This window comes from Gobio gobio, assembly GCF_949357685.1.
Source record: "Gobio gobio genome assembly, chromosome: 1".
Classification (NCBI taxonomy): domain Eukaryota; kingdom Metazoa; phylum Chordata; class Actinopteri; order Cypriniformes; family Gobionidae; genus Gobio; species Gobio gobio.
In genome coordinates this window covers 31,814,836-31,875,783 of record NC_137097.1, presented here as the reverse complement: position 1 = coordinate 31,875,783, position 60,948 = coordinate 31,814,836, and the positions used below count along the sequence as shown (strand labels likewise).

General features: G+C 39.0%; 3 protein-coding genes across 5 annotated transcripts; all 3 read right to left on the bottom strand.

Moving 5' to 3' along the window:
• Positions 1-3,706: 3,706 nt before the first annotated feature.
• Positions 3,707-11,365, bottom strand: LOC307129780 (pyrroline-5-carboxylate reductase 1, mitochondrial-like). 3 transcript variants are annotated; one of them, XM_079822509.1, is made up of 8 exons: positions 11,134-11,365; positions 10,948-11,020; positions 8,606-8,676; positions 8,308-8,487; positions 7,349-7,570; positions 7,145-7,237; positions 6,884-7,047; positions 3,707-4,567 (listed from the first exon to the last, which is right to left on the bottom strand). In XM_079822509.1, exons 2-8 carry the CDS (start codon positions 11,012-11,014, stop codon positions 4,402-4,404), a joined length of 963 nt encoding a protein of 320 aa, XP_079678635.1. In that variant the 5' UTR covers positions 11,015-11,020; positions 11,134-11,365; the 3' UTR covers positions 3,707-4,401. The 3 variants fall into 3 exon arrangements, with proteins under 3 accessions (XP_079678635.1, XP_079678636.1, XP_079678637.1); XM_079822510.1 differs by having other exon boundaries at positions 11,230-11,365; XM_079822511.1 differs by lacking the exon at positions 11,134-11,365 and having other exon boundaries at positions 10,948-11,040.
• A 3,045-nt stretch (positions 11,366-14,410) lies between these two features.
• myadml2 (myeloid associated differentiation marker like 2) lies at positions 14,411-15,322 on the bottom strand (the record flags this gene model as incomplete). The annotated part of the gene is made up of 1 exon (XM_079813390.1): positions 14,411-15,322. The coding sequence occupies one exon, from the start codon at positions 15,320-15,322 to the stop codon at positions 14,411-14,413; it is 912 nt and encodes a 303-aa protein (XP_079669516.1).
• Positions 15,323-20,935: 5,613 nt separating this feature from the next.
• notum1a (notum, palmitoleoyl-protein carboxylesterase a) lies at positions 20,936-34,857 on the bottom strand. Its single transcript, XM_079820558.1, has 11 exons — positions 34,279-34,857; positions 29,936-29,988; positions 29,743-29,838; positions 29,163-29,223; positions 28,975-29,033; positions 28,314-28,416; positions 28,040-28,231; positions 26,776-26,873; positions 26,544-26,691; positions 26,412-26,459; positions 20,936-23,738 (listed from the first exon to the last, which is right to left on the bottom strand). Exons 1-11 carry the CDS (start codon positions 34,623-34,625, stop codon positions 23,432-23,434), a joined length of 1,512 nt encoding a protein of 503 aa, XP_079676684.1. The 5' UTR covers positions 34,626-34,857; the 3' UTR covers positions 20,936-23,431.
• Between the last annotated feature and the right edge of the window lie 26,091 nt (positions 34,858-60,948).

Sequence of the window (60,948 nt, the reverse complement as noted above, 5' to 3'; positions counted from 1 at the left end):
TGGAACAAAATCCTCTGCTTTGCTGTTAACTGCCATCGTCGTGATCAAGATATTGAAATTGACTCAACCCCTTCCCCCCTTAACGCCATCAGAGGGGCCAGGTTGAGTTAGAAAGACAAAAGAATGATTGGCCGGCTGGCCAACAGGTTTTCGCACCTTTGATACAATGGGGGAAGTTTTGTCTGATTGGTTATTTTCAAATGTCTCACGGGTTGGTCTGATTGGTCAGTTTTACAAGAGTCAGGTTTGAATTTGGTGACATCAGGGAAGAGGATAAAAGAGAATTTCATCTGTAGCTCGCGCTCTTTGGTTTCTCTGGCTTTCTCTGGAGAGAGCTATTCTTTAGCTCTCTCTCTCTCTCTCTCTTTCTCTCTTTCTATCTCTCTCTCTCACAGGTAACATTCTAGGCAGAGGCCTACAGAGCATAATTAATGGTTTATGTTTTACATTTATTTGAAACGATTTTAAGTGTAACCATAACCAGAATTTGTGTTTCCTTTTAGAAGAGATTTATGTCTATGATGTAATTGACATTTTACATTTACTTGATTGTTAATAAATTGTTACATTTTGATCCTTTCTGAATTAATCTGTAATTATTAACTATCTCCAATGTGGAACGTTATAATTGTAACAAAGGGTTAAAACGGAACGATCAAATGTATGATTAACTACCAAATATAGATGACCAAACAATCGGTTGGGATTCTCTTCTAAATGCGACAACTAAATGAAATGGAGTCAGATAAAGAATATTATAATCAAATCCATTCTTCCAGCGGAAACACTGAACGCGTGCGGCCTTCACCGCGGTTCGCTACCGATCCTTGGAGCGAATTCATGCGGTCTTACATTGGTCTCTCACAAGCGAAAAAACGAACTACAACACACACACACACACACTCTCTCAGATAGCTCCGCCCCACACATCTGTAACCCAGGCAACGACTATGGTGGAATCTGCAGTGCCAGGCCAAGGGAATGATGTCATCGATAAATTAAAGCAATGTGTTACTATGGTAATCCAGGTCGAATGTTCAATGAAAAAGTCATCCCTTACATCCCAAAAACAAATTCTCATGAACAACTCGATAGCACACGAGCACGTCAGTCCAACTAATGAACATATAACAATTATGACAAGATTAGAGGGTTATATCGATCACTAAAAGAGGACCCAAAGGAAACAAACATATATTAGGAGTATATTATCTTACTCTTCGGGACAGACTTTGGGAGCTGACACTTGAAACAGACAGTGAGGAGGTTTAGACACTCCAGGCTTATACGGTGTGGAAATGAATGTGTCTTTATCATCACTGAAGTGAACGACGGTACGATCGCAAATGGACAAGCAAGTGAACATGACACATGAGCATATTCAAGCAAAAGCCAGCATATGAAACAAAACAAAATCAATGTTACTCGCCTATCGAGAAGAAATAAAGCAACCTTGGCCTTCGCTCCTTGAGTTCTCTCCAGCGCTGGAAAGCTGATCCGATATTTACACGGGTCCTACTTCTTGCCTGAAGATCATAAGCCTTCTTTTGTTCCACACACATCTTCCACATGTGTTTTTATCTTCCATCTCTCTCTTTCTGTTGTCGCTCGGCTAATGTCCGTCCTGTGTGTTGTGTCTTTTGAATAATGACGTCTTCTCTTCTCCCCATCATTAGTAGACACGCCCCTTACTGCTGATTGGCTACAAGTTTGTTTAGGTCCACAGCCCGAGGCATTTTACTAAAGCAGTTTTGAAATAACACTTACCCCACCTTTAAATATGGATATTTTTATTACACAAACACATGGCTTCGCTTCAGAAGGCCTTTATTAACCCTCCGGAGCCGTGTGGAGCAGTTATATGATGGATAGATGCACTTTTATGAGCTTCAAAATCTAACTGCCATTATAAAGCTTTGAAGAGCAGGATTTTTTTATAATTTTTTATATATAATTCTGATTATATTCATCTGAAGAAGAATGTAATATACACCTAGGATGTCATTTTCATTTTTGGGTGAACTTTCCCTTTAAATAATTTATTTCATTTAAAGAGCACCTATCATGGAATTTTGAAATTTACCTTTCATGTAGTGTGTAACATAGATCTAAGTGAACAAAAACATCCTGTGATAGCTTGAAATATGACAGTACACCGTATATATAGTTATTTTCTTTCAAAAGTAAGAGTCGACTCGGAGTCATTTTTAAGAATCGTTAGAAGACCGAAGCTTTTTCTCTGACTAGATGACGTCAACTTGTCAAGTTATTTGAATACGATACGCCCACTTATTGCGCTCCAAGACGCCAGTGAAAACTAGAAAACATCATGGCGACGAGACGCTGTGTTCTGAAGTGCCACTCAAAAGCAAACTTTTTTCATCTGCCCAAGGATGAGCTTTTGAAGACTAAGTGGCTTGAAGACAAACCATACATCGTCGCGATTGTGTGTTTATTAGTCGTCAAATGTATGTTTCGCGATCTCAGGAAGCTTTTATTATGGACTTCTATTATGGCACATGGTTCTTCTTCGTCTGTCTGTACCATATATGGACTACATGTGCACAGAGCGCCCTCCGGCTGCCAGGATGAATTGAAAACAACACATAAGAGACTCAATCGCTCATGATTAGGCTATAACTGCCCATTTTGAGGAAGTATTGAATAAAAAATACTCCTCTGTTTAGAAATTTGACACAGACATATGATAATCTATCAATATTTCTCCTCATCTGCACACTTTTGAACTAAAAGCCCTGAGGGATGTTGATTTGTCGCGAGTCTTCGTGAGGAGTTTTTTTATGAATGAGATCAGCTGAGGCTCATATTACAATCAAACGGTACCGACGCGGTTTTCATATTCATAACTCCTGACACATATTAACAAATTACTGTCATTATAAGACTTTGATGGGCGTTCCGTTTCCGAAAATATCTGCACAGACTAAACCAATCACAACTGACTGGGTCATCGGACCAATCACCGCAGATTAGCGTCACGTAAAGGCGGGGTTTTGAAAAGTGAATCACTAAAGGAATCATTTGAGAATCGCTGTCAAAACAGGTAAAATAAATGCATATTATAAGAAAACTAAAGTCTTTTTTGTCATTGCATGCATGCAAAACTGTTGTTGGGGACTTCTAAAACAATATTTGGAACATTTTAAATGCCATGATAGGTGCTCTTTAAACAAAATCAGTTATTGTACATGTTACCACATTAAGTATATTTTCTAAGCAGAACTGACAAAAAAAAAATTCCTGTGCAGGAAATACATAATGTAGGTAGACAAGTGGTCGGCAGGCCAAAAATTCAGTTCGGATTGAATGGAAACCAATGGCAATTGTACATACCCTGTAATATTCAAATATAACATTGAGGACAATTTTGAGGTCAGTTTGCAGCTTTGTTTGGCTCTTCAGTTATTGAAGACAGGCCTTGTTTGCTATAGCGTCTGACTCCATCAGTCAAACAGTTTGCTTCAAATAACAATGGGCAATCATGTAGAGAATTTGGCTTTTTCTGTTTGGAGAATACACAACTACTGAGCAGTGTAGAGATAAAGATAGAACACACTTCAATTAAATGTAAGAATTATATACAGTATATATATATATATATATATATATATATATATATATATTGTATATAATTCTTACATTTAATATAATATATTTAATATATATAAAAAGAAAACTCCCCATTAGAAATCCCCATACAAATTTAATTCAGGTCAGCCCAGATAAGCTTTACAAAATACATCATGATCTGGAATTTATTTTGACTAGATAAGACATGGTTTAATAAATCTACACACTGTAACAAAAAAGTTGTTCACCCAACTTAACGGTTTGAGCTATCTTTTTTTGCACTGCCTCCGTTAAGTTATATGTACTTATATGTACTATATGTATTACTAGTCAAATTTAAAGTTATTTGAAGTTATTTTTGTTCATTATAAAATATTTTTTGTTCACCCAAACTTAACTTTAAGGTTATTAATTTCCACTGACTCAATTAAGTTGTATGTGCTTAGAATAATCTTTATGTTCAAATAATTAAATTGGTCAAGCTGAAAATACTTAATATTCTAAGTAAATTCAACTTAACTGGGTCAATAACTGGGTAGAAAGATAACTCAAAACGTTAAGCAAACTAAACATTTTACAGTGCAGTGCATGGTGTACAGTGTATATCAAGAGAAGAGAGTTGGTCCAAACCAGCCAAAAATGTAAAAACACAATATAGACAACTGAACACAGTACAGGTTTTGGAAAAAAAAGAAAAAAAGAAAAACGGTGATGAAAACCATGTAAAGCATTTTTGGTCTTTAGCATCTTGTCTGTAATTCTTGGAGCGGTTTCATCCTTACTGTAGAGTAAATGTTGTGATGATCAGGCTCAGTATTTCTTGTGTTTGGGATTGGTGCTGTTAAAGAGGTTAAGGCCGGTCCTGACCCCGCCCCCTGCTGCCGTCACACCTGGCTGCTGAAGCACCTTATCCAAAGTGGTTTTCTTTATGGCGGCTGGAGAAATCTTCTCCTGGTCAGCCAAGAACTGAAGCTCCCTGTCAGAAAAGAGTGAGCTTGAAATGTCCTTCTGGGAGACAAAACTGTTTAAAGACCCCATTGAATTAAAATGGGAGTTTTGTGGATGGAAGTCCATGGCTGCGTCTGAAAACGCATACTCTCTTGAGTAGGTACTTATTTTGAATTCGAGTTCACACTTACATCAAATTAAATAGAGTAAAGATTATGCGTATTTGGCGTGCTGTCTGGGGAAGGGCTCCGGGCTCTGAATTTTGGCCCGAACCCAGAGTATCCCCCCCCCGTGATAGAGATTGTATTATGGATTGTGTTGACATCCAATAAGAGTTTATTAAAATCAAAGTGAGGAGATGGGGTAGTGGAGGGATGCTAAAATAAAAACGGTCAACGAAAGAAGGTAAATCTGCTGTATATATACAGCTCTTATCATTGATTAAATTGATTAGCTTAACGTGCTCCACTCGTGTTTAATTAGGTTTAATTATCTGAACGTGCTCCTCCCGAAATTTGTTAATAAAACATCACTGAGTAAATCACTTCACGACTGCTAAAAAAGTATGTTCTGTGTAGTATGAATGTGTGTAGTATGAATGGAATCTGGACGTACTACAATCGCCATGTTGGCATTATCATGTGACCTACCAGCGTCAGTAACATCGCTTCACCTTCCCATACCACCAAACCTGTCCCTAACCTTACCCACATCCCAGTCCCACCTCAATAGCAGAACAAGTATTTTGGAATACAATATCAACACAAGAAGTAGTAGGGCTGTCAAAATGGCTGAAAAGCTCAATTCGAAATTCTTTCTTAAATATTAGCAAAATTCGAATTAAATTTGAATTCTAAAGGCAATATTTAATTCAATATTTAATGTTAGAGGGAAAAGTCTCCTATGGCCACAAGAGGGCACAAGCGAGCGCAACAATGTAAACCAAAGCAAGCATCACATCTTTTATTGAAATTACATTCACTTTTTAAAGTGCATTAACTTATTTTAATCAATTGTTATTAAATAAAATATAATTTCATTAATGGGCATGTAAGAAAAATTAGGTAACAAGTGCCTAAACAGCAAGTGCATCAGTGACCTGAGAAGACACGAGATAGAAAAAGGACATTCAGAAACAAGCGATTTCCACTCACTAAACATCTAGTACATATTGTTCGTCAAAAACACCAAACAGTGAACTTGACCTGCAGCGAGTGCTGAGCGTTTTTTGCTGAGGTACGGTCAAGTATGTCTTTACCAGCTGCACAACATATGTGTGGATACACACATACCGCATGATTTTGCCACCAACTGAGAGGATTTTCGTCAGCAGGTAACGTTAGCGCATCTTCTCTTTCATTTATATCCATCTCATGCTCCAAAGCCCTGATTGCCTTCTTCTGCACTGCTCTATGTCTGACTGGATAAGCCATCGAACAGGTTGCCCATTTTCTCTCAGACTCAGAGTCCTCACTCTTTTTTTCCACCTTTTTTAAAATTAACAACACAGCCGCACCGCGCTGTACTGGATAAACAAACCGTGTCAGTTACGTCATCATGTCTCGCGCGCCTTTACCAAAAACTTGAATGCATGTTTTTTTTTCGAAATTCACTTTTTTTTTTTTGACAGCCCTAATAAAAGCACATTGTACCTAACATTTTTTTTATTTAACCAAGTAGTTAAAGACACATAATATTCAGTAATATTATCAATTTGAAATCACTGACACTATTTGGTTGAGAACAGAATTTGATTTGAATAAAGGACAAGCACTTTTTTATATATCCTGTCCCGTCTGTTTCAACAGAAAATATGTGAACGCCATTTTAATCGAGTCCTTAAAGGAACACGCCACTATTTTTGAAAATAATTTTTGAAAGATAAATCCATTTTCCAACTCCCCTAGAGTTAAACAGTTGAGTTTTTCCGTTTTCAATCCATTCAGCTGATCTCCGGGTCTGGTGGTAACACTTTTAGCATAGCTTAGCATAAATCACTGAATCTGATTAGACCTTTAGCATCTTTTCATTTTCCGTCGGTCTTAGTACACAATGTAACTACAGAAGAGTCACGTTTTAAATAGGAAAAATATCGAAAGTCTTTGGTCATTTTTTGAGCGAGATGCTAACGGTCTAATCAGTTTCAATGATCTATGCTAAGCTATGCTAAAAGTGCCAGACCAGGAGATCGGCTGAATGGATTCAAAAACGGTAAAACTCAAGGGGAGTTGGAAAATTAGCATATTTTCAAAAAAAGTGGAGTGTTGCTATGAATTATGAAAAAAGGTAGATGAACACAAATACCTGAAAATTAGATTTCTTTTAAACAATTTTTCTGCAATACCTGGTTCTAATGCATGATGCCTCCACAGCGTTGATCAGGAGGCTGCGAAAGCCGCCACTTTCCAAGACATGCAAAGCATGGATCGTAGCACCTCCGGGTGAGGCCACGTTGTCTTTTAACTCTCCGGGGTGTTCCTCGGACTCCAGGAGCATTTTTGCCGCCCCCTTGCAAAAAAACATAATTGTAATGTAAATCTTAGACACAGAAAGACTTATCATATTATCAATATCATAAATATTTCAGAGACTGTCAAGTACTAACAAGCAGAGCCTGAGCTCCCAGTCGCACAGCCAGTCTTCTGGGCAGTCCCATCTTCACCCCTCCATCAGCAAGAGCGTCAACAGCTAGAAACGCCTAAGACACATACATATGCCCAGTCAGAGGTGGATGCTTTTGGGCAATGGAAGCCACAAGGAGCTCAACGGTTGGTTTAAACCTCTTGCATATTCCTAGGTAGTTGCTTACATAGGCTGGGCCGCTGCCACTAAGGCCAGTGACAGCATCAATCAGGTCCTCTTCCACCTCCGTGCAGTAGCCCACACTGGCCATCAGCTGCTCCAGGAGCTTCCCGTCCTCCACCTCTGCATGGGTGCCTGTGGCGTACACCGTGGCCCCTTCACGCACCACCACTGGGGTATTTGTCATGCAGCGAATTACTTTAGGTGCCAGACGATACTGCAGCAGTTTCTGCAATATAGGAAGGTATGAATCGAAACAGAAGTTAATTGATGTGCGATCACAGGTTTGTTTATATTGTCTGGCTCATCCATGTAAGCATTAAGGCCGCGTGTCCACCAAAGCGCACAGCTAGCAGCTCTGCCGAAAACACCTAGCTGTGAGTGCTTGAGAGCGTTTTGGCAGCGCAGCGTTTTATAGTTGAAATGCTTTGCTTGCTATGATCTGGAAGATCCACGGAAGTGTTACTAGTATCTCATTTCACAGAGTTGGTTACTATATTGTTTCTACCTAAAAATGCCGATACATAAAGTGTTTGCACTGGCTCTTATTTTAAATGATTGTGTTCTGTTATTATGCTGCTTGTTGTCATCTGTTGACGTTGTACAAGCAGAATGTGGCGTTTGGTCGTTGATGTATTTGTCCTGCCCCTCCTCCGCTGTGATTGGACGGCTGGATGAAAAGTGAGAGTGATGAGCGCTGCGTTTCACCCAAAGTTGAATCTTCTTCAACTCTTGGTGACACGTAAAAAACACAGAGCGCTCAGCGCAAAACAGAGGAAAAATGTGGCGCTCCCATTGAAAACAATGGGAAAAATATGCTAGCCACGTGAAAAATAAACTCTTTGGTGGACACCTGCATTAATAATATTGGTTATAGTCTTCATAGTTATAATTACATAACATGAAGCTGCTTTTGCAAGATTTATTTGTTATGAATAACCTGGTTTGTGTCAAGAGCATTCTGACCTTCTCTATGGAGCTGATCGTGACTCCTGCTGCACAAGAGACAATGATATGACGGTCCTCGATGTCTGGTCCGATCTCATCCAAAACGAAGGGAATGATATGTGGCTTGACCGCAAGGAAGAGAACATCACTCTTCTTCACAGTCTCTTTATTGCTGGTAGTGAAGTATGCTCCCATTTTCTGAAGTACAGAGAACGTGCCTTTTTAAAGATGTTCAACAGAGTATCGCTGCTTTCAAACTATCATTTGTTGCTCTAACATGTGTCAGATGCTGGTCAGAAGCTTGTCAAACACTCACTCTTAGTCCGGTGACAGTTGGCAGGTCTTTGTCTGGAGAGCTTGCTGTTATCCTGTGAGTGGCGATCACACCTGATGGACAGGAGAGTGAAATGTAAAAGGTTCCATTAAGAATTGATGAGAATGAGATTATGTAGTTTTTAAGTGGAGATACTAAACGCATTAATAGTCATTTTGCAAATGTGATGTTCTGTATATATAGCTGGGTAGATTTCTTACAAATTGTAGTCAGTTACTGATTCAAAATTACATGATAAAAATTGTAGTTAGTAACATAATTTATTATATTACACATGTAAGGTAATGTAATCGGATTACTTTTAGATTACTTTTGACATAACTCGTTAATCTGTAATCTGTACCACATTGATAAAAAAATGTTTGTGAGTTTAATGAAAAGCTATTAAGTAATTCAATGTATAAACATTTGTTCACCTGGATGTCATGTGACCAGTAACCGACATCTGAGAACCATGAACTTAATTTTATTATTTTTATTGACTGAATTTTATTATTGACCTAACTAAAAATCTTGGGGGGGGACTTCAGGTAAATATATTAGGGCAAAAAAAGTTGCATTGCATGTAAATATGAACTAATATGAATGTGTATATTTGAATGTGTTTGAAAGACAGTGATAATACATGATTAAATGACTAATAAATAATAATTAATGTGTTAGTCAGGAGCTGATTAGATATGCAATGTTGAAAAAACACATCTTAAAAGTGAAATAGTGGCTGGTCTGTGTGTGTAATTCCTCAAACCTGGAAGATCTTCTGAACAGACATAAGCAGAATACTTTCATAAAAAGTAATATTTAAAAGATAAAAAAGTAGTAGGGAGAATCAATGAATTAATAATAAATTACTGCCAGTGTGAGAATAGCATACAATAAATGAAAAAGCAACTGTAGTCTGATTATGAAGTATGTTATAACACAATATAATCTAATTGCAAGTATTTTTATGTAATCAGTTACTACCCAGCACTGACATGCCTTTTTCTAAAATGCAATTTGATGCAGACAATTTGACCAATGTGAACTGCAGATAGGCAATTCTGTTTTTTAAATATTTATAATTTTATTTCATCTTTTTTTTCTATTTCATTAGCATAGTTTAGCCTCTTTCAAAGGTGTTTTCTAGTGACCTTTTGCAAGCACATATAACAAACTTTTCATCTTAAAATAGGTGGAGACTACTAATTGTGCATTTTGCTTTTTTAATTATATTGTTTGTGAGAATGATTTGTTATCTTTTTTTGTTTGCATTTTTTTTTTGGAAGTTTTATATATAAAAAAGAGCAAATGTGTTTAACATGCATTATGTTTAATTACATATTCTGTACAACAACTTTTTTGAGAAAATGTTCAGATCATTACTCACTAACAAGACTGAGATCCTTACAGTGTATCTATATCACTTGATATAATGTGCTTAATTAATAAAATTATGCCTGCTTTAGACATTTTAAAGTGACTAATGAGCGTGTTTTAACCTCCTAAGACCCATGAAAAGTCTTTTGAATTTAGTATTTTTTCAAGTCATTGCATTGTTTAGAGCAATTTTTTTAATGATATTTTGTTCCTATGTTACGCTATGTCCTTGTATGTGGACACCGGGACTCAGTTTTAAAAAAAATAAAATTACATTAAATTACATGTATAGGCAAAAACAATCCAATCAATCAATTTTCAGGTTTCATGATTTTTTATAACCAAACTTCAAGATGATTCTCAACTACGTTATGAAAGATCTAATATAATGAATTGATATACCATTTTACTTTATGCAATTTGTAGGTAAAATGGCCATACATGGGTTTTCCCATTCAATGTGTCTCTAATGTGTTCTTGGAGCAACGTGTAATGAAAAAAACAAGCATAATAATGGAAGTAATAGTTATATATAATATCTAATATTTTATAGGAACATTAATATGTAATTTATTTCCCTATTCATTTGTTGTGTCTCCTAAAATGCCTGATAAACATGATTTAAGTTTCGCTGTCCGCTACAGTGGACATTGCCCTGTTTTGTAACAGAAAGTCATATTTTGGTTAGAAACCCCATTACATTTCCCTGAGATGTTGATGTGTCATTTTTCATTCTACATTCAGTCATTTTTAAAGACCAAGGGAAAATGTTGTTGTCCTGGTGAAACCTCAAAACAAATGGTATCTCTGAAAAGCCCTGAATGTGCTCTTTACAGGACATCCAGACTTAAAAAACTTCGACACATATGATGTCAGAGAAATTCACTAAAATACAATGTCCTCAGCAGGCTGTAGTGGTGTTTTGGCGCCTCTAGCGGTTGATGTGTGTTAATGCGCTGCTGTACCTGCCGCTGCGAAGCCCTTCACCAGCGCATGCGCCAACTGACCCGCTCCGATGAAACCAACGCTCATTTTGACCTATCAAGACGATGAGTATAACCAACAGACAAGAAACACACAAGTTAACAATCAGTTTACACACTCCAATAGATCCGCTGAGCTAATTTCAGGACGGAGTCTGCTTAACTTACTGTACACTCATCTATTTCCTGATCGGACTGAACAAGCTGTGACGCAGCACAGGCAACGAGACAAAAGCTGGAAACTAAGCGTTTAAACGAACGTACCTAAAACACGATCTTTCAAAGAACTTGTTCACATATATTTCGTTTGTTTATCGTGTTCACGTTGTCTGTGGACGTTTTGTCAAACTGCCATTCCTGGCGTGGAGTAGAAGGCTGTGACCAATCAAGGTAGAGCACTGGTAGAGCCTCAGCCAATCCCTGGGCTTTATGTGTGCACCGCGCGTCCTGATAGGCCAGCTCTGGTTGCATCACTCTCTTCATGAGCATGTGGGCTTATGTCAACAGAAAGACGGCAAACCTGTATATCCGTGTTGAATCCGCATCCGTCTGAAAAATGACAATGTACCAGATTCCTTATTTTCCTCTTTTATAATATGTGTCAAGTGTATTTTTTTGCTCTCTATCTCACCCGTGTTTAACTAGTTTACTTTATTATACGTATCATAGTTTTCAGTTGAATCTAAATATAATCACACAGACTAAACACACATTTAAAAAAAAGTTAAATTCTGTCCATTTATAAATTCTTTCCCCCAAATAAAGTTTTTCTTTTGTTTATCTTCTTAGTATTTAACTAACATCTTGGAACATAATAAATGTAAATGCTCATAACCACACACTCACACATTTATAGGCTACAGAAATTTGTGTGTGCTGGTGTTTGGAGGTGATGGTGAGAGATTGAAAGAAACTGATATAGACACAAAATAATCAAGTTTAATGACCAACATATTGTTTTTATTTATTTAAATATGTTAAGAATCAGTAACAATATATTATTACATACTATAAAAAAGACATATTGAATTAATATTGGAGCCTGAGTATTGACTGGATAAACAGAGATGTTATCTGAGCACCATTACAATTAAAGGGAAAGTTCACCCAAAATTGAAAATTAGCCCATGATTTACTCACCCTCAGGCCTTCCTAGGTGTATTTGACTTTCTTCTTTCAGATGAATACAATCGGAGTTATATAATAAAATATGTCCTGGCTCTTCCAAGCTTTATAATGACAGTGAATGGTACATTATGAATGTCAAAAAAGTGCATCTATCCATCATAAAAGTAATCCATACGACTCCAGGGCGTTTGTGTAAGAAAAATATCCATATTTAAATCTTTATAACCTAAAATAACTAGCTTCCAGCAGATGGCCTACGCAAGTCTTAAATCTTGGAAGAGCCAGGACATTTTTAATATAACTCTGATTGTATTCATCTGAAAGAAGAAAGTCATACACACCTTGGATGGCTTGAGGGAGAGTAAATCATGGGCTAATTTTCATTTTAGGGTGAACTAACCCTTTAATGTGATATATTTTCTCTGCTTCTAATCAGAGGTCTCAGATCTCTCATGTTTGGATATTGCCATACTAATCAAATTATAACAATTATAATAACATTTAACATGTATACCTGAATTAGGGGGGAAAAAAATGTTTTTTACTAGTAAGCCATATAATAACCTTTCTAACCCACAACAATAGAGTTTAGTAGAAAACAACAACAACAACAAAAAAAAAACATTCTTAAAGGGATAGTTCACCCAAAGATTAATATTCTGCCATAATTTCTTCACCCCCGTGCTGTTCCAAAACTGTATGACTTTCAGTGAAACATAAAAGAAGATATTTTGGTTACCAACATTTTTCCAAATATCTTATTTTATGTTCCTCAGTAGAAAAAAAAAGGTCATACAGCTTTAGAACAACATGAGGGTGAGTACATGATGACAGAATTTTAATGTTTGGGTGAACAAACCCTTTAAAAGGCAGGGGTGTCCAAACCTGCTCCTGCTGCATTTAAAGGGATAGTTCACCGAAAAATAAAACCATTTTTCAACTTCGTCAAGTAGACGAAGGAAGTGTATTTGGACAGACCCTCGACCCCTCGATTTTGACTAAGGGAGCAAGTCTAGGCAGATCCACAAAGCTATGATTGTGACGTTACAACAGCAACTCGCATTGTTAACATTTAATATACGCACAAATGGTCAAGGGCTAAGGATGTTCAATATAAACACATTTCAAGGGTTCTGCCAGTAGTGGGCGCTCATGCAGCATAAGCAATGATGTTAAAGAGATGGAGGGAATTTAGCGAGGGAAGAGCATAAAAAGGATTTATAGGGATAGTTCACCCAAAAATGAAAATTATCCCATGATTTACTCACTTTCAAGTCATCCTAGGTGTATATGACTTTCTTCTTTCAGACGAATACAATCAGAGATATATTAATAAAAGTCCTGGCTCTTCCAAGCTTTATTAAGGCAGTGAATGGCTGTTTCTGTTTTGAAGTCCGTAAAAGTGCATCCATCCATTATAAAAGTGCTCCACGCAGCTCCAGGGGGTTAATAAAGACCTTTTGAAGTGAAGCGAAGCCATGCATTTGTGTAAGAAAAAATTCCGTATTTAACACGTTATAAACTGTAACCTCTAATTTCCGCCTGCTGTTATACGCGCTAACTGTTATAAATATGGATATTTTTCTTACACAAACACATGGCTTCACTTCAGAAGGCCTTTATTGACCTGGATGCACTTCAATGGACTTCAAAAACAGAATCAGCCATTCACTGCCATTATAAAGCTTGGAAGAGCCAGGACATTTTTTAACATAACTCCGATTGTAATTGTCTGAAAGAAAAATGTAATAAACACATTTTACATGTGGGTGAGTAAATCATGGGGTAATTTTCATTTTTGGGTGAAAAATACCTATTAAACACACTTTCTCTTTAAACACAGCCCTGGTGGGCCACTGTCCTTCAGAGTTTAGATCCAACCTTAATTAAACACATCTGATCTAGTTAATAAAGGTCTTCAGACTCACTAGAAACTTCCGGCAAGTGTGTTGGACCTGACTAGAGCTAAAATCTGCAGGACGTGGGCCCTCTGGGAGCAGGATTGGACACCCTTGCTTTAGGGATACAGTGATAATGCAGAGAATTGCAGAGAGCCATTTTAATGGAAGTTAGTTTAACATTAGTAACACGCCATAATAGGGTTGCAAAAGGGGCTGAACATTTCTGGTAAATCACCAGAAACTTTCCAAAAACCTCCTAAACTTTCCAAAAATTTAGGAAAGTTTCTGGAAACTTTGCAACCCTACACCAAAGCTAAAATTACTTTTATTTCATTCTACAAAGCAAAGTAACTATTAATTAACACAATGGAAAAATTCAAGCCCAGCAGATATAAAGTCCAAACATTTTCATGGCCTTATGCTGCTGAATGCGAGACAAATCGTATTCTTTGAGAGTACACCAGATCGGTGAAGTACAGCACCAGATTGGCACAGGTGAACACGGCGATCACCAACTTGCTGTCCCATGGGCACTTGCCTCTAGGGCAGTCTTCGGGTCGCCCTGGGGTTCCATACTTCTTATCAAAACTAAAGACCGGCCAGATCACAGCAGCACTCAGATACAGCAGCATCGCCAGGAAGGTGTAGACCACCACAAAGCGGTCGAAAGGGAAGCGCAGCGAAGAGGTTCTCCCCGAGACGGTGAGAGCCACCACGACTACGGTCACAGCAAAGCACAGGCTGTAGACCACCACGCAGTATTGGGTAGGGATGTGGCGGTTGTACTCGCTGTCATTGGCCAGAGCGCCGAAGATGATGCAGGCTATGAAGGCTTGGACCACCTTGAGCAGGCCGGACACGGTGGCCATATATCCGACCACATGCCCCGGCTTGGCCCGCGTGATGAAGACCTCGGCCCCGTAAGCGAAGCAGCAGACGCTGGAGCAGACGGTGACGGCGATGCGGTAGTTCCGCACCTCGCAGCCCTCCGATGGGCACTCCTTCCTCAGGAAGTAGACAGGGTACACTATGGAGGCCGTGACATACATAAGAGTGGCCAGCATGGCGAACGCCACGGTGAAGTTGTCCCAGGAGATGAGCATGCACCCGTGTAGCCTCGTCACGTCCAGGGTGAAGACCAACAGTGTGACGGCAAAGCAGAAGCACCAGACAAACATGCAGAAGGTGCCATAGGTGGCGCTGAATCCCGCACTGTGAGCCACCAGGGCCATGGTGGTGCAACCCAGCAGCAGCTGGCACACGCGGGCAGCGCCGAGTCCGGACAGCACCGCTGCCTTGTTTAGGTAGTGGCCTCCTTGGGGGTCCATCGTTCTTGGGTGGATCAGGCGCGACCGAATCCACAAACCTCGCCCTTTGCCTGCCTCTTTATTTAGGCAGCCTTAATGACAAATCTCCTTTACTGCTTCCCAGCCCTGCTTTATAATTACGGCCGAGTGTGTAGGATCAGATTACAGCAGAAACTCTGGATGTTCTTTCTGGACAGTCACTGTGCTATAAGTACTTTTAGATTTTCAAAGGATTGACAAGGAAAATATAGCAAAGCAACAGTTTGACCAGTCTTTTAAATGTAAATCATTGCTGTCATTTATGTCAAAGTTCCAAGCTCCAATCAATCAATGGCTCCCTACAGAGTCTTTGCATAGTCACCTTCTGCTCGCAGGTCTTTCTCTTGGTGTTTCTCAGTTGATCGTGACCACTGGATATATGCAGAAAGTTCCTTGTGAGTCGAATGTCACCTGCTATGGCTGAAGCGTCTCTTCATAATACAGAAGACGAGCAAGGTCCCATAAATATCCCACATGAGATGGTATCCGTAGGTTCCCAATTTCTTCAAACAACTTTTAAGACTGATTACCTTTGGAACTCTCTCTCTAGCGCCGTTTCCACTCTCACACACTCTGGCATATGCTGGGCTTGGAGTTGAAGTGTACTAGGGAAAGCGGTTTTAATGAGTGTGTTCTGCCGAGCTCAGGGCCACGGGCTCCACCAGCTCTATAAATAGAGCCCTATATTCCACTGTGGAATGGGGTGGGAATCCAAATGTCTGCGTCAAGCAACAGTGTAGGGAGTCGTGTTTCATATGGTTGCAGACTGTGTGTGTGTGTGTGTGTGTGTGTGTGTTTGCAAGTTTGGGGACAGTTAGAAAGTGTAGGCCCCTGGCACATGTGTCTGGCTCAAAGAAAAATTGCAGTGTAATGGCCCCATATCAAACAGCAGATGAAAGATTGCTCGTCGGTTTTGTACTTAAGAATATTCAGAAAAACAAAAACAACAAGGTAACACTTTACTTAATGCATTATGAATACCGTTTATAATGCATTATACATAAAGGCTTTATCTCTTTTCTTATGTAATTATAAGTTAAAATTCATTATAATATTCACAGATTCCTTGTTACATCTGAAATTGGTTGTTTGTTGTTGTTTTAATGCATTATACTTCCTAAAAGTGTATTATAACTGTGGTTACAATGATTAAGGAGTCCATACAATGCATTCTTAGGTGCATTCCAAGACATAACTAATGCATTAAAATACTTTCATAATGCATTATACATAAAGGCTTTAAGTAAAGTGTTACCAAAAACTATTTTAAAAAGTGCCTATCTTAGCAAAAACAATAACAAGGCATTCGATTATCGTATCCTTAGTGTTAATTTAGAAGAGTTTTACATTAAAGCCACAATATGTAGAGTAGCTAGAGCTAGAAGTCGCTTATTCAAAACAAAGGCTTGATGACACCTTGATTTCACTGAGCTTTTATTCTGCCGCAGACGATTTTATCATATAATCATATTATCATAATGATTAGTTTCTTGTCGAGGAATGATCCAAACAATTGCTCACCTGTCTAATAAAACACATAATATATTAAAGCATCTTTGGGGTTTCCATGGTTTCTACAAAATAAAACCGAGGGTAACGCGGGTATGATGTCATTGACAGGCAACACACGGACATGGTCCACTGGTTAAAATTGCTTCATTCTTGGAAACATTTGGGATAAATGGAAGTACACAAGTCAACAACATTGTTCTAGTGGTTTTAGGATTTTTTTTATCCAGAAATCTTACATATTGTGCCTTTAACTACTGCTTACTGTTTTTTATTCAATTTAATTTCAATCAAATTAAGAAGTTGCTTTTCATAATTAGATGCTTCCTCTACAGCGGTCACTGGCACAGTATCACACAAAAGGTACTAGCCTAATATGCAGTGTTGGGTAAATAAAAAAAAAAAAAAAGTAATGTTACAATATTGCGTTACTCCCTAAAAACATTACAAATTGTATTACGCTAATTGGGCTTGCTTGTTTGTTTTTAATAACAGACAAAAAGTTATATTTTTGGCAAATATAAAGGCCCTTTCACACCAAAAATTTAACGAATAAGCCTGAAGAAAATGCAAATTCACTCCGGTACAGTAGAGGGCGCTGCTCAAACAAACCTTTCAGCTGTGCTGCCATTCTGGATTGCAGAAGAATAGGACGCAGGAGTAAAAAAAGTTGAACAGTCTTATTCAAGCAAATATAAAATATAAAATTAAACACAAATGTGACGCTTATCATGAAAAGTAGTTTTTTGCCAATTACTAGGGGTGAAAAAATAAATAAAACCGATACAGCATAGTATCGCAATATTTTGTGTGAGGATATTGTGTCGATACAAGGACAGCAAGTATTGATATTTTCAGGAAACTAATTTCAGCTCGTATTGTGCAAATTTTTACCGTAAGCTCCGCACTTATAACGCGGGAAATCATTTTAAATATTAAAGATTTGGTTTCAACGCAAAATGTAAAAACGCCCATTTGTGAGTGTGACATTGTACTGTTTTGTTGTTGTGTTTTCCATTAAGCATCTCAAAGGCATTCATAATGGCCGTTTTAATATATTATTGCAATACTAAGCATATCACAATTTTTTTTAAATCACAATAATATCATGTCTTAAGTATCGCGATAATATTGAATATACTCCCACCCCTACTTATTAGTATGGTTGAATTGGATCATTGAAAGTCGACAGCAAAGACATTGGTTAATAAAGTGAGATTAAATACATAAAGTATATTTATGTAATTTAACTAATCGCAGGTTTGTGTAATATTCTGAGTTTCATTTCTCTGTTTGTATTCATTTTGAGGAATACGGAGTCTGTTTTTGTGCAAGTGAGATGAGTAAATGCCTGCTAACATTATTGTAGTCTAGAACTACAATAACCATGTTCACACATAGCACCTCTGCACTTACTCATGATTTCTCTCATCATGCACAGCAAAAATCCCCAGTGTTATATTAACTCTCCTATGAGTTTGAGACCACACTTGGGTGTATGAGTGTTAAATTAAGTGAAATTTTTTTTTTTTTTATAAAGTGTTAAATTCAATTTTGATTCTCCTTTTTTTGATTCTGCTTGTTAACATAAGGTTTCTTCAATAATGGTCAATCATCACTCATCTCATTAACTTTAACACTGCTTCAGTGTTAATTTAACACTTATTTTAACACTCAATGTTTACACATTTCAATGTGGTCTCAAACTCCCAGGAGAGTGAATTTAACACTTGAGTTTTTGCTGTGTGGGGACAGGAGAGCTGTCAGTCAATACATTGGAAACAAATTAACTTCAACTTCTGTCAATTATTTGAAAAAGTAACATTTTGTTGTAAAATTTAAAAGTAATGTGTTACTTTACTAGTTATTTGGGAAAGTAATCTGATTACATAACTTGCGTAACTTGTAATGCGTTACCCCAAACACTGCTAATACGTCAGGTAATATGGTTCTAATAGATGCACAAGCCCTTCTCCCAAACACTTGGCTCCAATTAGTGTTAAAACCCACATTTCACCATACAATCAATCCTGCGCTCAAAAATATTTTGATATATTGAAAGATTATGGAAGTAAAGTGGGTTCATAATTCAGTAACACCATGAGTTTCTTCCCCCAGGCCATCAGACTCCTGAACTCAGTCACGTGACTTCACTTCACCCCGCACACGCATAAACATACAGTTTTTTAACATTAACATCCACATACTGCAATTGCACTGCACTTTACGTTCCTATTGTTACTGCGTAACAACCTGTAATAAACCTTGCACATTATACTTCTTTATATATACATATTATATATTTTATGTTAACCACTTATTTTTAAGTCTACAGTTTATCTCACTTATCATATCCACATATTTTTTTATATTTTTATTTTTATCTTATTTCCTATTTTTATCTTTTACTTGATTTATTTATAATTCTACTTATGTTAATACTTTTTATTCTAATTTTATTCTATTTCTATTTTAATTTCTTGTAACTGTTATTTGCACTGTCCATGGAGCGGACCTGTTTACATTTCACTGCCAGTTGTATATTGTGTATATAACTGTGTATGTGACAAATAAAACTCTTGAATCTTGAATCTTGAGGTGGACATTGGGGCTTTGGGAGTGAAATGTGTTAAAAATGAAAAGGCAAAATTGAACGTTTTGGAATAACTGTAATGTTTTCTCTCAGGGACACATACATGCATTCAACACAAGAAAAAAAACAAAAAACAGAATTATTTACAATTTACAAAGAATCACTTCTCTGTGAAAATAGCATTATAAATATGATTTACATAAAATAAATATGCAGCTTAGCGATGTAGATTGAGTTTTCTGTTAAAAAATATGTTACAGAACAAAATAGCAATTAGTAATACCTTCACATCTGTTGTTTTCTTTTCTCTTGGTTGATTTATTTAGGATTTTGTTTCTCCATAAGACCGCTACATAAAAATTATATTAAAAAAGTTATTTTCTATTAAATATTTTAACAGTCTAGAATGTCTTCATTTGACAAAAGTACCCTCAAAGGAGTCAGCTGTTAATAAAACATATACATAGATACAGAGCACAATAGCCTCTCTCCCAATTGAGTGGGAATTTGCATTGATAAAAGTGTGATCAACCATCATCTTACTGTCATGTCAGTACAACGGTGGTTTATTACATGAAGGGGAATTGCACTCAAAACGGTCATTTTGCTTATTTTACCATTAAGACGCTAAGAAAAAGATGTCCCATGAGTAGAAGAAAATGAGTGAAATGAGCAAAATCCCCCTTTTAATACAATGTGAACGAGTTAAACTGAAGGTACACCAAAAAGGTATAGAGACCGACCTGAGTAGCAGGGTCACATTCGGGACATTGCATGCCTGAAATGTGACTATGACAAGGAGGATCTGTTTGCGGGAATTTGCATTTCATCCAGGATTTGTGAGGATGTATGCATTTTGTACCATAGAGGAATAGTTCTCCCAAAAATAAAAATTCTGACATCATTTACTCATCCACATGAATCATTTTTTTAACAACGTCCAAATTGTATTTATACTGCTCAAAAGTCTCCAAAAAGGCAACATAAAGCGGTCCCCATATCATGCTCCATATTGTCATGTCATTCACACTTGTGTTCAGGTAAAAGGTGCCAAAGACCATTATTTGCCATGTCATCTTGATCACAAATGAGATTTGATAGCTACAGCAAAAGGGGAATAAATGCCCAGTCACATCAAGGACTATAACTATAATGCAACTGGCTTTTAAAGGGAATGGGCCATTGTGTCAGCCATCTGAGCACACCGCAAGTGCACTTAGGGCATGTCCAAATCCACTTTTGCTAGTTTAACGACAGGAAAAATGGTCGGCACACCAGGCGCATGGTCCAAAAGGGTTGTACCCATTCTCTTAATGAGAAATGGGTGTATTTTGGGTGTAACGTGCAATAAACCAATGAGAGTCATCTCCCATTCCCTTTAAAAGCCAGTTTCTCTTGCACCATGGTGGATTCACCATTTACATGGAGGAATTTGTGAGTGGAAAGACTAAACGCTTCTCCCAAGAGAAATCCTTTTTTTTTTTTTTATATTTAAACATTTGTGTGCTGCTGCGCATCCCTGTGTGTAATAGGAAAAGTATGCACGTTATGCATAGGCACATATTACTAACAAACCCTTTAAATAACAAAAAAATACTGGGCTATTGACTTTAAAGCAGGTTTGTGTTGGTCAATGGCGCAGTCGTTTTCAGTTCCTTAAAATAGCAACACGCCAACAATGAACCTGAATGAACAGATGGGCGCCAGTCCATTTGCTATTTAAACAATATGGCGCTGGATGTGAAAATGATAACTGCGTCGAGCTAAAATTAACAAAAAACACTTGCGCAACGCATCGCACCGGGTGTATGATAGAGCTTGTATAGTTTCAATGGTTCCGGAAGTAATTTTTCTATTCATTTCTCCCATATGGATTTTAAAAAAAAATGTAAGCCATGAACCAATAGCTATGTGGTGAATCATAACATTACAAACTTTTTTTGAAGCAAAAATATTTGAAAATTGGACAAAATGACAAATGTACAAGACTGTATACTTAACGGCTTTAGTGAGGGAAATAACTATTTTACTATTTTACACTCTTGATATTTTAGAGCGTCACCCTTCATTGCTGTGCACTTTACTTTATCGTAGCGGATTTGTAGATTGTGCACACAAAAAAATTATGTCTCAGTATTTTCGTATTTTTGCCCATTTTCCATTAATTTCCTATGTCTGTAATTTTTGTCTGCGGACAACACAAGTGCGACCATTTAGCTTTTTTCGAATTAACTCCAATTTTTTTTTGTGGTCACATTGACTACCACAAAAGTTTCATACCATTATGATAAAGTAGCGATTTTGAAATTGTTGGTCTAAAATGGCTGAACACCACCAATGGGTTAAACATAATGAAGTTAAAGTTAAGTCTAAATGACGTTTTAATTAACCCCTCAAAACGGCCCTGCTCGTGAGGTAGTACTTTTTCAAAGTTCAGGAACTTTTGGGGGTGGGACTTGGGCGCTGGACATGCTGATTGGTTGAGCTCACGCAGCTTTTTATATCGACCAAAAAGTCTGTTGCGGTGGTGCAGTAAGAGCTTTTTGCTATTTGAATCAATGCAGTTTAAAAAACACGACAGATGGACCGACGACGAGGTTCAGGCTTTATTAAGTTTATATGCGGAATATCGAAATTCAGAGGTAACTGGAAAGATGCGTGCAGTCCTAAGTCACTAGACTAATCTTCCAGTGTTTCCAAGTCTGCGGTTTTCCTGCGGAAGTGGGTTACTTTAACACTGTTGCCGCGTGCTGTTTTTCATGTCCGCGGGTTGAAGCGACCCCAATAATGTGGTATTTAGCCCCGGGAATGTGAATTTTAGCATGGGATTTTACCCCCCCGAACACGATTTGTACCGATTGGGCTAGTTTTGAGTAGTAGAGGGGGGGGGGGGGGGGGTGCTTAATTTCAGGCTATTTTTATCAGTATAGTTATTGTTCTTGGTGTCATGGGCATTCACTGTTGAATGGCTTCAGAAGACTTGGAATATAGTGCATGACTACTATGATACTTTTATTGTGTTCTTATATCCTTTTTGGCTGTTGGCAGTATAAATGACCATACGCTTAAATGATGGAGAACAGAAGCTTGAACATTTTTTGAAAGTTCTCCAGTTCTGATCTACTGAAGAAAAAAGAATCCATGTTTGGAATGGCATGGGAGTTGGTTATTTATTTTGGGACTGACTATTCCTTTAAATACTATCATTATAACTAAGACATACCAGAAAATAACTTGGCCATAAGAATGATGTTGGGTTTAGAGTAGGTGATCCAGTGCTTTCCACACATGCGCATGTCAGTCAAAAGTTCCTGTTTATATGATTATTTATAGTCTTGAGTAGATCCGTATATATTTGACATGTACTTCACAAACTCTATAATCTGTGTTACAGATTATAAACTCTATAATAGATAATATCCATACACTCTCTCTCTCTCTCTCTCTGTATGGACATATAAAACTCTAATAAACTGTGGCTAAATATATTGGTAACAAGAAAATAAGATAAAAAAACCACAAAGCAAACAACAATGCTGAAGATCCGTAAAACTGGATTACATTCGTGAAACTTTTATAACCAAAAGATAAATTAAGAGCAGAGATGCAGGTGTACCTTGTCCCGGTTTGCATGGTTTTCATCAGTACTTTCACCGGTACTGTGTTGAGTTGGGAACGTGTGAACAGTCAGCAGCCCATGGTTTAACTGAGGTGGATCTGACAAGGGCTCCGTTCCAAATCTCTGTTTTGAGCATCTCCACCATCTCCAAGCTGCTCAGTGAGGATAATCTGCATGCTGGAGCAAAATGGATGCCATCTGGACTCTTAAATCGGTCATTAATGACGGGATCTGGAGATGGAAGCCCGTAGAGAGTTGGCACAGAGCCCCGACTAAAGGCAAGGCTCAGCCTGAGGTCAAAGCTGAGGTGGGTGAAGGGGTCGGAGGTATCAAACGGACTGATGGGAAGGAGTGAGCCCTTCCACAGCATTTAGCTGCCACTGCTGAGCATGCCCAGTAGCTTACTTGGGTCCATGCCCTGCTGGTGGGCCATCTTCTGCACGTCAAAGCCCATGTGCATGAGGAACTGGATAACGTTCATCTCCTGTCCCGTTGACTGATCTCGGATTGTTGGGCACGTCGGGTTGCAGTGAGGCCATGGGCAGCTGTCGATCAAGTGCACGGGACAGCCTTTGGGAGGGGATTTATTACTTCTGCCGTTTTCCTGTAGACTGCGATCCCAGCAGTGGAGCGCTCTGGGTAAAGACGTGCCTTTGACTTGAACGTCAGTCCAGTAACTACAACAAACACAAGAGGGCAGAGCTACTCAGTGAGTATCCTGTTCAACACTTATAACACTTCAAATAAGATTCAATGAATTCCCACCCTACTATTTACCTACAATCAGGGCTTGACATTAACTTTTTTGCTCACCAGCCACTGAGGCTAGGGGTTTTCCAAAGTTATTAGCCACTCAATTTTCACTGGCCAGAATTGTTGTTGTTGGGAAATTTGTTGTTTGATGTAAATTACCACTGTACACACCCAAATCAAGTCTACATGAAATGCATAACATGACAAGCCTATTTAGCTCTGATAAGGTTGTGTGTAAAGCTCCTTAATCTAAACAGAAAAACACTAATAGTTGCTTGTCTGAAAAAAATAAATAAAATCTAAATCAAATTTTTTCTCAAGCAATATTCTCATCAGTGTTCAATCACATTTAAATCCATATTTTCATGTGATTTGACAGTTTAATTGATTAAATATCAATATGTATGGAAGCTTGTTTCCACCACAGAATATAAAATGGGTAATTGTGACTTTTTATCTCACAATTCTGACAGGACAGCCTTTGGGAGGGGATTTATGTGAGATATAAAAAGTCGCAATTGCGAGTTATAAAGTCAGAATTGCTTGATATAAAGTTGCAATTACGAGAAAAAAAATGTCAGAATTGTAAGATGTATACTCACAATTATGAGGTAAAAAGTCGCAATTATCTTTAAAAAAGTTTTATGGCGGAAACAAGCTTAGATGCACTTGGTTATTCTGTGATCTTTGACTGTTTTTGTTCCATTTCAGCAACGAAAATGGTTCCAAACTATTTCTGTATGATGAATAAATCTCTGCGTACATCGCACGCACATCTTTGCAGTGTTGTTTGAGAGTGCAGATTTCAGTGAGTGAGAGAACAAAACTCTGGCATTTCAGCGATGACTGAATGCCTGAATGCCTGATAAGCTCAACAGAATCGTGTGTGATTGGTTATAATGCACAGCGGGATTATAACAGATGCCTTCTTAGAAGACTACAATAAAATTCAACCCGCCAAAGTGGCTAGTGGGAGTGACTGTTACACGCCACAGCTGAAATCCACCCACAAATGGCAGGTGTTAATGTCAAGCCCTGCCTACAATATCCTGCTTTAAAAAAAAAGACATATTAAAGGGCCCCTATTTTGCCCATTTATGAGTTAATAATTTTCATTAGTGGGATTGCTAGAATATGTTTACATGTTCAAAAAACAAATTTTTCTTATAATTTACATTTTTGCAGCACCCCTCTTCATCCTCTGTCTGTCCGTTTTAGTTTCTGTTTCAATAAAAACTGCCTTCAGAAAAGCCCAGTCTGTTGTGATTGGTCAGCCAGTCCCAGTCTGTTGTAGTTGACCTACTGCTTAGAGCGTGTAGTACAATCACAACAGACAAATAATCTTGTTTCCATTTGAATTAAGATAATTTTTTCTTAACCCATTGGCAGATAATTTAAGGAAAAAAACGAATATCTTGTCATTTTACTTGTAATTAATAATAATTTGTTAAATGCTTTTCTAGGCGATTAAAAGCGCTTTACATAGAAGGGGAGAATCTCCTCAACCACCACCAATGTGCAGCATCCACCTGGATGATGCGACGGCAGCCATATTGCGCCAGAACGCCCACCACACACCAGCTGATTGGTGGAGAGGAGACCGAGTGATGAAGCCAATCGTATGGGGATGATTAGGAGGCCATGATGGACAGGGGCCAATGGGCAAATTTGGGATTTTTAATGACCACAGAGAGTCAGGACCTCGGTTTAACGTCTTATCCGAAGGACGGTGCTTGTTTCAGTATAATGTCCCCGTCACTATACTGGGGTGTTAGGACCCACACAGACCACAGGGTGAGCACCCCCTGCTGGCCTCACTAACACCTCTACCAGCAGCTACCTGGTTTTCCCAGTTGGTCTCCCATCCAGGTACTAACAAGGCTCAGCCCTGCTTAGCTTCAGAGGGAAACCAGTCTTGGGCTACAGGGTGATATGGCTGCTTGTCTAGTAAATGCATCTTGAGTTATTAATTTTTTTAGATATTTAGACTGGAAACAAGACACAAATACCAAGTAAGAAAAGCATTTTTTGCAGTATAGAAAAACACAACAAAAGGTTGTGGTTGTACTGCTGAGGAATAGTGTTATAAATCATTTTTACCAGTTCCTCAGTTCGTCCACCTTAGGAAGGCCGAAAAAAGGGGTTTAGATCCAGAGTGGAAATAACAGCATCTCTTGGACATTATTTCGACAAACACAATACTAATGCAACTCAACCAGACTCCTTTCCTTTATTTTGCATATGGCTTGAGCAGGAATTATTTAAATGAGGAATATTGTGACATGTTTGTTCTCGGAAGAAAACTCAAGACTACAATGGAGGCGTTCAGAAACAGTGACACTGATATAGAGAATAACTGCCGCTGGAGGGACTTTGAGTATGAAAAAGGTCTGCAAAGCACAAACACCAACATTACACATTGGTTGTGAATAAATGTTTTTATCCTGATCACTGTAAAATGTCAAGTTTATTAACTGCACTTTATTTATTAGTTTATTTATAACTACATAACTTGAAAAGTGGTACAAATCTACTCCTGAACTGACAGCACACTTGATCTACAAGTAGAGATGCACAAAATTGAAGAGATCACTTACTTTCTTGTTATGAATTCATGTGAAAGGCAAGCTGGAGCAAACATGGCACTGCAGGTGAAAAGCAGATCATCAGAAACAGCGAATGAGGATTCATACAATGAGTCTAGTCTCTGAAGGGCCGGTAATACTTACGGGACGTCCTTCAGAGTGTTCCTCAGCTCCGTCCCCAGGTTCTGGATATAACGCCACTGGCCCTCTTGAACGGGCTGACCCGTCAGATGAATGTTGTCCACCGTTAGCTGGGCTTCATCAAACAGCCACTGCACTATAAACACAGGGCCTGTGATAAAGAAACATCACACCGGGTTAAAAAAAAGCAACCAAACTCAGTGTCTGTAAAGAACTAGAACTAGCCTGTACTCACGTTTAATTGTAGGATAAACTTTATATCCAAAGAAGCAGTTCCATTCTTTTCCTTCATAAGCCTGTCGGCATCGCTCGGGTACAACGCCGCCCCAGTATCTGTTGACAAGAGGTTCATGAAGTTCCCAAAAATCTGAACGGCTGTTTGAAAACATGTTGTTTGACTTTCTTCGCCATGAAAAGCGAGTGTCAGAAACTGAATATTGTGCAGCAATGCCCTTGTGTTATTTTTTTTAAAATTTCATTTAAGAGATTTATCCACTTTTACCGACACAATAGTGGCGCAAAGACACAACGTGCAAGTTTTGAAGGTGTGGAAAGAGTCCAGTCCTCTTTAAAAATCAAGTGGAAATACAGCAAATCGTATTTCTGCAAGAACAACGTGACCCGCCTCTGTGAAATTCTCAATGTACTTCTACTTGCAATACACCCTCCCCATTAAAATATATTCTCAAAATCAATATTCTCTGATGGTATTAACGCTAACCTTAAGGATGGTTACATGGTAGAGGTTTGTTCACATTCTTGAACATTAGCAAAATTTGTTATGTTTTCTGGGCACGTTTTCTGCGGTCCAAGTCTGAGCGCGATCGTTCCCGGCACACAAAACCTTCTTTTCTGTCTTTTAAAGAAAATGAAAAGCTTGTCTTCACTGGATGATGAAGTGTCCGTGTTTTCTAAGCTGTCGCCACAAATGTTTTGGAATGTTGGAGCTCTGAAACGTCACAAATTAGTTTCGACACGAACTATTCGTACACGAAATATTCGCTTTTCCGCTTCGATCTTTCACTACACGTCCGGTGAAAAAAGGACCTTTACTCTAGTAAATGTATTCATCGCACTGACCGATTTTTTCGTAGCATGTGGGACATATGTCGCACTGTACAGCCCTGATATGGTGCATGTACACAATACTATTGGTTTCAATTAACAAGAAAGGTATTATATTAAAGTGGGAAAAATCTAAATGAAGTGAGTTTTTGCTAAAAACAAACTAAATTATCAGCTAATTGGGTAACAAAAATAAGTAAGAAACAAGATTTCAAACAGAAGCGAGATATTTTCTTACCCCCTTGGCAGATCATTTTGTTTTAAACAAAAACAAAATATCTTATGTCATTTTACTTATCTAGTAAAACCATCTTGATTTAAAAATTGTTTGATATTTAGACTAGAAACAAGACAAAAATACTAAGAAAGAAAATATTTTTTTGCAGTGCATGTTCATTAACCCTGTCTTTTAATGACAAATGTAATATCCTTACTTGATTCCTCTCTTGATGACCTCTGTGGGCGCACAGTTGATGGTGTCCACGCAGTCAGTGCAGCGGTATTGTTTGTTGTCCAGGAACCAGCCAGAATCAGCCAGACCCCTGACCTGGACGTTTGTGTGGCCCAACTCCTCCAGGAGCTCAGATACTGAGTCCACGTTCAGCAACACCCCAGTGCCGCCCGCGCTGTGCACGAGACGCACACATTTAGTCAACATCAGTCACAGACGTCAGAGTCAGAAACATCAGGTCTGGAATATGGACTCACCTGCTTCCAGCCAACAGCAGTACCTTGGCATTGTCCAGACCCTTGGTCAGCAGGTCCTTTACCACTTCCTTTATGATCAGTGAACCCATGAAAGCATAGTCATCTGGACACAATAAACAACCAATTAATGAACGGCTAGTGCTTACTAGCTTATAACAGCTATAAAAAAAGATCAGGTAGATGTTGGCAAAAGGGCAGATTCAGACCTGGGTCGATCACGTCAAAAGCTTGTTCCACAAAACTTACGCTCTACTGAAGACGTTGAAAAATATGCATATTTTTTATCTTGTTTGGCCCAACCAGGCATTGTTGGACAGAGCTAATGCGAATAGCACTTGCCAACAAGGCACTATTTGCACTTGGTGTGAACAGACACTCCTGTTTTTAAATGTGCTTTATAAATAAAAATTAACTTGAATATGTTTTCTAACCTGACATTGTTCAAATGGAAGCAATGGACGAAATGAAATCTGACCTCTTGTACAAAGTAGTTCAAATAGTCAGTGTCACACATTTACATTTTATTAGTATCCTAAGTTCTTCCTAAACGCTCCATTTTCCAGGTTACAGTATTGTTTCAATGTGGTTTCACTGGCTTTTGGACCCTACTGTATAACATAGCACTGAATATATAATCTTTTAAACATAGTTTGAGTCTTACTTTGAGCGGTTTTTGGTGTGGCTCCACTCCATACATCACTTGAGCAATATGGGATGAACCTGAAAAGCGATAAACACAAAGACATCAGGTCCAAATCTGTGCCAACGTAACCGTTATGAAAACCACCCCATTTCATCTAAAGTGAAGAAAAAGAGTATTTGCACAAGTATTTACAGAGGGATACTCACACCATGTTGGCATTCCACCAGTGTGGGTTTTCCTCTGGAAGTGAAGACAGTATCCCTGTGCCTGAAGTTAAAATAAAGATATGTAGAACTGTGAAATAGTGCAAAATAACAAATGAGAATGGTCTTTGTATAATTGTTTAGAAATCTAGTTTAAGTTGCGTAGATTTTTTTTTAAAAAGTCCCTTTAAGGCAAGTCATTTCAGTCGGCGGCTATCCTTGCTATTGCATGCTATTTCATTCATGCATGTGCAGCTTCATCTCTTTGAATGGGGAAACATCAAATTCTCCTAAGATGTTCACCAAGCTTACAGTTAAATTTCATATTTGAAATCACCAATGAAATCTGCCAAGTGTCTCCGTTTCTCTAAATGCTCAAATCATGCAAATCAAAGGCAGCTGCAATGACACAAAAGCATTACCAGATACCGATTGGCTCTTTTATTTAGAAGGCGGGACTTATTGCACCATATTGCATGTTACACTTTATCCCAATCAAAGTAATATGAGTGCAGCATCTTTGTATATCTAAAGTCTTTGGTGTGAATAATGAAGCGATGAAACTTCTGTTGTTATTTCTAACCTGTCTTGGTTTGTGGCCATTTGGCGGAGCTCATGAGCCTCCTCATGGTCTCGTATCTGCTGTCGCAGTTCTCTTTGTTGAAGCAGTACCAGCCACCTGCACAGAGACACGCGTCACACATGTTCATTATCACATGAAATAACAGTCCGAAGTCTACAGAAGATATTCTGATGACCTAAAGCATCACACTTACCCTCCAGAAATATTAACCACCTCCTGCTTCCTTTGGACTCCTTCAGGTAGTATCTACAATAAAGCAGACTGCCATTAAACCTATACTTACACACTATGTATGCAAAGCACTGTCGTCAGTTATTACATGTATCAATTTGGTAACACTTTAGTTCAGGGTCCAATTCTCGCTATGAACTACTTGCTTATTAGCATGCATAATACTATATTGGCTGTTTATTTACTTATAAAGCACATATCAAGGCTTATTCTGCATGGCCATATTCTACATCCCTTAATCTGTAAGGTGTTAATCTAAATTTAACAATTACCTTACTAACTATTAATAAGCAGTAATTAGGAGTCTGAGGCAAAATTAAGTTAATAGTTAATAGTGAGAATTGGTCCCTAAACTGAAGTGTGACCATCAATTCAAGGGAAAATAATGTAGTTCTGAATTATACAGTGTCTTAATATACAAGCCGTCAACAATATATATGATTTATAATCCTTAAAAAAGACAATGAGTGGATAATGCACACAACGTGTGATTAATTGAATGTGTACTTGTACTGTAGTTCAACACTACTCAATAAAAAAACACTCAAATTCAAACAAAGTATACTAAAAAATTATTTTAAATAAGAAACACGATTTAAAACAGAAACAAGATTATTTTTCTTTCCCCATTATCTGATTATTTTGCTTGTTTTAAGCAAAAACTCCCTTCGTTTTGATTTTATTTTCTAGAAAACAAAAAAAAATCTCTTATGTCATTTTACTTGTCTAGTAAATGCGTATTGAGTTCAGAATTTTTTGATATTTAGACTAGAAACAAGACAAAAATACTAAAGAGCATTTTTGGCAGTGTACAATAAAGCTAAATTTTAATTTAAATTGCAATAAATGTGCAATTAAGTGTCTGAAAATATTACATTACACTTAATTTTATTTTAAAGTATATTATTTCAATAATAAGCAACTTATTTTTTTTCACAATGGATGATCTTCCAAGAGGTTTTCATGGCTATCTGCGATGTTCACCATATCCACAAGAGGGCGTTCAGATATTGTATAAAAAGTCCAACTCAAACTTCAGTCTCTTTTTGCTTGTGTGAGAAAAGTTACAGTTGTGGCTCCGCTTGTTGCTTTGAGGGGCATCAGTCTGCCATAATTAAAGACAGCTTTAATTTGCATCCAATTTATGCCACCAGTGACCACATTTTTGGCATATGGTCTACATTTCTCACTATTACCCACCTCACCACTACTTACACGCTAACGATTTATGTTTCATTACATTACAGCTTATAAAGCTTAGGCTGCAAGTCTGCTAGCTCTCATAAACTTAATGCGAACATTCAGTAAAAGGTTTCTATAAATGCTGGAAAATTAGGATAAGCCTGATTCCTAAAAGCTTTTCTGTAGCATCTAGGAGTGATTTTGAGTTTCACAACCTGTAGAACCATCCATGTAAAACAGCCTATCACACGACACACAGGAGAACTTCTTTACAAGAGAATGCAGGCCGATGCCAAAAAACATCGCAGCTTTGGTGCATCATAGAGCACCAGCATGGAGTTTACGCCAACGCTGATTCCCTGATGGCAAAGCAATCGAATATAAAAGACGTGCTCTCATAGTAATTATATGAGCCCTAAACTAGGAACATTTAATAGGACTTTGCAAGAAGTCAAAAACAGATGATCAGTTACTGCTAGGGTTGCAAAGAGGCTGAACATTTTCAAAAAGTTTTTAAAAAAATTCCTGGAAAGTTTCCAAAAATTCCTGGAAAGTTTACAAAAAGTCTGTAAAGTTAACACAAATTCTGACAAAGTTTACAAAATGTCTGTAAAGTTAACAAATTCTAGAAAGTTTCTGAAAACTTTGCCACCCTAGTTACTTCCTATTGTTACTCAATATATTCAGCTATTCAGATCTTATGCAGAGACTCTTTGTTTGTACCATAAACACGGTTAACTACAAATATGAAGGCAAATATGAAGATCCATTTCCTTTGAATATATTATTTAACTCCAAAACACTGATGTGCATGAAAAATGTTCAAACTGCTTCATATAGAGTATTTGAATGTAACGATCATTTCTGATTCGTATAGCAGCAGATTTGCATGAATATAAGGCATAAAGTTTTATATAAGGATGATGCTGAAAAAAAGAGAGAGAGTTTGTTCACTGTAGCCTATAGCAGGAGCCAAAAAGATTATGCATAATTAAGATTTTCTTCATAAGATGTACAGCATAAATAAACAGGTTTACAGTATCCTATTGATTATGTATATATATCACTATTGTTATTATAGATTTTGCACTGTCAACATCAGCCTACATACGATATTGTCGCAAGGAAAGAGTACTTACACACAGATGGATCACATTTTCTACTTCCGTACATCTATCCCAACTTTTATATTTTACAACAGTCTAAATGTTTAACTTCAGTGCTTGAGATTTAACTTCAAGACAGTCCAGGCTCAGGTAGGTCCTGTAATGATGTGTCTGGTGTCTACACTGTAAAAAAAAAAACTATATGAATGATCAATAAGTTATGACTACATATGTTATACAAGATTCAATTCACTGATTCATTAAGTCTCTTGAATGTAATTTAAGTTGATATGACTTAAACATCCAAGCTGATTGTACTTATTTGAAGGCAGCTACTTTTGTACGGGTTTAAACCCAAGTAATATACTACCCCAATAATCACAAAACATTATTAGCTTTTATTGGACCTCCAAACTATATAATTGGGCAATTTAGCCAATTAGCTCGCATTGGTTTGACCTCAGTGTCTTGAATTGAGTTTCAGTCACCAGGTATACCAGAGCAAGGATGCGATAACTCAGGCATTTTATGTGCTTGTCATGTCTACCTCAGTTACACATCCTCTCACTAGCAGATATCGTACAGCACTGCCACTGTAAACACTGCAAACTCGACCTATGAATCTCATATTTCCCTCCTACTGTACTCAAGCCCCGCCCACCTGTCACTGTATTGCTATTTATTCCAGGTGATTCTCTCGCTATACTCTTCTCAACCTGATCCTGACACTCACTTGCTCTGTCAACACCTTACATGTGTATTATTGAACTAGTATTAATATTAACGCTTTAAAACCGGATTTATCCAACATGAAACTGTAAGGTCACCATCTTTCTCCAGCAATTCATTAATATATCAGTAACACTTTACAATAAGGTTCATTATTTAACATTAGTTAACTACATTAGTTAACATGAACTGAACTTATAAACCATTTATTTATCCATTAAAATGAACAACCTAATTTTATTTGAAGCCATAAACCAATGTAGCGGCAAAGCTAAACTAAAATCAGGAAACGATGACAAATTATTGTAACATGGTAGGGATAGAAAGAAAAAAAAATTGTCCCAATAGGGTGTTATTGTAGCGATGCCATAGAAGAATGATAGGCTAATTTGGTTCCCCAAAGAACATTTTAGTCTTGTCAACACCTTGCATTTGTATTATTGGATTAGTATCAATATTAAAGCTTTAAAACCTGATTTATCCATGAAACTGTCAGGTCACTTTTTTCCAGATAAATGGATTTGTGTCTGTACTGGAGATGGAGAACACGCTCTCATACCAAATTATTGTCTCAAACCACTAAAATTAACAACTTTATTTTATTTGTGCCCATAAACCAAGTCAAAGCTAAACTAAAATCAGGAAATGACAGAAATGATTGTAACATGGTAGGGATAGAAAAAAAACTGTCCCAAAATGGTGTTTTTGTAGCAATGCCATAGAAGAATTTGGTTCCCCGAAGAACATTTTAGTCTTGATAACACCTTACATTTTTTATTATTGGATTAGTATCAATATTAATGCTTTGAAACCTGAGTTAACCAACATGAAACTGTCAGGTCACTGTCTTTTATCCAGATAAATGGATTTGTGTCAAAACCCATTAGGAGACCTGGAGAACACACTCACATACCAAATTATTAATATCTCGTATATACACCATTAAAATTAACAACTTAATTTTGTTTGGAGGCATAAACCAATGTAGTGCAGGAAGCAATGACATAGAAGAATTTGGTTCCCCAAATAACATTTTAGCAAACATGTTAACATTTTTCCCCTATTCAATGGGAAGGTTCCATGGATGTTCTTCCTGGAACCACAAATGCCAATAAAGATAAAATCTTTCCAAACAATGTATAAATTCAGTTATGGCTCAGTTTTACTGTAGGCTAACGACAATAACGGTCGAGACTAGTGTGAGTCGGCACGCTCCTGTTGATGCCCAAATACAAGCAGCCCACTGGGTAACCTAAAGTTTGTGGTTGTAACCGGCGTGTTGCCTTACCCTGCTGGGGTCCCGTCGTTACAGGTGACTGATGTATTCTCCAGGAAATGCAACTTCATGTCGTAGTCGAGCTTCTGTGCCGAGCACGGGTAGAGAGACTGCGCGAGGTTCTTCACCTGAGTCATGAAGTTGTCCATGTTTTCTTCCACGGCTGTGAAATCCAGCGAGAAGCTCTCGGTGGTCTCGGCGCGGGAATGCACGGAGGGCAGCGCGCGCCTTGGCTGCGAGTTGCGTCCTCCGCGTAATCTCCGCGCACCGAGCGCGCCGGACTGAATCAATCCCAGCATCACAGCCCAATGAATGACACTCATCACCCGTGTGCTCCTCTGCGGCCGCCTGCACTTCATCACGCTTTCCTCGAAATCCTGAGGTGATGCTGAAAACCTGCACAATTAAGCAGCTACACAAACATTCAAAAGCACACGGTTACACAAAGCCAGAGTGTGTTGAACAGGTGAGCTTTCTCAGTGCAAAAAACTTGGAAGTCCTTTAAGTTTATATTCTCCTCCACTGAGACGGAAACTCCCCTACGGACTGTGGTGTGCTTTTCGGTTCAATACCTGTGTGTTTAACCGCTCTGGGTTTTAACCCTGCTCTCTTTCCCACGAACCAATCGCCGTGGAGGGCAGTGCAACGGGGCGTGATCCAGTCACTCATTTCTGTCCTTTTCATTTATTGCAACAAAAAAAAAAAAGCCCATGGTCCTTTTGATCTGCGATATTTTTCTTGATGTGGTAGTTTTTATTGGCATTGAAATGCCTGTTTCCTAATCCACGCAATTTATAGAGTGAGAATAAAACTTTTCTGACACTTGTGCATTTGAAGAGAAATGTATAACCTAAATGAGAATAGCGTGAGAAGTGGCGGTGGAACTTGCACGAAATATAGGCTACTTTATTATAATAAATAGTGTTAGAATTTTGTATAGTTTATAATTTAAAATGTATTTATTTATTGGTGAACAAATGTTATATTTAAAGTCCCTTAAAATATGCACTTTGTATTGTTTCAACCCAAGTTTGTCAACTATGGACTTCTTTTATTTTATTTTACTTATTTGTCCATATTTGACTCAAACAAATAAACTATATGGACAAATCCAACCGTGAATACATTTTAAACCCAACCATATCTGACTCAAACAAATAAAATATGGACAAATCCAACCATTTGGTTACATTTTTTTTAATACATTTTAAACCCAACGTTGGTTTTGTCCATATCTGAATCGATCATTTTGTATGGTTTATCTTTTATATTTTATAATTTATTATTTGGTGACTAAATGTAGGGGACTTTAACATTTGTACAACTTAAAACATGCACTCTAGGTTGTTTCAACCCAAGTTTGCGTCAAATATGGACAAATCCAACCTTGGTTTACATTTTTTTAAACCCAACGGTTGTCCATATATGACAACAAACATGGGTTAACAACCCAGCCTTTTTCTAGGTCTATTGTCACGAATTTATAGGTCCAGTGCCAGCCTGCAGTCTTGTAAGAACAAACGTTTTTACTTTCACAATGCGAACGTAAACTTAGTAGCCTACTGTAAAGCTTGTGCATGTATTTTTTTGTCGGTGTATAAGAGATTCCGCGACTTTTTTTATCTACTGGAGTCTGTTGACGGGGCCTCTGGAGATCAAAGGAGTCAGTCATCATCACTCCTCCACCCTCATGAAGCCCCTTCCAGACTTTCCCCCTGCTGTATATTTGGAGTCGGAAGGGAAACCCGCACCTTACAGGAATGCTCCTTTTTGTGGGTGAATTAAATGTTTCGTTATTTTATGCTAGTATGGTTTAATAAGCTTTTTTTTTTTTTTTTAAATCACGGTGTCAGTCGACTTCAAATTCACACTTTTCGTTGCCACAGCTCAAAGCGTGTCCTACTTTATCCACCCACCTTTGCTTATTTTCACTCGAGAACTTTCTCTCTTTACAGTGATGTCTTCATTAAGTGTTTCACACATGGCGTTAATGTAACGGGGTTCGCTGGATTCCTGCTTCGGCCATTAATCGGCCATTGAGCGGTGAGATAAAAGGGTGTCAAGTGGCTGGTGTTAACGCGACACTTAACTTCACAAGCCTGTTGTTTCAGACCAGTGCTCTCACTTTTATGCATGCAGTGCCGTGGAAACGGGGGAACTCGCCCATTGGCGTCGATTCATTCCGTCACTTACCGCCAGTCTTCTTTTGTTTAGATGCTAAACACTTGAAGAATAGATCATTCTCCATTCAGGCGTAGATACATGGGACCATTAAACACTCAAGACCATAGGTAGGTCCGTCCAACGTTGACTCAAAAAAAGTATTTGGACCAAAAAAAGTCAATCAAATGGTAATAGGTCCCGCTGATAGTTGTGATTATCTACACCTGTGTGAACTTGAGAACTGGCTTCATACAGCCACACCTATTGTGTCATTTAAAAAAAAAAAAGAATTCTACATGTTTTAAAAATTGCTTGCAACTGCCTCAATTATACGTTTTTAATACATTTTTATTTTCATGCGTACAGAATATGCTGCTAATAGCGAAACATTAGAGCCCATTAAGCATTACATTTCATTACATTAAATGCTACATTTTAAAAATTACATTTTAAATGCTGTAGGCTATGTGGTAAATCCACAAAGAGAAAGCGTGACTCAGGAAAGTTAATCAAAGGAGACTTTAGTCAACATGGAGATCAACACTGGACATAAAAAATAAAAATAAATAAAAATAAATATATATATATATTCGCACTACACATTCACACAATACACAGTGAGCGATGATAATCACCAGAACAATGTTCTGGATAAGAGATCTCAAACTGAAATTGGACCAATCAGCTGTGAGCAAAGTGACACATATCTGATGCAGTAAAGTCACTCCCCCTTTTTCTTCTCCAAATTAAAGGTCACTACATAGCTAATGGCTATTAAAGACTTAAGCCTCTGGCTTTTAACAATGCTTATTTATAATAATAATACATTTGAATTATTTAAAAATAATTTATGTAATTATTATACCCGTAATCAATTACACATAAATAATTTTAGTAAATCAATCATTATGCATTTTGTTAATATTAAAATAAATTGCCTATATAAAGGTCATACAAATAAGCTTTAAGTTCAATAACTAAATCTATAAAAAATTACATGTGAGCATAAATGTTCAATTTTCTCTATAAATCAACTAAACTAACTTCATAACTTTTACTTGCATTGACGTATAAGATTTTTCTTAAAGTTGTCCTCGACAGCTCTTTTCTTCTGTGTAAATTTGTTTAAATTCTTAATATTTTTCAATCATGTACATTCTGCAGAAGAGTGAAGTGAATCACACTGCTTCTCTCGTGAGAAGTGAATCTCAGTTTTACTGATCCACAGCATGTGATTGGCTGTTCACTGCTGATGTCACAGCTAAACTCCTAAACTCAGGATCAAAGCCTGAGTTGACAGAGAAAGTTGATGATCAGCATCATGGGACCAACAAAGCCTGAATAGATTGGTTTGGTTTTGTCAACTCAAAACTAATCCTGTAACCCTGAGTTTGTTAAAGGTCCCATGGCATGGCATTTTTCTATTATTTTATAGTGTTTCCTGAGGTGTACTTATATTGTTAGTATGATTTTTACATCATAAAATGTCATAATTTAGAAATAAAAGGCATTTTGTCTATACTGCTGTTTGCCCTGTGGCTGAATGCCCTGCTTCAAGAGGCTTGTCTGCTATGAGACTTCAGTAAAAACGCCCACTGTTGTGATTGGCTGACATCTTTGCATTTGAAATGAGCGGAGGGGGCGTGTTTTAACGAGGTCTACGACGCACGAGCTGCTGCCAGAGAGACGGATGGACCTGAGTTCACTTCACATCAGTTCTCTCAGCATGTCTCAGTTCAGGGTGAACTGTTGTAGTTACTATACTTCAGGTTATTAGTTTATTTCTAGTCGGAGGGACTGTCACTCATGTCAGAAAGTTAGTAACTTTAGTAAATTATGGATCAGCGCTGACTCGAGACGCGAACCGTTTAGAACGATTCAGTCCGATTTGGTGAACTGGTTCGGTTCACTAAAAAGAACCGATTCAAAAGAATGATTCGTTCGCGAACCGGACATCACGGAGACGGAGCGATTGCTAACAAAGTTATTTATAGTAACTACTGAGTTGTGAGAGCGCTGTCTGTCAGCGCGAGTTTATTGTGTTTGTATCTGAGAGTTCTGAATAAACACGAGTCCCAGTCAGGCCGAGTCCGTCTTCATCATTATTCTACCAACTTTGTAACACATGAAATGTACCATTACAGCGAGATGAACGAGTTAGTAAGTTTGATTAAAGCATTATTTCTAGATATGTTCCAATCATATGAAAAGCGTCAGTGACGCGCATTGAGTAACTTACACAGCGCAAACAAAGACACAACAGCAGTAATCGAATGTAATCCAGTTTATTGTGGGGAAAGCTGGCTAGCCTAGCCGGATACCCTCACGCTTACCCCCCTTCTGCTTAATCTCACGCCGCATTTGGTGCCTCCGCTGTGGGCCAGATGCAGTACTGGGGGTCGGGGATGTTGAAGGCCGAGCTTCGGCGTGCGTGAGGTTTATCTCTAAAGATGTGGCTCTGCCGATGTTGACCAGAAACTCCCGACTGTATGCACATTTAAGAACAGATAGACGCGACAAGGACGTACAAAAACACTGACTCACAAGATAGAAAACACGAAAACACCGTTCTGTCGGGAGAGAGAGAAGCCGCTGCGTGTGCACGAATAATAAATAATTAGCTACACATCAGAAATCATTGATCATAGATCAGAAGGAACTGAAAAAAGACTTCTGTTTTCATTTGTACATCCAAACACTGAGAAACTGCCAGCGTTCACTCATTCACAAGCAATGATCTCTCAAGCGTTTGCATGGGCGTGCCAGATTCTCTGGGCGGAGGAAAGGGAGGGAACCGTTCCTGCTTGGACGTCAAACCAGGAGACTTCAGGATTGGCTCGTCTGGCCTGTCATTTTCTCAAAGGCAGAGAAAGACAGCCAGAACTCGGTTTTACACTGATCAACATTTCTATCCACTTGGGGACAATATTCAGGCTAGGGGAACTCATATTAATGTTGAAATACCTCATAAAATGAAAAATTTCATGCCATGGGACCTTTAAACTACCATCATGGTACAGGCCCCTGGTGTGTAACTCAATTAGAAACCTTAGTAACAAACAAGGAGGAGAACTCAGGCAATCGGAACAGAGAAAACAAACCCTAGGAGTTATAGGCGTTTTAACGTTTGTAAATGATTCAGAAACTACAGTTTAATTGTTGTGTTTATTCTGTTATAGGATTCTGAGCTTAAATATTTGATGAAAATACTATATGTACTCAAAATGAAGGCTATAAAGACAGCAGAGCTGAAAACTGGCCTTGGATTTCTATTTATTTTTTGCATGTTTCCTGGACCTTAGAATGGATATTGAATAGAATAATAAAAATACCCAAATCAATGTTTCTTTAGAATATTGAAGGTTTAGATCACGTAACATTTCAACAGAAAATATTCTGTCATCAATTATTTAATAATGTGGTTCCAAACCTGATTTACTTTCCTTCTTTTACAGTAAAATAAGTTTAGATGTGAAATTTCAAAGACTTACAAGCTTCAAAAAGCATGCAAAAGCAACATGAAAGGGGTCTAGATGATGCATTAAGTTTTCAGAAGATTAAAATGTGTCATTATTCACAGAAATCCTTGATCTCTACCCTAGTTCTTAAGTTTTCATGAATTGGTGATGTCAAATTTGTGAAATAATTGTTGTTAGAAGATGTTGTTTTCAGGGAATCATTTGATCTGGTCTGAATGACTCATTGACAAAACGGACTGGACTGCTCCAGTTCTAACGTTTAACTCTGGTTAACAGCCCACAGGAGCTGAAGATTATTAGTAAATAGTGGTTTACTTGTTTGTCTGTTTCATAAAGAAATGTGTGTGGCATCAGATGATTTGAAATCTTATAGAGGGCCTCAGCAGTCTAAAGCAGGTGTGAGAATTTAAATTGATTTAAAATTGGACACAAATGAATATTAAAATAAGCTAAAGCTAAAAATCAAGATATTTCTTGTTTTATTTTACCCATTCAACAATTGTTTGTTTCCATCGAAGAACCAGGGTTCCCACAATCTTGGAAAACCTGGATGCAGTAAGGCAACCTAAAGCCGGGTTCAGACTACACAATTAGTTACGATAGTCACAGTCAGATTATGGCATTTTGACTCAGGAAATTTTGACATGTCAGACTACACATTGCTTCCTGACCAATCATCGCTTGCTGCCTTTAACGTTGTGCGTGATGTCATTGAGAAGACGGAATTAGTGACTGACTTCCGATGCCTGTTTCATGAAACTAGTTGAACAAACTTTGAGTTTCAGAGTAGGTTTAGAATTTACAAATCCATACAAATCCAACCTGGTTTAGATCAGGTTCAACGGGCTCACAATGCTCTGTATGAACGTTCTCTGTCAACTCATGTTTAATACAGAACTGAATTCCAGTACTCACCGGGTTCCTGAGGTGGCAGGGCGCATTATCCTGCTGAAAGAGGCCACAGCCACCAAGGAATACCGTTTCCATGAAAGGGTGTACATGGTAAATGGACTGCATTTATATAGCGCTTTTAACAGACCAATGGCTATCCAAAGCGCTTTACACATTGCCTCACATTCACCCATTTACACACCGACGGCGGTGTCAGCCATGCAAGGCGCCATCCAGCTCGTGGGGTTAGGTGTCTTGCTCATGGACACCTCGACACTTGGTCAGGTGGAACCGGGGATCGAACCACCAACCTTCCGGTTTGTAGACAACCTACATGAACCACTGAGCCACTGCCGCCCCAAATGTACATGGTCTCAACAATGCTTAGGTAGGTGGCAGTGATGGAGTACTCGAGTCCTGGACTCGGACTCGAGTCCTTATTCTCTGGACTCGAGTCCGACTCGAGACTCCGTTCTCTGGACTCGTGACTCGACTTGGACTCGCGGACTGATGACTCGTACTTTGACTCGAGTCTCGAGGATATATAAAATCGCACTTGAGCATTCATCAAATTAATTATGTTGTTTCTGACTAAATAGGTTATCAAAATTTGATATAAGTTGTTACACTTTTCTTGTTTTGGGCTCCCAAGACCGGACGTGATCTATTTTTTCCCTCACAGACACTGCTACCGCTCGCTCTCCTTGCTTGACAACACACTCACTGACTGACGTCACTCACTTTACGCCGCATTCTTGTGCATTATTCGCGGGCTAAATGTTGACATTTGTCGTGAAGTTCGCCTACACGGATTTTGCATCTAATGCTGAAAAGAGCAGCGCTAAATGTTGTGTGTGTAATCGCACAATTGAGGAAAAGAATGGGACAACTTCAAATTTAACAGATATCTGTCACGGATGCACCCAGAAAAGCAAGTAAAATGCTTTCCATTGGCTAACATTAGCTTTAAAAAAAAATATTATTGCCTAATGCATATATGATAATAAACAGAGGAAGCTAGGGTTGGGCGATGTCTGCCTATTTGGCATCAGACGTCGACGATGTACAGTGAAGCGAATGTACAGTGACGTGACAATAACTGCCAGATTCAAACTGTGCTTTCTGCAATGTCTGGGCCAAAGACGGACGCGCTCAGCGCTTAATCCCGCTTATGTTTATTTTAGATTTCAGATATTTAAATACATATAATTTATAGCAAAACATTACATTTATAGTTTGTAAAATACACAATGGTGTCTATGGACGCAGCAATAAACAATCTTTTCAAATATATTTGCCGACATGACATACACTACAGGCCAAAAGTTTGGACACATTACTATTTTTACCCCCCGTTTCACAGACAATGCTTAAGCTAATCCTAGACTAAAATGCATGTTTGAGCTGTTTTAACTGAAAGAATCTTGCACTGACAAATCTTAAAATATGTCAGTGGCATTGTTTTGTCTCAAGATGCACACCAGTAATGTTTTTTTTTTGGGCACGTTTATAAAAGTTACTTAAATGTCCTAATTGAACTAAGGCCTAATCCTGGCTTAGTCTAAGCCCTGTCTGTGAAACCGGGCCGTAATGTTTTTGAAAGAAATTTCTTCTGCTCATCAAGCCTGCATTTATTTGATCAAAAATACAGAAAAAAAGTAATATTGTGATATATTATTACAATTTCAAATATTTGGTTTTCAATTTATTATACTTTAAATTATCATTTATTTCTGTGATGCAAAGCTGAATTTTCAGGATCATTACTCCAGTCTTCAGTGTCACATGATCCTTCAGAAATCATTCTAATATTCTGATTTATTATGAGTTTTGGAAACAGTTTTGCTGCTTAATATATTTGATGAATAAAAGGTTCAAAAGAACTGCATTTATTCAAAATAAAAACATATTTTCAAATAATATAAATCTCCTTTACTATCACTTTTTATCAATTTAACACATCCTTGCTGAATAAAATTATTGATTTATTTCAAAAAAAGAAAGGAAAAAAATGACTGACCCCAAATTACTGACCAGTAGTGTATGTTGTTGTTACAAAAGATTTCTATTTTAAAACATTTGCTTCTTCTTTTTTTTTTTTTTTTTTTTTTTTACTTTTTATTTATCAAAGTATCCTAAAAAAGTTTCACATGTTATGAAAAAATATTAAGCAGCAAAACTGTTTCCAACACTCATAATAAATCAGAATATTAGAATGATTTCTGAAGGATCATGTGACACTGAAGACTGGAGTAATGATCCTGAAAATTCAGCTTTGCATCACAGAAATAAATGATAATTTAAAGTATAATAAATTGAAAACCAAATATTGTAAATTGTAATAATATATCACAATATTAATTTCTTTTCTGTATTTTTTCTGTATTCTCGAACACGGGACTCGACTCGGACTCGAACTCAGGTAATGGTGACTCGACTTGGACTCGACTCGGACTCAAACTCAGGTAATGATGACTCGACTTGGACTCGACTCGGACTCAAACTCAGGTAATGGTGACTCGACTTGGACTCGACTCGGACTCAAACTCAGGTAATGATGACTCGACTTGGACTCGACTCGGACTCAAACTCAGGTAATGGTGACTCGACTTGGACTCGACTCGGACTCAAACTCAGGTAATGATGACTCGACTTGGACTCGACTCGGACTCAAACTCAGGTAATGGTGACTCGACTTGGACTCGACTCGGACTCTTCTTTGGTGACTCAGACTTGGACTCGGACTCGGAACACTGGGACTCGAGACTCGACTCGGACTCGACAGTTGGTGACTCGACTACAGCACTGGTAGGTGGTACGTGTCAAAGTAACATCCACATGGATGGCATGACCCAAGGTTTCCCAGCAGAACATTGACCAAAGCATCACACTGCCTCCACCGGCTTGCCTTCTTCCCACAGTGCATCCTGGTGCCATGTGTTCCCCAGGCAAGCGACGCACACGCACCCGGCCATCCACGTGATGTAAAAGAAAACGTGATTCATCAGACCAGGCCACTTTCTTCCATTGCTCCGTGGTCCAGTTCTCATGCTCACGTGCCCACTGTTGGCGCTTTTGGCGGTGGACAGGGGTCAGCATGGGCACCCTGACTGGTCAATGGACACCCTGATCAGCTATGCAGCCCCATACGCAACAAACTGCGATGCACTGTGTATTCTGACACCTTGTATCAGAACCAGCATTAACTTCTTGAGCAATTTGAGCTACAGTAGCTCGTCTGCCTTCGCTCCCCACGTGCATCAATGAGCCTTGGCCGCTCATGACCCTGTCGCCGGTTCACCACTGTTCCTTCCTTGGAGCACTTTAGATAGAGGCTGACACTACAGACCGGGAACACCCCACAAGAGCTGCAGCTTTGGAGATGCTCTGACCCAGTCGTCTAGCCATCACGATTTGGTGAAACTCGCTCAAATCCTTATGCTGCATTCCAGGCAGGTTTTTGAGCCCGTAAATTACAACTTCAAACCACGACTCACGACTTTGTAGTGTTCCAGGCAAAGTCACGCCAAACTGCCTGAGCGCAAGGAATTGTGTGGTAGTTTGATGTAAACAAAGCGTGGCGGACCGTATGCTCATTTACAATCATTTCTATCGCCAAAGGTGCTTACTCCTTGCTTATTTGAGGGAAATGGAGGAGAAAAACAGCGCAGACGGCAAGAAAAGCTGTTATACCTTTTATTTTACGTTATTTGTTTAATAAACACTGCATTCGTAGGGGGCTGCCACTGTTGCTTCGCGGGCCATGTGACGTCAAAACTCGTAACTGGGAGTACATCGATCTAGTACGAGTTCACGGGTGGGAAGTCACGGGTTTGACTGCCGTTCCAGTGCACTTTCACGGGTAGAAGGTTGGAAAAACACGGGTTACGGGTTGCCTGGAACGCGGCATTAAGCGTGCCCATTTTTCCTGCTTCTAACACATCAACTTTGAGGACAAAATGTTAATTTGCAGCCTAATAAATCCCACCCACTAACAGGTGCCATGATGAAGAGATTAATCAGTGTTATTCACTTCACCTGTCATAATGTTATGCCTGATGGGTGTACATTGTACCAGGTATGTCAAACTCTTAAATAGTCATTTAATTCATTGGTTTAAAAGAGTGGGAGCCTTTTTTATTCACAGAAAGTAGGAGCACTGTGAGGGATAGATAAAAGTACAGTGTGTTAAATTGATTGAACTGTTGTTTAGTTACATGCCAATTGTTTAGCTGATTAAACATCTTTCCAAAAACAAAAAAAAAGTAGACACAAACACAATTTTTGAACAGTGTTCAGTTATGTGATCTGGGACATTTATGCAATGTGTGCAGAGTAAGGCTACCCCTCACAGCCTCGTTTTTATCTGTGTAGATTCAAATGCCGTCTAAACTGACTGGAAAAGCGAAATAAGCACAGTCTTACATAGAAGAAATCAGGTGGGTTTGGAACGACAGAGAGTGAGTAAATCATGACACAATTTCCTTTTTTTGGGTTAACTATCCTCTCAAAAACTCAGTTGCGGGGAAAGTATGGAGAAGTGAAGAGGATGTACTGCACACGTCACGGTTGAGCTATAGCAATAGAACGAGGTGGTGGGATCTATCTACATGAGGTCACACCAGCAGGACTGATGGTATTCATTGAGGAACTTCAAACAGATGTTTGTACAGATTAGAGCATGTGGTGGACTCCGAAGGAAAGGGTCTGTCCCTGATTGAGTCTAGTCACTTTGACCCATACCTCCCATTTTATTACACATCATCTTTGGAACTGTAGTCATTAAATCACTCACAGATGGATCTTTACTTCTGCTACACCTTCTCAGGGGGCCTATGTCACACATGGTCACACGACATTGGGGATAACATTACTGTTGTGGGAGTTATCTTCAGGGGAATTAACAGATCTTTGCAGTTACTTCTTAAGTGCTCTCTTAAGTACACCTAGATATATGTCTCGTGCTTGTCCAAGTGAGTCAATCTAAGAACTATTGAAAAATACCCAGGAGCTGCAATGGCAGTTGCTTCATCTTCATCTCTAACACCCTTTCTCTAAACCTTCTCCCCTGTCAAAGTCAAAGGCTATCTTTAATCTCCAATCAGTTGCATGTGTCCTCGACAGATTCACAGATTTCACTGCTAAACACTTGCTTACATGACCATCATGCTTAGCATTCAGGTTAATCATAATCAAACAGGAGAAACATCACTCCAATAGAACCCACTTCATCAAAATATGCAAATTTCTTACAACAAACAGTCACTGGTAAAACATAATATAATGAAATATCTGAGATTTTATGCTGCTTGTGAAAAAAAAAATAGTCCTTCAGATTACATTCCTACTCAGAGGCATTAATAGGGAAATATATTTTCTGCCCCTATATTGGTGCCCTATAGATATACTGTCATGACATAAATGTGTCAGCTTTTCACTGGGGCTCTTAAAGGTACAACTTTGTACCTTATCTTCCCCTTGAAAAGGTGAATATTAGTATTATTACTTTTGGGTAATAATATGTACCCTTAAGGTACTGTGAGGGTACTGCCCGTGATAAGTTGATGGTGTAACGTCAGGTGAACTCAAGCCCTGTTTACACCTGGTATTAAGATGCATTTTTGTCGATTGGATTACAAGGAAGACTGGATCACAGGGGAGACAAATTCCTGTTTACACCTGATGTTTTAATCCGTCTCTTTTGTCCACGTTCACGTCTATCCTAATTTCTTAGAGGGGAGGGTCTATGGGTGGGTAAATATGGGCTTTTTTTATCTAACAAAGGACATACGCTTGTGCAATTTACATTTGAACATGACCAGAGACGACGGAAAACACACGTAGAGCAGCAGCTTTCGTTTCTGCTCTAACAGCCACAAGATCAGCCGAATGCTGTGAGTGTGTGTTAGAAATCATGAGTGAACATTGTGCTGGTACATTTTTCATCTTCAAACCAAACTGACATGTCCTCTCAAAGTTTAAATCCTGTCAGGCTAGCGCGCTTCCAGTAATGTTTACACATTAGGTCAGTGGGCAGAGAGTAGACGGTCTTTTAGTGACTGTTCAAACGTATTCGACCACATGAGCGTTTACACTACAAAAGCAATCGGGTCGAATGTGTTTTCCACTACTTCTGGAAGTGGTGGAAAGTGGACAAGCTAAAAACGTTTTAGACCCGTTTACACGTGTATTTCGTGTCGTCCACTTGTGATCCGATCGACCAAAATGCATCTTATTACCAGGTGTAAACTAGGGCCTGAGAGACGAGGGAAAGCAGGATCTAACTGCAGACAAACATTTATTTAATGCAAATAATAACAAAATAACACAAGAACCAGGCTAGCCATGCATTAAAGGATTTTAATGCACGACGTAGAGGTGAAGAACCACTTGCCTCTAGGTCGAGCATTAAAATCCTTTAATGCATGGCTAGCCGTGGATTATCCCGCTTATACCTTGGTTATTTGCCAAGATAAAAACAAGTTAAAGCTGTAACTGATGTTTACAGTGTAATTTTTTAACGGACAGGTTACAATGACGGTTATTTTCTTAAGTTATGGCTCGTTAGTTCTAGCACTCTGTCCGCTTTAAATCGGATTGTTTTTATTTGAACAAATTATCACATTTATTTAAATTCATTATTAAAAGAGAGAGACAGAGATCTGAAAGAGAAAGATCACAGAGAGAGAGAGATGCGTGCGCGAGTTACCTGCACTGTGTGCATCTCTTCTTTAAAGTCTACAGTCTGAAGTCCCCTCGTTGCTTAAGCATATAGCTAACATAGGCTAACTTAATGATTCTTTAATGGATTTATTAAAATTATTTATGAATGACAGGCAACCACTGACAGTGACAAGGCAATCTTTATTTGAACTAATCATATCATTTATTTAAATGAATTATGTAGAGTGTGAAATAAAACTGGCGTCTCTAACCACAGTTTAGGCGACTATAAATATAAAGACACATTACATTTATTGAAATGCATTAAATTAAAAAAAAATTAAAAATCAAACAGTTGGAAATTTCGTTTGGGGATTGTTTTAATCATCGTTATACTTATTGATGTTAAACTCAACATTTCCATTTATTGTGAAATTAGACATGGAAAAGGGTAGGGTTATTTCAGGTTTAGGCATGGAGGTGAAATTATGTTTCGCTTTGCTTGTTGAGGTTCTAGATGTCAGTATGTCCCTCCCTGCCCTCCTCTCTGACAAAGATTTTTTTGTCTCTGAGTTATGCACCAGTGTCAGGTACTCTTTCCCATTCTCGTCTTGCCGGAGAACGAAAGACTCTTTTGATAGGTTACGGGAGAACGAAAGACTCTTTTGGGTTACGGTTTCCTTCTCTTCCCCTCCGTGCAAAACACAGCTGTATGTCAAACCAAACTTTTCTGAAAAGTCCTGTGGGTGTGAAAAGGGAGAGTGCAGGTGCATTTTTAATTTTCTCCAAGTCAGACTCAGTAATACGCAGATGATGAACGCTGGTGTTTTTTCCTGTAGCACTTTAAAACTGATTTAAAGACGGCATTGCTTGACTTGAAGTCTTTATCACTTATGATGTTGTATTTTGTAATGTGACGGTTAATAGACACATCAAACTTGCAACACTGTATTCGCGTCCAGCGGTATACTGAACAGAGGCATAAAACTCCCACAATGTCTCATTTAAAGGCCCCCTGAAATCAAAATAGAATTTTTTTAGCTTTTAGAATGACTATGTTAGCCTTAAGGTTATGAATAAGCTGGTGTGTTCCAAAACAATGACAAAATTTGCATTTAAAAGATATAAGCATTCAAAACGTACAGTCTGTCACTTCCGTTAAAATTAATCACAGATTTTGATGACATCATCGTAGACTTCACCTTCTCATCAAATCTTCTGTCCGATCAAATACGCTCTAGAATCTGAAGCGCCCGCCCCCTACACTATAAATAGACGCTGATGCTGTGGCTGAACTCGGTCAGCTGTTCACACATTTACTATTTTCTACATGGTGAAGGGCACATAGCGCACTACATGCGATAGGAAACGATTCAAACAGTGTAAATATCCTTTCAGTTGAGGCGAATGAAGTCTGGTTTCACGTTAATTTCACGCGCACCGCCGCAGCGCACACACATAGTCTAGACCAGAGCCGTTGACTAGAGAGACGAGAGCGCAGCGCGGATCATATGCGCGAGTCTGCGCAGACAACAAAACATATCGGACCCATTTAAATTCTGCACAGAGTGCTGTATTTCAAAGAGATATGGAAGAGATTTTGATGATCAACGGTTAGAGATTAGGAGGAAACTTGGCTTTACCAAACAGAAAGGCTCTAGTCGAACTGTGTTATTAACGAAACGCTATTGGCTGTTTCAAAAAAGGGGTGGAGCTGCTAACAGCCGGAGCCGTTTCAGGGAAAATTACGTCAACACATTGAAAAATGCTGCGTGTTTCAAGGCACTTCAGTGGGCTTAGGTCTCGACATCACAATGGTTCTGTTTTTGGCGCAAAAAGTCACTGAAAGTTTAACTGGCCATTTAGTTGTCTTTTTCGTATTGACCTCATTTTTGTCGTCTTCTATCTTATCAAGCTCTGCCGGTGTTAATTCTTTGTTACGCTTACTGCACACCTTCCAGCCAATCAGAATCGATTATTTAAACCTAAATTATTTAAATTTAAATTATTCAGACCAAGATATAAAAGTAATTACTTAACGGCCGCTAAAAAGTATGTTCTATATGGTTGTGTGTAGTATGAATGTAATCCAAACATGCTACATTCGCCATGTTGTCATATCATCTGATGTACCAGCGTCAGTTGCGTCGCTTCACTACCATTCATAAATCCTCTCCCGTGGCCTCATGGGATTATAAAGTGTTCATCGTATGCACACTTCAGAATCCCGCCAGAAGAGGTAGGTCATCCCTGTACTTTTTTCATATGAGTACTGTGAATTCGGACATACATATTTTGTCACATACTGTTTTTCGCCTACTATATATTCACAAGTTTACACTTACAAATAAGTCAGAAAGAATAAATGGTATGCGTATTTGGGGTAAATTAAACAATTTGATAATCAATTAAAAACGATTTTTGACCTGTATGATATTACGCTGTGGCCACATTGGACCACCACAGTGTGTAAAATGAATGGATGGATGATTCAGCTGTGGCGCCATCTTCTGGTGAGATGCGGGAATTCATTCAGCATGACCCTCATAGTGCATTATGAGTATTCTCTAGCAGTTGAACGCATAGATATATATAATAAAGGCCAGATGTCTCATCCGCGCTGCTGGCCAAGGGAGGTCGACGTCCGACCTGGCGGCCATCTTGTCACAGGCAGCTCGCTCACTCGTAACTTTGTTTTCATGGTGCTTAACCATAAATAACCATAACTTGCTAAATTTTCTACCGATTTTCAAACAGTTTGGTTTGTTATAAACGTCAGAGTTGTAGTTATGACACTGCATACTTATGAAAAATGATTCATAACTTGTTCAAGCATCCATAATTATAGCCACGTTAATAACATTTGTAAGAAACCAAACCATTTGTAAATCCGTCAAGATTTCAGTGAGATAAGAGTATTTGTGTTCATGCAGATCACTCCCCTTACATCAGGTACCACAGAGCCCTGCCTGTGACAAGATGGCCGCCGGTGATGACATTAGAGACTCCGGCGTAAGACATCTAGCCTTTATTATGTACATCTATGGTTGAACATACATCGGTTGTACACTCGTTATAATGGTGCATTGTGGGATTGAATGAGAGCACTCGACAACATACACTATGGTTTCGGACATCACTACAAATGGCTGCCCCCTCAAATAGTGCCCTACTTAAGGGTATAGGGGGCTGTCTAATAAGTCGAACCCTGTCTACAAATCTGTTACTTTAAGCACCTGGTACTATTCTGGTATGTAATGATAACTAATCAATCTCCAATGAAAAAAAAAAAAACATTGTACATTTTGTTTTCTAATCGAATATCTTGTTTCATGTGAAAACAGAAGTAACGAGCTGCAACTGGTGTTTCATGTTGACTTCATCGCTCTTCTTCAGTTTTTCTAGCCCAGTTTTATCCATCCTAACTTTGGCTCTACTCATTTTCCTCAATTCTCATATCTCCTACGCAGCTAGTTAAAAGAGCCCATCCACAATCATCAAATTCTTCTCGCTGGAACTGTTAGGTCAAGTTACATCAAAGAGATCAAGAAGGATCAAGCTCTTAAAAGGGACAGGCTCCAGCTCCCATCATCAGAAACAGGTGGAAGTCCTCATTCCTAGAACAAAGCAGAGATCACCATCTATAAAACCTTTGTAATTCACTAAGAAGTTTCTTTAACAGATTTCTTTAAAGTGACACCCAATTTTGTGGGCGGGTTGAGTTCCAGTATAACGTCTTGGTACGGCTTCAGGGTTAAGCATGCATGATTGCATCTCAGGGCGTCGTTGGAGATCGAGTCACACTTGAATTTGACTCTGCATTTGATGGTGTTAATCTACAAAGAGCTTGAGTATGATAATCCATTAAAGCCTGAAGAGTCTGAATCAGTAATGTGGTATAGGACTTCAAACGTATTTTAGAGCATCAGATGTCGTAATATAGCTGACAAACTACATTATTCAGGTCTTTTCGGCACGGTCTGCACTCCATTAATGTGTTCTGTGTGCACTCCACTGAATCCGTAAACAAACTTGACCATAAACATAAGTCATGAGGTGCCATCTAGGAAGTGGACTTCAGTAGAGTAAGAAGAAGCAGGAGACATCTGTCAAACAGGCTCTCCTTTCGTAACCAGAGTGTCTCTATTGGTTGCAGATGATGCCCCATTTCATGAAGGAAGACTAACTACTTCAAGACTGTGCAGCTTTCCTTTCGCGTACCCTGGCATAGAGAGATTATGGGAGTAAAGTTGACAGCTTGTATACTAGTTCAAATGGGAGATGACTAATTTGTTTGTATGGATAATATTGGATAATTTGTTTGTGTGGATGTGGGTATTTAGAAATGGAATCACACTTGGTTGAACTTATGTCTAGGGCGGATAAACAGGCAGAGGAATATTTAAAGCAGCAGATCAAATCCTGTTTTTATCTAACCATTTGTCTGTTAGTATTAGTAATGTTTTGCAGAAGTCCCTTATTTTCTGAGATATCTAAGTCAAACCACATCAAATGTGCTCCTGTGCTGCTAGCAAAACCAGACTCCACTGTATTTTCCAGTGAAAAGTGTTTTGGTTGGCCTGCATGTGTATGTGTGTATGTCTACGAAATTCTGTGGGCCCCTTCAAAATGACACGGCTGAGCCCCGAACGCCACACTCTTGCCCTCTCACATAGGTGGAAATAAGAAGAGCAAATATTCGCAAAATTAAATATTGTCCTGATCTGACACTGACTGGTCTCAAGAAAGACTTTGGTCATGAATCTTTGGGAGCTTGTTTGGTTTGTCCCTGTAAGCAGCCACCTAGCAACCTCCCAGAACAACTTAGCACCCACAAACATGAAGAACAACTTGAAGAGCAACCACAAACACCTTAGCAAGCAGTAACTCTTTCAATACCATATACCTTTTCTTTGGAAAATGATATATAAATATACCTATGGGAGAGGCTATTCCTACTAAGTGCAAATAGCATTAGATGCTGTTTACACTGTGCAAATTGTGATAGATGCTATTTATACCAAGTGAAAATAGCACACAAAAAGTGTATGTCATGGTTTGAGTTTGTTTAGTCTTGTATTGCTGTCAGTGCTGCATCCGAAAACCTATATGCAGCTGGCTTGTTGCCTCTCTGCTTTAACAGACAATGACTTGTAAGGCAGCGTTTGTGCATGAAGGCACCTCACGAAACAAATTTCGGACAGACTTCTTGGGCAGGGTAACCGTTTAATGATCTACAGCAAAATAGAGTGAGCTTTGGTGAGAAATAAACAAATATTTGAGTACTACATTAGTAATTTCTCGCTAGAAATGACATCATAAGTAGAAAATGTTGGTAAAAAACGTACATTTACACACAAACTGACCAGCAAACAGTCGGATGCCATCTTTTTTTTCCAGCTCAACTGTCACAGAATGGAAAGCACAGGATTGTGGGATATCAAAGGCAGCAAAGGATACAAATATGCTGCCTTCAAAACTCGATCAGATGAAGGTATCTCTGGAGACAGGAAGTGAAGCTAACATTCGGACGTGCCTTCCTGCCTTGAAATGTGTCCTCCGAAGGCAGCATTGTCCAGGTTTCGGACACAGCCAGTGTGTTTATTGGTTCTGTCACCCTCAGTTTCCCAGGCCTGTTATACACTATGGTTTTGATTTGATTGTTAATTGATTGTTAATTCTGTTTAGGTGTGTATCGTCCGGTATCTTGTTAGCTCCCCTGTTTGCCTGTGTAGTTAAGCTTGTGTTTAGTCCTGTCTTGTTGTCTGTTATTGTTGCGTTTAACTTGTTGCTCCGTGTTCCAGAGTTCTTTTTTAGTTAATAAAACCTGTAAACTGCTGCCAATAGATCCTGTCTCTTCCTTGCTGCAACCAGCATGTGACAGTGTAAGTGTAGGATGATATTTATACTTCTGCCAAGACCACTACCGTCAAAGATTATTGACAATTAGCATACAGTTTGGATTGGAGGTATGTTTCTGTTCTGGGCAAGAACTCCCTGCGTATCCATGCAGCCTAGCATGGATAAGAGCAGGGAGAGCAGCGATAAACCCCCTTAGGTTAAACAGAACAGAACCAACATAATGTATTGCAAATATCATTAATGTCAATATTTAATGTACAACATAATTCAGGAATTTAGTTTGATTCCAGGGGAATCAGAATACCAAATCCTGACTGGATGAGAGGAGGAGCTGGGGATGGAGGAGAGTAATTAGCTCCGGAGAAATGCGATAGCTGCTAATAATACTGAAGGAGCTTATACTGTATATGCATGCTGTGATAGACATCGCATTCCTAGACGTATATTTGCTGACTGATGTGAGCTTGACTAACGTGACCTGCCAGCTACGCTTGATTTAGAGTAAATAGTGGCAGATTTACAAAATGATCATCACGGTTGATGTGACAGCCCATCTGATCAACACAATTTTTTTTGGACTAATAAATAATGGTTAGGCTCTTTATTTCCACTTTTTGAATGTTGTCTTAATTTTTATTGAAAATAAACACTTTTCTGAGCTGATATGTGATGAGATAATAAGGAGAAAAATGGGGTCGGGAAAAGGATGATTCGAACTCAGGTTGGTCACGTCAAAAGCAAAATTAAGTGTTTTTACTTTCTATGGAACTCTATCGGTTTGGCTTGATATAGATGGAATTGCTGTAAATAGTCTTTGCCAACAAGACAATCTATTTGCTCTTAGTGTAAATAGACACTCTGTGTACGTCATATTTCATTCTCTGTGTGAAATTACAGAGCGTTTCCTGGTTCATTTGCATGTCTTCATAACTCTACAGCCTATTGTCCTGTGCCAGTGAGATGTCATAGTCATAAATGCTGCTGGCACATACCAGGCCTTTCTAGGAGCCTGGCACCTGCTTTGATGTTGTACTCTAGTATGATGTAGCTCAGTTTACGCCAAACTGTGCCAGTTCCAACCAGCTCCCTGATGATGTGTCTTTCAAAAAGATGACATCATTCCACAGCTTGATTACTTTCCATCCATGTTTCCAGCACTGGGAACCTACTTTTAAGTTCCTGGAATAAGCATCTCTGCTTTTGTCTTGGTAGAACATGCACATCTGATCGCTTAGATGTTACTCTTTGTTCATCAGCGTTCACATCTTGGTATGGCATCGCTCCATGAAAAGCCTCTGTGGTATTTCATAAAATCATCTGTTTGGAGTCTTAGTATTGTGTCCTTTCTCCTATTCTCTCAATCCTCATAGGAAACAAAAATCACCAATGAGAACTCTTTTATAACTCAATCTTTTTTCGTAGATAGCAATGAGATTAAAAGGAGAGCAAATGGAGATTTCTTCCTAAAGGCCATAACACAGCAAGTTGTCGGTCAGCCGTCGGCCAACATTGGGCCGTCGTCAGTTTTTGTGTTGTGTTCAGCACTAGTTGAACACTATCAGCAGCTTTGTGGAGTTGGTCAGTTGGTGAGACAGATCACTCTAATTGGCTCTTCAAATTAGAGAATTGGTGCATGAGAAGAAAAAAAAAAACGATGAAAGGGAGCAAATGACAAAGTCAAGAGGGCACACATAGAAGCCTGTTCTAATTTTCCTACACCGGACGTGAGCGGCACAGTTTGACCAAAGACAATAGAACCCATTATAATCAGTGATACTGTCTACACAGGACGTGAGCAGTGAGATTTGACAAAAGACAATAGATCCCATTATAATCAGTGATGCTGTCTACACAGGACGTGAGCAGTGAGATTTTACAAAAGACAATATAACCCATTATAATCAGTGATGCTGTCTACACCGGACAAGAGCGGTGCGATGTGACAAAAGAATATAGATCCCATAATAATCAGTGATGCTGTCTACACAGGACGTGAGCAGTGTGATTTGACAAAAGACAATAGAATCCATTATAATCAGTGATGCTGTCTACACCGGACGCGAGTGGCGCGATACAACAAAAGACAAAATAACCCATTATAATCAGTGATGCTGTCTACACCGAACGCGAGCAGCGCGATTTGACAAGAGACAATAGAACCCATTATAATCAGTGATACTGTCTACACCGAACGCGAGCAGCGCGGTTTGACAAGAGACAATAGAACCCATTATAATCAGTGATACTGTCTACACTGAACGCGAGCAGCGCGATTTGACAAGACACAATAGAACCCATTATAATCAGTGATACTGTCTACACCGAACGCGAGCAGCGCGGTTTGACAAGAGACAATAGAACCCATTATAATCAGTGATACTGTCTACACCGAACGCGAGCAGCGCGGTTTGACAAGAGACAATAGAACCCATTATAATCAGGGATACTGTCTACAACGGACAAGAGCAGTGCGATGTGACAAAAGACAATAGATCCCATTATAATCAGTGATGCTATCTACACAGGACGTGAGCAGTGCGATGTGACAAAAGACAATAGAAGCCATTATAATCAGTGATGCTGTCTACACCGGACGCGAGTGGCGCGATACAACAAAAGACAAAATAACCCATTATAATCAGTGATACTGTCTACACCGAACGCGAGCAGCGCGATTTGACAAGAGACAATAGAACCCATTATAATCAGGGATACTGTCTACACCGAACGCGAGCAGCGCGGTTTGACAAGAGACAATAGAACCCATTATAATCAGGGATGCTGTCTACAACGGACAAGAGCAGTGCGATGTGACAAAAGACAATAGATCCCATTATAATCAGTGATGCTGTCTACACAGGACGTGAGCAGTGCTATTTGACAAAAGACAATAGAACCCATTATAATCAGTGATGCTGTCTACACTGGACGAAAGCGCCGTGATGTGACAAAAGACAATAGATCCCATAATAATCAGTGATAGTGTCTACACCAAACGCGAGAAGCACGATTCGACAAGAGACAATAGGACCCATTATAATCAGTGATGCTGTCTACGCCGCACATGAGGAGCGTGATTTTACAAAGGACAATAGAACCCATTATAATCAGGGATACTGTCTACAACGGACAAGAGCAGTGCGATGTGACAAAAGACAATAGATCCCATTATAATCAGTGATGCTGTCTACACAGGACGTGAGCAGTGCGATGTGACAAAAGACAATAGAAGCCATTATAATCAGTGATGCTGTCTACACCGGACGCGAGTGGCGCGATACAACAAAAGACAAAATAACCCATTATAATCAGTGATACTGTCTACACCGAACGCGAGCAGCGCGATTTGACAAGAGACAATAGAACCCATTATAATCAGGGATACTGTCTACACCGAACGCGAGCAGCGCGGTTTGACAAGAGACAATAGAACCCATTATAATCAGGGATGCTGTCTACAACGGACAAGAGCAGTGCGATGTGACAAAAGACAATAGATCCCATTATAATCAGTGATGCTGTCTACACAGGACGTGAGCAGTGCTATTTGACAAAAGACAATAGAACCCATTATAATCAGTGATGCTGTCTACACTGGACGAAAGCGCCGTGATGTGACAAAAGACAATAGATCCCATAATAATCAGTGATAGTGTCTACACCAAACGCGAGAAGCACGATTCGACAAGAGACAATAGGACCCATTATAATCAGTGATGCTGTCTACGCCGCACATGAGGAGCGTGATTTTACAAAGGACAATAGAACCCATTATAATCAGTGATGCTGTCTACGCCGCACATGAGGAGCGCGATTTTGCAAAAGACAATAGAACCCATTATAATCAGTGATGCTGTCTACACCGGACAAGAGCGGTGCGATGTGACAAAAGACAATGGATCCCATTATAATCAGTGATGCTGTCTACACAGGACACGAGCAGTGCAATTTGACAAAAGACAATAGAACCCATTATAATCAGTGATGCTGTCTACACCAGACGCGAGCGACGCGATACAACAAAAGACAATAGAACCCATTATAATCATTGATACTGTCTACACCGGACGCGAGTGGCGCGATACAACAAAAGACAAAATAACCCATTATAATCAGTGATGCTGTCTACACAGGACGTGAGCAGTGCGCTTTGACAAAAGTCAAAATAACCCATAATAATCAGTGATGCTATCTACACTGAACGCGAGCAGCGCGATTTGAGAAGAGACAATAGAACCCATTATAATCAGTGATGCTGTCTACACAGGACGTGAGAGGTGCGATGTGACAAAAGACAATAGAACCCATTATAATCAGTGATGCTGTCTACACCGGACGCAAGCGGCACAATACAACAAAAGACAATAGAACCCATTATAATCATTGATACTGTCTACACCGGACGCGAGTGGCGCGATACAACAAAAGACAAAATAACCCATTATAATCAGTAATGCTGTCTACACCGAATGCGAGCAGCGTGATTTGACAAGAGACAATAGAACCCATTATAATCAGTGATGCTGTCTACACCGGACAAGAGCGGTGCGATGTGACAAAAGACAATAGATCCCATTATAATCAGTGATGCTGTCTACACCGGACAAGACCGGTGCGATGTGACAAAAGACAATAGATCCCATTACAATCAGTGATGCTGTCTACACAGGACGTTAGCAGTGAGATTTTACAAAAGACAATAGAATCCATTATAATCAGGGATGCTGTCTACACCGGACAAGAGCAGTGCGATGTGACAAAAGACAATAGAACCCAATATAATCAGTGATGCTGTCTACACCGGACGAGAGCAGTGCGATGTGACAAAAGACAATAGATCCCATTATAATCAGTGATGCTGTCTACATAGGATGCGAGCAGCGCGATACAACAAAAGACAATAGAACCCATTATAATCAGTGATGCTGTCTACATAGGATGCGAGCAGCGCGATACAACAAAAGACAATAGAACCCATTATAATCAGTGATGCTGTCTACATAGGACGCGAGCAGCGCGGTACAACAAAAGACAATAGAACCCATTATAATCAGTGATGCTGTCGACACCGGACGCAAGCAGCGCAATACAACAAAAGACAATAGATCCCATTATAATCAGTGATGCTGTCTAAACAGGACGTGAGAGGTGCGATGTGACAAAAGACAATAGATCCCATTATAATCAGTGATGCTGTCTAAACAGGACGTGAGAGGTGCGATGTGACAAAAGACAATAGATCCCATTATAATCAGTGATGCTGTCTACACCGGACAAGAGCAGTGCGATGTGACAAAAGACAATAGAACCCAATATAATCAGTGATGCTGTACACCGGACGAGAGCGGTGCGATGTGACAAAAGACAATAGATCCCATTATAATCAGTGATGCTGTCTACACCGGATGCGAGCAGCGCAATACAACAAAAGACAATAGAACCCATTATAATAAGTGATGCTGTCTACACCGGACGAGAGCGGTGCGATGTGACAAAAGAAAATAGATCCCATTATAATCAGTGATGCTGTCGACACCGGACGCAAGCAGCGCAATACAACAAAAGACAAAATAATCCATTATAATCAGTGATTCTGTCTACACCGAACGCGAGCAGCGTGATTTGACAAGAGACAATAGAACCCATTATAATCAGTGATGCTGTCTACACCGGACGCGAGTGGCGCGATACAACAAAAGACAAAATAATCCATTATAATCAGTGATTCTGTCTACACCGAACGCGAGCAGCGTGATTTGACAAGAGACAATAGAACCCATTATAATCAGGGATGCTGTCTACACCGGACAAGAGCGGTGCGATGTGACAAAACACAATAGATCCCATTATAATCAGTGATGCTGTCTACACAGGGCGTGAGCAGTGAGATTTTACAAAATACAATAGAATCCATTATAATCAGGGATGCTGTCTACACCGGACGAGAGCGGTGCGATGTGACAAAAGACAATAGAACCCAATATAATCAGTGATGCTGTCTACACCGGACGAGAGCGGTGCGATGTGACAAAAGAAAATAGATCCCATTATAATCAGTGATGCTGTCGACACCCGACGCAAGCAGCGCAATACAACAAAAGACAAAATAATCCATTATAATCAGTGATTCTGTCTACACCGAACGCGAGCAGCGTGATTTGACAAGAGACAATAGAACCCATTATTATCAGTGATGCTCTCTACACCGGACGCGAGTGGCGCGATACAACAAAAGACAAAATAACCCATTATAATCAGTGATGCTGTCTACACAGGACGTGAGCAGTGCGATTTGACAAAAGACAATAGAACCCAAAATAATCAGTGATGCTGGCTACACCGGACGAGAGCGGTGCGATGTCACAAAAAAAATAGATCCCATTATAATCAGTGATGCTGTCTACACCGGACGCGAGCAGCGCGTTTTGACAAAAGACAAAATAACCCATAATAATCAGTGATGCTATCTACACAGGACGTGAGCGGTGCGATACAACAAAAGACAAAATAACCCATAATAATCAGTGATACTGTCTACACCGAGCGCGAGCAGCGCGATTTGACAAGAGACAATAGAACCCATTATAATCAGGGATGCTGTCTACACCGGACAAGAGCAGTGCGATGTGACAAAAGACAATAGAACCCAATATAATCAGTGATGCTGTCTACACCGGACGAGAGCGGTGCGATGTGACAAAAGAAAATAGATCCCATAATAATCAGTGATGCTGTCTACACAGGACGTGAGCAGTGAGATTTTACAAAAGACGTAAGAATCCATTATAATCAGGGATGCTGTCTACACCGGACAAGAGCAGTGCGATGTGACAAAAGACAATAGAACCCATTATAATCAGTGATGCTGTCTACACCGGACGAGAGCGGTGCGATGTGACAAAAGACAATAGATCCCATTATAATCAGTGATGCTGTCTACACCGGACGCGAGCAGCGCAATACAACAAAAGACAATAGAACCCATTATAATCAGTGATGCTGTCTACACCGGACGAGAGCGGTGCGATGTGACAAAAGAAAATAGATCCCATTATAATCAGTGATGCTGTCGACACCAGACGCAAGCAGCGCAATACAACAAAAGACAAAATAATCCATTATAATCAGTGATTCTGTCTACACCGAACGTGAGCAGCGTGATTTGACAAAAGACAATAGATTCCATTATAATCAGTGATGCTGTCTACACAGGACGTGAGCAGTGTGATTTGACAAAAGACAATAGAACCCAATATAATCAGTGATGCTGTCTACACCGGACGAGAGCGGTGCGATGTCACAAAAAAAATAGATCCCATTATAATCAGTGATGCTGTCTACACCGGACGCGAGCAGCGCGTTTTGACAAAAGACAAAATAACCCATAATAATCAGTGATGCTATCTACACAGGACGTGAGCGGTGCGATACAACAAAAGACAAAATAACCCATAATAATCAGTGATACTGTCTACACCGAGCGCGAGCAGCGCGATTTGACAAGAGACAATAGAACCCATTATAATCAGTGATGCTTTCTACACAGGATTTGAGCGGTGCGATGTGACAAAAGACAATTGATCCCATTATAATCAGTGATGCTGTCTACATAGGACGCGAGCAG

Coding starts and splice junctions, on each gene's coding strand:
- notum1a (XM_079820558.1), bottom strand. CDS start 34,625: ATGAAGTGCAGGCGGCCGCAGAGGAGCACACGGGTGATGAGTGTCATT. Junction 29,224..29,742: donor ATGGCCACAAACCAAGACAG/GTTAGAAATAAC, acceptor TTTTAACTTCAG/GCACAGGGATACTGTCTTCA. Junction 29,034..29,162: donor TGGTGGAATGCCAACATGGT/GTGAGTATCCCT, acceptor ATCGCTTTTCAG/GTTCATCCCATATTGCTCAA.
- LOC307129780 (XM_079822509.1), bottom strand. CDS start 11,014: ATGAGCGTTGGTTTCATCGGAGCGGGTCAGTTGGCGCATGCGCTGGTG. Junction 7,048..7,144: donor TGGGAGCTCAGGCTCTGCTT/GTTAGTACTTGA, acceptor TTTTTTTGCAAG/GGGGCGGCAAAAATGCTCCT. Junction 4,568..6,883: donor GCATCATGCATTAGAACCAG/GTATTGCAGAAA, acceptor CTTTTCTGACAG/GGAGCTTCAGTTCTTGGCTG.